The sequence below is a fragment of the Pollicipes pollicipes genome, unplaced genomic scaffold (genome assembly GCF_011947565.3).
Source record: "Pollicipes pollicipes isolate AB1234 unplaced genomic scaffold, Ppol_2.1 Scaffold_3447;HRSCAF=4054_pilon_pilon_pilon, whole genome shotgun sequence".
Taxonomy (NCBI): domain Eukaryota; kingdom Metazoa; phylum Arthropoda; class Thecostraca; order Pollicipedomorpha; family Pollicipedidae; genus Pollicipes; species Pollicipes pollicipes.
In genome coordinates this window covers 12,867,850-12,939,938 of record NW_023596297.1, presented here as the reverse complement: position 1 = coordinate 12,939,938, position 72,089 = coordinate 12,867,850, and the positions used below count along the sequence as shown (strand labels likewise).

Sequence of the window (72,089 nt, the reverse complement as noted above, 5' to 3'; positions counted from 1 at the left end):
CATGGCCGTTATCAACAAAGCTAACGTGTGTTCACCTGGGATGTGTGTCCTTTTCAGAATGGAACGGTAAAAGTGATACAAATGGATTAGAGTGCCCGCAATTTTTAATCGCAAGAATACACCGACTCTCAGCATTGCAGTCTCCGTGCGTTGGGCAATGTCAGCTGCTGTTGCCAACGCTAGGCAGCGGCCTGAGGCGAAGCGAAACCACCAAACTTAGGAAAAATAGTACCTTCGGACGCTTTTCATATTTATTTACGTCAAAATAACATTATTGGCCGTTAATTTTACTCGTGCAATTTTCATCTTGTTTTTTCGATTAGATAACCACCTACAGCATAACGAACAGCAGATATATATATGGCGTGAAATTTGTGCTGTGTCGCAGCTGCTAAATTCTTTATAATGCTGGTCTGGAAATAACACTAGTGAAATCTGTGAAGCGGTATGCCCGTAGCCTGCAAAACGAACAAACTAATTTCAAGAAGCTTTCGGAGGCACCACTTTCCGCCACGCGGTTGTTTTCGCCCGTGCGCCTACGGCCAGCCAATGGTGGCCGAATGCGCACAAGCGAATCAGATGCAGGTCGAATGATTGGGCGAATAGCTGCGACATAGCAATAGCACGGGCGAATAGCTGCGGCAGTCGAAGCTGCGCGGCCCATGAAACTGCAACGTTGGTCTCTGGCGTTACCGCGATCTAAGATCACGTATAAGCACGCTCGAATCGCGTGCTTTTAATTGTTTCATGTAATTTCATCAATACCTGATTCTGGAAACCGGTGAACGTGCCCTAGTGATGATCGGCTGGCCTTGCCAATTAAAAAAGTTCGACCCTGTTTCGACTCGTCCCAGCGCATGATGTAGCTTGCAATAACAAGAATTGCTGAATTTAGGCATATTCATGGCTTGTCCTACGTGATCGGGGAAAGATTAACGGAATAATCAGCTAATGCTAAAACAACCAAAATAATAGGTTTACTGCTTCAGTGTTCTTCACGGCAGGTAAAACTTTCAGTCTATGTTGCTTGGCTAAAACAGTTGGTCCTCTCACATATGCTGCAGAAGTGGTGAAGGCACGGGACAAATATAACGTTCCTTACCCTTAAAAATAGCAGTATCTCAAGGAATTCGTGGCACGCTGTATTAATGGCAATCGTTGCGCAAACGTGGTATAAATAACACGGTTCCGTGAGCTCACGACGGACTATTTAAATCATAATGCATCTCACGTTTCGTTTTTGCCGCGAGTCCTCGGGCTGGACCAGCCGCACATGCGCGTCGTTATTGGCCGCACTCTGGGCGCTACGCTTTATCCCGCCTCGAGGCCTACGCCCCGATCGCATGACTCGGTGTTGTCCTCGTTTGGTTAAACTAGAGGCGCCATCTTTCCCAAAGTGTCAGCCCACAGCCAGGCCCGCGCCGGCCAGCGGGGGATTCAGCCCGCAAAGGCTCGCTGAGCTACAGTGCTGACCCGGGATTAACACCAGTGCATTAAAGTTGAGGGCGATCTGTATCTTGTCGCTGTTTTCCGAATTTTAAATCTATACATCAGGTGCACCTAAAGCTTTACGCAAATGTCACCTAAAGCACAACGTTACTTGTCTGATTCCAGTAATGCTACTTGGACGGCAGTGATAAAACCAACCGCGCTGTGGAATCTGTATAGCACCAAAGACCATCATAAACACTCTGGTGTCAGTTTCCGACTACGCATGAGAAGAAAGATGGTGGAATTTGAAATGGCCTCTGGCCAAAATATACCAGATTTCACCCTTGTCATTTGTCTCAGGAAATCACAGGCTGGGTCTTCCAAAATTGCATGCATTAACTGATAGTTTTGTTGTAATAGAGCAAGGAAATACCGAATATTTCAAGTCGTGGGAAGTGACGTGACTTCATGACTGAGAAGTTAATAGGAGTTCATGGGTACGGGCACAAATCACATAGAGCTGTAGGAAAATGGAGACATTGATCATAAGACACTACCAAAAGATTCAGCGTTTTCATTGCCATTTCTTGATCATTCTTCATGTCACTCACAGCATTCAGCAGACAAACTCACGGCCTTACGTCGTGTTATTTTGCCTTAAGTGGATAATTCATTCAACGTAATGGAAAAACGTCACCCGAAGGTGTTCAAATCATCGACCTTTCCCTCTTACCAATGTCCATGATTCATTACATGAAAACCATCAACGCATCGTTTGTGATACTGCGTATCAGTAAGTATAGCAAAAACATTTTGTCCAAGAACCTCTGCCACTCAAGTGACATCATCACACTTAGTAGTGCCACAAAAACCTAGGTATTGTTATAAAGTATTGTTGTCAAATATTTCATTGCACATATTGTGACAAAGATATTGTTAAATGCTGACAAAATATGAGGAAATAATTTAGCAAACCATTTTTAGGACGTCCGTTCACATTTTGCACAGCCTGCCAGTGAGCCGGTATATATACATACATACATGCATATATATATATATATATATATATATATATATATATATATATATATATATGTATCGTCTCTCTCTCTCTCTCTCTCTCTCTCATCTCTCTCAGCTCTCTCTCGATCATCTCTCTCTCCCTCGTCATTCTCTTCTCTCACTCTCTCTCACTCGGTCATACACTCAGCTCTCTCTCATCTCTCTCCTCTCTCCTCCGCTCTCCTCTCTCATCTCTCTCTCTCTCGTCTCTCTCTCCTCTCCTCTCCCCTCTCTCTCTCTCTCTCCTCCTCTCTCTCTCTCCCCTCCTCTCTCTCTCCTCCTCTCCTCTCCTCATCTCTCTCTCTAATCTCTCTCCTCGCTCTCTCTCTCTCTCTCTCATCTCTCCTCTCCTCCTCTCTCTCTCTCTCTCTCTCTCTCCTCTGGTGTTGTGGTGGTGTGTGGGTGTGTGGTGAGTGTGTGGGTGTGCGCGTGTGTGTGGTGTGGGTGTGGGTGTGGGTGTGGGTGTGGGTGGGTGTGGGTGGATGTTTTGACATTTACCTCTGCACAGATACAGATATTGGAAGAGAGGGCAAAAGCAAACAGACCACAACTCTAAAGTAGCTGGTCCACATTTGAGGTGGAGTTTGAAACTAACGTCGTCACTTTCAAGATTATTCCCTGCAGTTCACTAAATAAGGCTTTTAATGCTTTAAGTAATCTCGTTTCTGAGCTAGGTGCACGGAAACGTGTGCAAATTATTTCGTGCGGCCTTCTGTGAAGCTACCTTCTCACGTCTTCAGTGGTCATATTGTGCTCAAGGTCAATAAGCATACAGCTATTAAATTATTCGAGCCTGGATTACGTCACCATAAATCGTAGCATAGAGAGAAAGCAGTGTTTTCAACTGCCCAAAGTCTGAGTCTTTTTGGGCAGTCTGAGGACAGCACCGCTGGAAAAACAGCTGGTAGATTTCTTAACACACTTCCATAGACTGAAAGAGGTCACAGACATATTTTGGTTGTAGTCGACTATTCTACAAAGTGGGTGGATGTCTACCCGTTAAAGACCCAGAAGGCAACAGAGGTGGCGACCAAGCTTGTCACTGACGTCATGAATATATTTGGGATGCCTAGGTCATTCCACTCCTACTAAAGCGTCACTTTTTGCGGATTGGTTTTCCGGGAAATGTGTCGTTGGCTCGGAATTTGGAAAACAAAAAACTCCGGGGTGGCCCGCGGAGAACGGCGTCCGAGATCGAGTGAATCGTGTGATCTCGCATACACTAGCGTCGTATTTGGAGGATAATCATCATGACTGGGATCGCTCCCTGACTCTCCTCTTGCTGTGGTACGGGTCCAGACTCATGACGCAACAGCTCGTACAGACCCATGATGAGACGCGAGCCGAGTCTCCCAGCGGAGGCTGGTCTGGGAGTTGCCGTCACCGGCAGTGCGAGTGGCACGTCTCTGTCGCGTTACCTTGACGAACGGCACCGTGGCCTGCAAAAAGTGTAGAGTTTCGCCCCGGGAGGATCGAGCGAGCCATTGCCGCAAACTGACAGTCGTACTACCGGCAGCTGAACGTGTTCGAGTATTCACCTGGGAATTCAGTTTAATTATCTCGTAAGGTGACAACAGCGGGCGAACGCCATCAGTTTGTGCGACCCTAGAAGCCGCCCGTGGCTCCAGGTACCGCACTGACGAAGTGTCTGGTTTTGTGGCCCGCTCCTGGAATGCTTGTGCTTTGCAACCATGGTCATGCTTAGTGTTAAGGATTGCTGTCATCGGGAGATACTGTGTCCCCGCGATGTTTCACGAGTGACCAGTGCAAGTAGCATCTGTCGCGACTTGTAACAGCATCTCGAGCTTGCCGCCCTGACGCGGACGATGTTGTTTGCCACCGCCGTTTGCGCAGATGATGTTGCACTTTGTCACTCCCAAGGACATAGTGTACGGGTTCAGTCGTATTGTACGCTCCGGCACCAGTTAAGCGGTTAGTTGTAGGTGGCGTTGTGTTGCTGCGGGCGAGGTCAAGGCCACGCCCGCACGGGTGACACACTGATCCTGGCACCGAGTGGTTGCGCCGGCACCGATGCGCTGTGGAATATCGTGCTTCTACATGTCGTAGCGCTGTTTATATCAATCGATCCGCCAGAGGCCGTACATGTGCACCGCGCCTGTGTGCCTGTGGGACGCTGCGGTTGATTGATGCCGCGGATCAGCTATGGATAGTGGGTATATTTTTGGAGGAAAGGGTACCGCTGCGGTAAGTGTCGTAATGGGGGCAATTATTTCGCCTGCACTGTTTATGAGTATGGGGACGTGGACACAAGGGACATATAGCCCAGCGACTTCCAGCCCCTGCGTCATCGACGGTCGATTATCGGTCCATTATGCCCTGTTAGTCTGACTGATGGAGAACGGCCGGGGAGCAAGGGCCATGGAGATCTGTGCGGAAGGTGTTGTTGCACGGCGTGGCCGGTGCAAGCACGGGAGTCGGACGCTAGTCGGGAATAGATCTGGTAGTTCCAAGGTGACGTCACTATGAGGATGCCCGATTATACAAATATTGTGTCACTGTTTCTCACAAAATATGAATATTATTTCCACGAAAGTACTTACTGAGCCTAGCTTATAGAAGCCTCATCTCATCTCGTCCCGTCAAACCCATTTGTATAACAGCAGCATTTTTGAGTCAATGCTTCTTACAAGATTCCTACTGCCACTTGCCGTGCAATTAACCAACTTAACCTAACTTGGAGCAACCCATATGTTGAACATCATCTTAACTCACTCCACCTATTTCTTGACAGCAGCAGTTGTGAGGAAAACATAATAAAGCTTATTTTTGGCTGGTTACAACTTATGTTTTGGTTTACTTCATTTGTATCAGCTTGTTGACGCCAGACAAAGCTGGCAACACACAAATCAAAACACCTGGACTCACTGAACAACTTTTTCTGATTGTCACAGTTAATCCCTGTTAAGGGCGATCGCGGACATGGTCTTCAAAAACAATTTCTTTTCCTCACATGTAACATAACTTTAAGATGCCCACAAAACCAGTTAGCTGCTTGCCTTTTCAGCTGCGGAAAAAGCATCTATTTAGGTTTGTTTATTCATATTTAATGACAAAGTTTGAGGTGTTGGCTTCACATTTTAAATGAGATGGTCTGACTATTTGCTAAAAAGCAAAATATCTACCTCATATTGTAATTTATATGCTGCTTAGAGTGTTCCTGTGTTAAAAATAAGTGCATATTTACAGTACAGCCATTTGCAGTCAGCAAACCGTGGTAACTATGGTAACCATCTTGTTGAAGCAGGAATGAGGGACCAATTTAATACATTTGAGGTAGATAATCAAGAGTGTGGAACAAAATGGCTTTATTGCATGTCTTGTGGCATCATAATTTGTGTTATGAGCAAAACGTGATGGATCCAAACAGAAAACGGCTAAATCTGTTTACAAATCAAGTGTTGAAAGCAGATAAGATTAACAATTAGTTGCTCCACAGGAGAAACTGGTCTTAAAATACAGACTCCTTTCTTGCCCACCCTGCCCCCACAAGTCAATATCTTTCGCATGGTTTGCTGACAGGCAGGGTCATCCAAACCACCCTCAAAATATAATTATCAACCATGCCCACCAACCTACAAGATTGGAATGGGGGATAAGTAAGAAGAGGTCTGCATAATAAAAGTTTCAAAGGGAAGAATCTCGCTAACAAACACTACTGTATTAGCTGCGCCGCCCCCCCCCCCCCCCAAGCCATTGTAATGTGATAAGGTAATGAAAGTGGAATGGCTTAGATTAATTATTATCGAGCCCTGCCATAAATAAAAAAACGGCTACGTGGCGTTTAGCAGGGCAAAATGGCGATCAAAATAAGTTCTGCGCTTCAAGTTGTCTCCTTTATTCCCTACGAATTGTTCACTTTTGAGTGCATATCAAGCGTGTTTGGGCGGCTGGCGAATTGATCAAATTCATGTTTGAAATATGTGCACGTTCGTAGTTGGAACAATTTGCAGAAAAATTGATCAACATTTTGAAGCATGCGGTTAAACAGTAGTAGGGAGGAGTGAAAAACCTAAAATATTGGGAAAAGGGAAAAACTCCACACAGAGTGTTGTTTTATACCCAAAGTTGGCAATCTAGGACACTGTCCGAGGATATTTACGTGTTGAGGACATGGTATTTCGGTTTTGTTAATAACCGTTTTCAAATACGTTTGGAGGTAGTTTTCCATATCTGTATGGCATTTTGAACCGAGTTAGCTATCTTGATCATTCGGTGCAGCTCACAGCTCTGCCTTTCTTAAACCCTAAACCCCTACAGTTTTTTAGCCAGATGCCCGCGGAGATGTGCAGACTATTTAGTGCTGACTATTCTAAGGTCATCAAGCCATCCATGATGTCATGCTGGCATTATCATATTCTGTCATTTCATGCACCATGCAGTGATCAAGGCGAAGATGAATGTAACTGCTGAGTCGTTCATATCCGGCGTTCGTGAGCACCATTTTCAGAGGCCGTCAATTGGCTTTCAACCAAGGTGCGATGGCACAAACGATGACGTATCGAGGATAATATTCACTTAAAAGAGAAATTGTGTCGTCTTGAGCATTCTTTTCACCCAAAACCCTACCAAGGATGCAAGTGAGTTAAGGTCATCATATCTAAGGGTTGCTTTGATATCTTCAAAAATCAAACATTTTCTTTAAGTCGTCTTCAACAAAGGGACTATTGAGACGTATGCCAATATGTCTCCTAGACTAGCCATACCCGGGGTTAACACAGATATGGCCGGTCACATATTACAACACCAGCCCGCCCATATCATTATACCATGTTTTGTTTTCAAATAAGTAGGGGTGATTTGTGCTGCCACTTGATAAGATAATCACCCTTACTGTCACCGACCGTTTCTGACTGAGCAGTCCAAATACAGCTTGCTTTGAGCTGGTGAAACACAAAACATATAAACCATCAGCTACACACATGGGAGGGATATATTGGAGTGCCCAACCGGTAAGACGGCGACAGCAACTGTTTTTGGTGTTGAGAGAGACACCAGGAATTGCCCTAGCCGGATGGGATGGGAGAACAGATGCAATTGGTTTTAAGTGACGCCAGCAATAGAAATGCTGAGATCTCTTTTGGCACATCTGTGATCTCACCGTTGAACGTTTTCAACAAATGGCGGGAGTTCAAGTTAAAAGCGTATTCTTTTGGGGGAGTCATCTGCCCCGCCACCAACAATGTTGACTTGTGCCCCCCTCCCCCGCCCTAATGTATATGAACAAAATGGGAATACTTGGCCAATGAAGTGCGGAAAGTTTCTCTGAACTGGTGGTAAACTAGGTACCCAAACACATGACTATCAATATCATGCTAATCTGTACCAAAAAATATCCTGTAGGTACCCAGTGTACCCGCGTGGCGACTTCCCTGTATGTCAGCCCGTCTGCAAACTCGGCATACTTTTACAAGATAACACGGGTGGATCAGGATGACAAAAATGAACTGCTGTGTGCGGTATGTTCTTAAAGTACAGGGTGGCTTAGATAAAAGTTGACGGACGTTTGTCTCAAGCATGTCAAGAATATTTATCGCGCAATTGTGACTGTGGTCGCATTTGACTGCAAGTTCAGTGACAAAACACGTTATTGTTTTTAATATTGACACGGATTAACAGCAATAGCCTGCAATACATGCAGCAATATTGGAAGTCAGAGATTCCACATCCGTCAAACATCGGCTATAACAAATGCTCCGACTGGCCCCCTAGTGGTCAAGGATGCATAATAGCTGAGCCTGTTGTAGGAGGCCGATTGTCCTTCGGTCTTGTCGACGATGATGTGCCCCATTTTAAGCCCGAAGGCGGCCTGGAGCTCTTACAAGCTGGCTGCCTTGTCCACGTGGTACTTTAGGTTACACCACAGTTACCCCAGTGCCACAGACCGGGCGAGTGCAAAGCCACAGCACTGCAAACTTGGAGGTAGTGTTCCGCATTTGTGTAGGGCTCGGAACTGAGATAGCCATTGCGAAGATCGTGTAGTGCGGTTCAAAGCCCTGCCCTTTATAAGACTTAAAATCAACTGAGCTTGACGCCCGCGAGCTTGTGCAGACTATTTCGTGCATACTTAGTCCAGGCCACCCAAGTATGCGTGACGCCATAGAAACATCTTGCGAATGCTGACGCCTCATTTTGTCGTGTGGTGCTTAAGGCCAAAAAATTATTTTTTTTATAAAAATAAGAATATATTTGAGTCTGGGCTGCCTCCGCACGATTTCCACACAAACGGACTTCAGTTGGATCTCGATCAATGTAATGCGTTTAATGCGAGTTTCGATCACGAATCGCGCTATATTTTATATAATGCAGGAACCTGGAGAGTGGCGCTAGTTATGACGGAAATAAGGTTAAGATAAATCGAATAAATAAGAAATAACGCCATAATCGAGCATTTAGCATTAGCATAACCAATTTCTAATAACGATTTTCAGCGCTCTTATTTTACTCATGTGAGCTCTGACCCCATCACACGACCAAAAAAGGCCTTGTCGACGGCAGAATTTTGCGGCGAAATTTTCACGTGCCGCTATGGTTGGCACGGCACGCCCTGCTCTCTGACGTCACCTGACCGTCAGCGCGGCCACTGCCATCTGCCGCGGGCTATCCCTGTCACGGATGGGGCGAACGCATGAAGTGACTGGAGCCCACCCCGCCACTTATGGGTGAATTAGAAGGCAGGAAGGCGAGCACTCCAACCAACCGAAGTATTGTGACGGGCTATAGCAGATTTCGGGAGGGGGCGGCGTAAAGAACAGCTCGGTCATGCATCTTCCACCTGGCTGTACCACAAAAAAGATGGTCCGGTGGAGTGAAATTATCACATTTTGTGCGGTGCGGCATAGAGAGATGGAAGTGATGGGATGGTGCGCGTGGTGTTTTCTTTATGAAATGGATGTTTCGTTGGTAACGTTGTCTAACCAAAACATCCTGGCGTACTGAAGGTTTACGACTTTTGACATGAAACCTCCCGGTTTGGAACAAATGGTGAAACGCCAAGAATGCAAGACCCTTCTTGTTTATGCAGCTTCCATGTTGAAGGCTATCCAACGAACACGGCCCATACATTTTAAGTTCAACACGTCTCAAAGCTGTCAGAACGTCGGTCGCACTAATCCTTCCTATTATCTGCCCATCTACTAATTAGGTCGTGCAAGTCAGTTTCGTCTTTGCACACATAAATCCCGGCAGTGTACACAAATTTTTATTGCCTCTGGTATGTCCTACGTGTGAGGTCATGCCATTCCGCATCAGACGTCATTTTACACCTCAGGCCATGGGTGAAAAAGGTTTCTGATTTGCCGGATATGATTGCACGCACGCACGCAAGCAAGCACACGCACACGCACACGCACACGCGCATCTGTATATATATATATATATATATATATATATATATATATATATATATAATATAGACATATATCTCTCATTACATCTCCTCCTCTCTCTCTCTCCGTCTCCTCTCTCTCTCTCTCTCTCTCCTCTCCTCCTCTCTCTTCTCTCTCTCTCTCTTCTCTCTCTCTCTCCTCTCTCCTCTCTCTCCTCTCTCTATCTTCCTCTCTCTCCTCTCTCTTCTCTCCTCTCCTCTCCTCTCTCTCCTCTCTCTCTCTCTCTCCTCTCTCTCTCCTCTCTCTCTCTCTCCTCTCTCTCTCTCTCCTCTCTCTCTCTCTCTCTCCTCTCTCTCTCTCTCTCTCTCTCCTCCTCTCTCGCCCTCTCTCTTCTCTCTCTCTCTCTCTCTCTCTCTCCTCTCTCTCCTCTCTCCTCCTCTCTCTCCTCTCCTCTCTCGCTCTCTCTCCTCCTCTCCTCTCTCTCTCTCTCTCTCTCTCTCTCTCTTCCTCTCTCTCTCTCTCTCTCTCCCTCTCTCTCTCCTCTCCTCTCTCTCTCTCTCTCTCTCTCTCTCTTCTATCTCTCTCTCTCTCTCTCTCTCTCTCTCTCTCCTCCTCTCCTCTCTCTCTCTCTCCTCTCTCTCTCTCTCTCTCTCCTCTCTCTCTCCTCTCTCCTCTCTCTCTCTCTGTATATATACATATACATATATATATATATATATATATATATATATATATATATATAGTAAAAGTGGATACACTTGACTATAGCCGTCTACAATCTCGTCTTTGGAGGCATCTGGCCGCGATGTTGGGGCGGTTGTGACGCACGACCGGCGTCCACGCGGCGGTGCGGTCTCCCAAACCGACTCCGAGTGAGCCGCTTATCGTGGCTGCGGGGGCGGTCGCGGCGCTGTTCCGGCTGGCGGGGATTTCCGTGTGGCGGCCGCCATGCCTGCCGGCGCGACGGTCTGCGCTGGTCATGTTGTGGGGGTTTACTGTCAGGATAAGTCACTGACAAGCTTCCTTACGTCGCTCATTCTGGGCTAATGAATGTCCTGGCTAGTGTGTTTTTTTTATTTGTAATATCCCACATAGCCATCGTTATGGTATTTGGCGTTCATGTGCAGCGGGAAGCATACTGCACTAGGCACCTCACCGCTGTGCGACAAGCCCGGGTTTCGTAGCTGGTTTCGTAGCTGGCCGTGCTTTGGTCACGTCCTCGTGATAAGATGAGGATGGTGTAGAACTGCTCTTCATGCCTGACTGATCATTGCCTGTTAGCATCACGCGCCTCATTAACCGACTCAATTGTGAGCGCTCTTTAGTGTATCAGGTTGGGCCGCCCAGCCCTTCTCCGCCAGGCCGGGCTCAAGCTTGGTTGGTGAGGATGGGACACAATGGCCGGAGCGTCTAAGTCAGGTGACGCATAACAGAGTCCTCTGCTCGTGTCAGGGCAATGTGACGGTGCTAGGATGCGTTCGCGGTATTGCGTGTTAAGGTCGCTCGCGAAGGGGATGATTCTGAAATATTCTGGCCAAGGACGGAAGAGTGCAGCAATGCGGAGTGCGTGTCGGCAGACAGCATCGACTCCGGTGGGAAGTTACTATGTTCTGCAGCCTATTAGCATGATTTAGGATGACCTGAATGTTGAAATGTGCTGCGTATATCACAAGCTGTGACTCATCAGCAAGAGGCAGGCTGAAATCGCTTCGCATCACCACATCAAGCAGCCTATAAAACCTGACGCTGTAGCTTCAGCGCCTGTGTATGTAACGTCACACAGACGCGACAGGACGGCTCGGGCCTGATCCTAACTGTTATAAGTTCGTAGCGCGAAATGCAATTCACCAGCACGGATAAGTCCGATTAAGGATGCAAAAACACCATTCATGCCCGAAATCTAATTTGCCACCAGAGGTCTTCTTGTAATTCCGCTGTAACCTGATTTAAGATGACCTGAGCTTTCCATTAAGCCACTATGACCTTCACACACGTCGGGCTTCACAAACAAGTCGCACTCCCAAAGCGTGTCAAAACAAAAGAAATAGAAAATAAACGCAAAAAGCTTTGGTATTTGCCAGCAGTTGAACAGTGTGCGACACTATTATGGGAAACAGCCTCGGCTTTTTCCATATTTGATGAGAGATACTGACAATTTCAGACCAAGGCCACCTCTTTTTTCCGAGTTTTAAAGCAAAAACAAAGGTACGTCAAACGGCGCGGTCCAGTAAACGACGGGTTGAATGAAATGAATGTTGCGAAAAAGAGAGCCCTGAAACTGAACTAAAAGTCGGAGGCGAGACGTGTAATCATGACATTTGGGGCGCGAGCCCGTATGTCTGTGACTGGTGGGATCGCGTCTGACACTTTTCCAATTGAGAGGTACAAACCGCGTCCACCTGAGCCAGCAGGAGAGAACCACGGTATTAAACAGCTCCTTATTTTGAAGATGGAAAATGCAGGAACTCATGGGTTGATAATTACTGCGCGGTGAGGTGATATGAGACCCTTCTAATGCACCTGGGCAGTGAGAATAATAAGGAAAAAATGTTGCTGACCGCAGCGAGATTCCTTGATGCGTGAAGAAGTGCACACCAATAAGCATTGAATGCAAAATAAATATAAATATGGAAAGATTCGTGATAACTACATGACATAATTGAGTGTAATCTTTCAAAACCAATAGATTTCAGAGACTGCGTGACAGTCCTTGACTGGGTCCTACAGAGATCTGGAGGACCCCGTGAATGCAGACTGTAGGTCGAAATGGGGTCAGAACATCGCATTAACATAACCAAACCCTGTTCATCTGGAAAGATTTGACCTTCAATCGGAATCGATTCATTTGGCGTAGTTTTGAGCATATTCGCTTACAAGTCTTAGAACCAAAAAACCCAACGCCTGGCGATGCAGCCTCCATAATCCACGCGGCGTCGGTCCCGAGGCTAGCGCTAGGCGGCAGCCAACAGGCGGACGAAAATTATGACGCATCTGGAAGAGGTATCTTTGAATGCTTTCAACATTTTCAAGCAAACTAAAACCCTTATCGCTCGTGTTGCTGTAATTGTTAATCTGTTTTGAGGACAACAGCACAATTATAAAGGTGAGGTAGACGCCCCAGCCTAATCAATGAGCAGTACGAGTGCGAACAAAACTTTCGGAAGCATTATTTCATGACGGTCGCCCTCGCGTGCGCGGCGCTCATCGGTTGGTGCTGTTGGCAGCGGCCAACGCCGTTCGGTTTTATGAAAACTGCAGCGCCGCCCATAGCTGTTCTCACCGCTAAGATTGCTAGCGCGCAGGCTGAAAACTTCCTATGTAATTCATCCAGAAAGTGGATTTTTCAAAACAACAGGACGCTCTCAGACAAACAGGGGCTACCCTTTTTCACTTTTGGCCTCATTTAAATCTACTCTTTTGGACACTGAGACGCTTTTTATCGGCAAGGAGCCCCGTGGGTAGTACAATAGGGGCACATTTTCGTCTCCGACCAAGCACTGAAAGGCCACTTCGTCCCAGCTCAGGGTGCCTACCGGCTGCCATTTTTGCAACACTGGGCGGCGTTCCCTGGTCGATCCGGAGGGTCTGATGCATCCTACATCTGGCCCCGCCCTGACGCGGAAAGCCCTCTGACCCGGCAGTTGGCCCAAGATTGATCCAGTAGCCCTGATTGGTTCAGCATGACCCCTTATCGCAGCAGGTGGTCTAATGATTGACACAGATACTCCATTCCCGATTAACGGGCAAGTGGTTGGAGTGGGGTGGAGGACCTCTGTTCTGTACTAGAGACCCTGAGTGGCACAGGGCCCTTCCATTATCTTCTTGGGGGCTCACCATGGGCTCTCATGCTTCCTTTTATTTCAGAGAGCCTCCGACCAACGCAGGAAAACATCTGGGATTCGGAGCCCAGTCTATGTCCCTATTCATCAAATACTCCCTTGACCGACTCGGGACCTGGTGCTGACACAGGACCCTTTGTTAAGCATTGTGGGCCCTGCCTGGCACAGGGCCCTCATTGCAACAGCGGCCCAGATCAATGCAAATCGTGCGGGCCCCGGCGTGATGTGACTAACAGCTGTAACTCTTTGAGCTGTACGTGGCCTTCAGCCTCCCAATCGCACTATTGATCCTCGATCCCAACGAGCCAATCGGGCCTGTCTTCATCTACTCGAACGCTACCCTGGCCAACTCGGGACCTTTTACCGATACAGGATCCCTGTTAGGCAATGTGGGCCACTGACCGACACGGGCTCACATTCACTCAAGGGCCCCGACCAATATAAATCAGGTGCTTATCCCTGCTCGGGAAATATGCCCCCAGATTCAGACCGAGACGGAACCGACTAGATCCTCGTCGACTCGGGGGGGGGGGGGGGGACAATCGGCGCAAAGAGTGCTGTGATTGGCATTTGAGAACTCGGCTCACAGGGCCAGGACCATTAATACGACCTCTCACCAGCCCGTCGGGCCCTTTATTATCGGGGTCTGTACACACCAAGAAATATGTATCGCAAACAATGGGTATGAGAAAAAATGATGCGCAAAAATGTGTAAGCAAGTATGGTATCAAACATGCATGTGGAATATTTTGATATGAAGAGTCGTGTATGTGCGCGAACAATGTATGTGCGTTTGAATAGAAATGCAATGGGAATGCTTCGTAAAAGAAGAGATGCTGTGCGGTATGTGTTGACGGGGATTCTGCGACGGCAGGAGTGACTTAAACGATTTCGACCATGATTTGCGCGGGTGATGATTTATCCACACGAATGCTTGCGATTTAGAGATGTGCGTACAAATAAATGACCCACTAATATATGAGATACGAATTTTGATGAATGGAATTATGCGAGTGCAAAAATAGGGCGCAAAGAAATGCATTGCGAATTTCTGTTCTGAAGCCGGTTTTCAAAACTAGGAGGCCGCGGGCCCGAAAATCCCTCGAGCAGTCCCACCCCTCACTTCGCCAACAGCAGCCCTGCTTGTGACAAGGCACCACGTGCGCCATCGCCGCTGGACCGCTTCCGATTCCACCGGGATCTATCACTGCCATGGGTCACCGGGTTTCACAAGGATTCCACTCAACGACTACATTTCCGCGAAATTCGGGACGTGGTTGCGCTGGCCACCCCGCGTCCATCGCTGCGATCAACTAGCCCTTGCTCCGAAGTCACCGGTCGACATGCATAGCCAGCAGACGACTACAGCTACGCCAATCCGCAGCTGTGAGCGGCCATCAGGGAGGCAGCGTATAACGACGGATGAGGTGCCGCAGCAGACGATAAGTGAGCTGTCGACGGGCCACGGCCGGCAGGTGTTGGCCCCGATCTTCGGCTGCTCACGTGCGCAGCTAAGTAGCTCGCTGCTCGTTACCGTCGAATCAGGCGCGCCAATCAGCCGTTAAACGCAGCCGCCGGTTAAGGTCGCGGTGCGTCGGCACGCGCGCACTTGTCTCGTCCCCCGCCGCCAGCCGGCAGACCCCGCTGCTCGCCAGGCGAGCTGCCGCGCTTTGACCTGCCGGGTCCTCCGCCCGCTCGCAGTCAGAGCCGCCCCGCCGCTGGTCAGCCCACGCCTGTCGGAGGTGAGCCGATGCTGTGCTGCGTCGCGGGGCACGAGCCGGAGAGCTGGTGCCGCGGTGTTCAGCGCGCCCATCCCGGGGACATGGGCAGCTTCGCAGGGGTCGGCACAACATATCATTGACTAGTTTCAGACATCGCGGAGCAAGGCTGTGACCTGAATTCTAGTGCCAGCGGCGTAGTGGGACTTTCATAAAATAATTCATGGCAGTGTTGGTTCGACGGAAAAAAACATTCTGCCAAACGCGAGTTTTCCGGTTCTCCATGCCTTTAGCAACCCCGTGGTTTGGGAAAATCATGGTGGAGGGGGGAAGGGGGCGGAGGTGAAGTGGGGGAGGGGATGGAGGAGGGGGGTGAAGGGGCGGTGAAGGGGGAGGGCGAACAAACCAAGAAGCAAAGGCCTTAAGTCTTACAGATCTCAATTCGTAGGAATAGCTCACAGCAAGGCAGTAGGTTGAGCTTGTCTCAACATCAACTAGCCAGATATGTTCTGGGCGCTCCAGCCGGGCCAGCCGTGGTCATGACAGGCTCTTATCTTTATATCAGCTGACCGCACCGCCATGCAGCTTTTGGCAACAACTGTCAAAATTCTTGAAAGTTGCGCTGGAACATTTTCGAAGCACCTACCGCCAACTGTTCTCTGTTTTCAGGTGGAAGCTCGAGGTTTCAGGCCGATTTTTACTGTCATGCTGCGATGTTCCCAAATTTCACGTCGCCCGTTTAGTTAACATGGAAACGTAAAGCTGAAACGTGACGGTTGCGAAAAGGCAACCGAAAAATGAAGCATAGGTCGAGATCAGATTCCTGTCTGGACAAACCGGGGGGTGTCGACACGAGACAGGCACATCACCAAACCTGAGTGAGCCCAACAATCTCTGGCCGATAGCAATGTCAGTAATTGGCCAGGAAGTGGCCGATGTCGGCTCTTGAGACCCATTCTCACATATCACGCCCAGTGCCCGAAACCAAGAGAGACTGGTAAATAAACGCTACACAGACTTTCACCCTGGATCGTGACAACCAATAGCTACCCTCAAAGGGTGCGTTCCGTGTGTTTTTTTGTTACGGTCACACTAGGACAACAAAAGGATGCGTTGTGTTGAATGAGATTGGCAAGGCTTGCCTAAGCCCATAGCCAGCGAATTTTTAAGCAACAGGATTCGTGAATTAGCGCGGACGCCCCATCAGTGAACTCACCTTGCTAAATGCGATACAAGATACACATTTCGGTGCGCTGATAGGATCCATTTGCATAGATTTCCGAGGACATCAGCGCCCATTCTCTAACGTGTTTGTGTCGTCTGCACGACGAAAACAACTATGTCCTCACGTCGCCCACCTTACGGCGCTGCAAGGCGTGACGGTGACAAACAGTCCATCGACGTTATTTTGCAGAAGGCATACTTATAACGAGCCTATAGCCGAGGCGCCATTGGCTGGGCTGAAGCCGTGCCCGTCGGCCCGGCGGGATTTTCGGGGCTGTAGCCAGTTCCATAGCCCGAGCATTGCACAACCGGTCATCTGTCACTTGTTTCGCACGTTGAGGTGACTAATGACGGCAAAATGTGGCTCCAATGTGGCAATGCTGCACTAGAGACCAACAGTTACATGAATAGATTCATGAATATGCCCAAGGAAAGGGATAGCAGTTCCGCCCCAGACATTTGACAGAGTTGAGCCTGTTCATTATCTTACAGTTGTCATATGCTGTGCGAAGTTGCCAGGCAAACCTCCCAGTCATTTATGGCCTTGCAGTTATTTGTCTTCACAGCTGACCACCTCACCTTCCATTTGCGTTCAGCAGCTCATGAGAATTTTTTAAGCGAACGCATGACCAGCTCTGGATGTGATCTGGCCAAGCGGCGCTGAATCATCGACGACATGGATTGGTTTCGACACGGCGTGATTCCGGCGCGCCTTCCTTTCCGGCAGGACGCTCGTGCACAATGGAGAGGTACAGGGGCCGTGTTGCCGTTATCACCGGCGTCAGCTCCGGCATCGGTGAAGCCCTGGTCCGGGCCCTGGTCCAGGCAGGGGTCAGAGTCGCCGGCTGTGCTCGCAGCTCGGAGAAACTGCAGGCAAGTCTGGCCGGGCCGAAGGCAACGTTCATGATCAATCGTACATCAGGTCGGCCGTCGGAGTGTCTTTTTACGGTGACGTTTGGTACTAAGTTCAGTTTATTTTCATCTATTGGCAACAGGCTCAAGTCCCACTGACAGTCCAAGTCAGAGGTCCAAACGCCAGATACAGTCCTGATGTTACAAGTGCGCGTCACTGGTCATCACCGGACAGGACATTCATCCACCAGCTTGGGGCGTGAACGCTAAACGAATGGGTGTTAATCTCGGTGTTGTATGTCAGTCTTCGGTGTCCCATTAATTCATTGTTTGAAAAAGATACCTAAGGAAATTCGGTAGGCAAATGCTTGTCATATACAGTGTTTGTTATGCACCTTGCAAGTTTGGAGCGGGATTCTCATAAGAAATCAACACAGAAATACGCATTAGGCATTTCGGTAACATCTCGTTGATATTTGTTGGAATGCCAGCAGAACGCCTTCGTCGATCATGTCAGCCCTTTGGAATGGCAAGACCATAACACCTAGAGCTCTTCCTGGTCTCCTTGTTACGCCAACTGCAACAAGGAAAGCTAAAATCTAGTAGGCGGCGTCTGCTTTTCAACGGCGTGACGCGGCGGAACGTGTGGAGCACGTTTGTACAGGCTCAAGACATAGGCACGGCGAACGAGTGCGCGGGATATCCCATTCATGTAAGGAATCGATGCCATACTGTTTCCACCCTGTTTCAGTTTGCTTTCGCTGTACGCTGTCAGTTGACACAGCAATATCCTAACATGGAAAAGATGACCGTACTAAAAAGGCTCTAGGTACGTCTAAAACCACATGTCTCCAGCCCATCTGCCTGGAGCGCAACGAGACCATTCATCACGGCCTCGGTCTTGGTTGGTATTTAAGTACTTGAGTCGATGTGTCTGGCAAAGCTTGGTCTGGGATATAAGACCATCAGCCAAGTCGCCCACGGCTTCCAGTCGCCCCAGACTAATGGCATGGACCCTACAATGAATAGACGGCTGCACGCCTCATAGTCATGGTAAACGACTTGCACTTAGCAGGGTTAGAGGGATTCTAGAGGCCTCCTTTCTGAAATGAAATGTAGTCTTCTGCATTTATTTCGGCTGAAAATAAGCTAGAGTACTATTAGAGATACGCCACTGCTCATAAACTTCGCTACCTTGGACTATGATTAGCGTCGGAATCATTAGCGTCGAAACTAAGGTAGTTTTCAATACATGTCGAAGGCAGTGATTTCTTAATCAAGGTCATTGCGTACTAAAACAGTCCGAATCACTTAACTCCACCATTCGAGACTTTTATATGGACGTCTTAAATTTGGACAGCATTGCTCAGCTGATTCTGCAGGAACACGTAGCAACACCGCCGTGGCTTTTGGAACATGAATTTACGCACGAAAGGATTTCGTGAGCATGAAGCCATTTCCAGAAAACAAGTTGTTACTGTTGGCGTCCTATTGCTTTGATCTACTTGGTTTCGGGGCTAACTCATCTGTCATGTAACAACAAAACATACATCTTTACGTCAAGTTAACAAAGTTTTGAACTAATGTGTCAGGTTTTCAGATAGCTTTTGAAGGCCCAAGTGTATGTAAAGCTTGCAATACCCGAGTAGAACTTAATGCCATTCGAAACCACCAAACTTGGTTTTGGTGGATAATTGGTCTTGGATCCTTTGGTTTTGGTGGATAATTCATTTTAATGGACGGATAGCAGCAAGTTGCGCCCCCCACCCCCCGGTGCATGCTCCTGAAAGTGCATACACCGGAGGACAGTCAGCGTATACCACGTGAGTTCAAATGCGATGAGCTATGCATGGATCGCCAGGCGGCGCTCATTAGACATGTACCACTTATTTTGCATGAGCCGCGAGACAAAGCCCAAGCTACTTGTCCGATAGAGCTGGTTTCTATTCTGCCAGGTAAAAAGCTGTATGTTGTCGGTTTCCGCTCTCTCGATGCATAAAGGAAAAGTTGGTGATGAAATAGGCAGCCTCATATGGCTCTCTCAAGAGTCTCTCAAGAATCGGGTCGAAAAGGGCGAGAAAAACCTGGCGCAATAATTATTAGAGGGTTGCTCTTATCTTTTTGGAAGGAGAAATACGATTAACCACCTTTCAACTCGCCAGAAAAGATGCTTGACTAACACCAATTGGTAGCTAATGGATGGATGGGCTGGCAAAAAAATCAACTAAACATTTTTTGAAAGGATGATTTTGGCAACCTTTGCTAAATTAGCTTGTTGTGCAATATCTGATCGTACCACCCAAGTATACTAGTTCCAGCTCAACGGAAAAAAATTGCGTGCGGTTTGGCCGTGCAAAGTCGCCACACGGCCGCCTCTACCCGCACCAGCCCTGCCTTCTTTTCGCCGATGACTGGTTGGCCGTCGCTGACGAGTCGGCGCAAGTGCGCGCGGTCAGCACGCACGGTCAGTCGGTTTCTTGGACTGAATCTACATGTCCGCCACGTGAATCCACATGTGCGCAGTGGTTGAGCGTATTCCAGTTCTCAAGCGCTGAAGGGTACTCCGTCACTCGACATGACTCGTCATGTCGTCAGTGATGTAATCAAAATCAAAGGCAAAAGCCTCCACCAGGGGCATGGTGTCCAACAGCACGTCACTGGCGCGCTCAGCCGGGTCTCGTCTAACGGCTGCGTCATTCTTCCGCCGGACGCGCGCCCGACAGGTGTCTCGCACAGCGCGTGCACATACGGCAGGGACGATGGATGCAAAGCCCGCGTCGATTAGCGTTACACGGGGTTAGCGTCTGTCGCTGGTGACATGATCTTGCGGAGGCAGAACGGTCTTTGCGGTCCGCGAGCCTTACCACACCAGTAACCATCGTCCTGGCGACAGACGCTGAAGCAGTCCTTGGGGACTGACCAGGCCCGGTTCCTCGCGGTGACCTGCGACCTGGCCCAAGAGGACCAGGTGCGAGCCTTCTTCAGCCAGGTCGTGGCCGAGTGGGGCTCGGTCGACATCCTCATCAACAACGCCGGTCTGGCCTTCAACTCATCACTTCTTGGTACGCGAAGCCCGCGCTGCTTGATGCCGGCTTGGGACCTGCGCCGTGGGTATATCGTGGGACGTGCGTCGCTGGGTGCTTGCGTGGGACCTTGCCCGTCGGATGCTTGCGTGGGACCCTGCCTGCTGGGTGCTGACGTGAGGTCTGCGCTCCTGGATGGTCATGTGTGCCTGGCCTCCTATGGGTGCAGGGCATGCACTGCTGCGATCGGTTACTTCCGTGTGCCCTGCGCGGGCCTATCCAGCCGCAGACGCTGTCGGCGGAACAACGTCTGGTCTACGACCGTATAACGCACCACACTGTCGTGTTAGAGAGGCCCTCGCTTCGGAATGCACTTTGGAATATGACGCTCTAACCATTCACCTATCGGGTAGGACTGTGCGTTCTTTTCTGGTGTATGGCGTTCGTCATTGGGCACTATTACACGGAGCGCTAAAAGAATCCCCAGCTGAGCATAATAGTACAGCTCAGAGTGCTGCTGATTCTAGCCGCAGAGTGCTGCTGATTCTAGCTGCTGATTCTAGCTGCTGATTCTAGCTGCTGATTCTAGCCGCAGAGCGCTGCTGATTCTAGCTGCTGATTCTAGCCGCAGAGCGCTGCTGATTCTAGCTGCTGATTCTAGCCGCAGAGCGCTGCTGATTCTAGCTGCTGATTCTAGCCGCAGAGCGCTGCTGATTCTAGCCGCAGAGCGCTGCTGATTCTAGCTGCTGATTCTAGCCGCAGAGCGCTGCTGATTCTAGCTGCTGATTCTAGCCGCCGTATCTGCTCTTGGCATGCACTGAAGTTACCGCAATGTGGCCACGTTGTGTAAGGAGATCAAACGAGGTTGTGACATGTTCGTTTATTTGTGATGCATGCAACACATGGCTATAGGACCATAACGCAACAGGTCTACACAGCTGTGTATGCTTTCTATGGCGTGTTTGAAAGGGATTGAGCCCACCAGAAAACGCTGAGCTTATATTATTCCTAGCAAGAAGACAAATCTATTATTGATAATGAGTTGTTTTCAACCAAGCACGCGCAGATCAACGAAAATATTAGTGCTTTCAGCCATGTTTAAAGCCTCAGTTCAATACGCTACACCGCTGCGACACATAACGTCGCGGTAACGTCGGTAGATGGCAGTGATACTGGCCTTTCATGGGGTCCATGTAAACACGCGCCCGGGTGGCCGGTTGAGTGCCCTCAGTTCGGGCAGGGGTCAGTTTGATCCCCTGAGACCTGAAAAACTAAGAAAGTTGCAGAAACGAAATTCCCACGGTGTGTTGGCCTGTACAAAAACTCACTTGCGTAGGAATTTAAGGCTCCTTGGTCATGATCTTTGAGTCGAGTAAGCTCAAACAAGGTCAAATCCCAGATGTGTCCAAAGTATCCCCAGAACCTAGATACCTGATCTAAGCAAAACATGGCTGGCGCTTAGTTAAGATCATGGACTTTATTTGACCTTCGATGGACATGGCAACCGAGTGATACGAGACCGCTTTAAGTTTTGCATTTAAAGAAGTGTCACTTTCTAGGCAGGATGTCCCTAAAAACAATATGTTGACCTGGGTCATTTTACATCAGGGACCTATTTTGACCGTGTGTAATTCCATGAAATATGTACAATGCGGTTCTTGTTACCAATAAATTTTTAATAAGCACCAAAAACTACTATAAACAGCAGGCTCTTGGAGAAATAAAAGAGGTCGGTTTTGACCTTGGTCTGATCTGCATGCCTAAACAAGGCCAATGGAATTAGTTCCCTGAATTGTTTTGCTGCCTAAGGAACTATCTCAGAGATGTATGGTTTCATCTAACACTTGTTGCATCAGATTGAACGTTTCCTATAAATTGTCTTCGCTGAATCTATGGCCTGATTTTGACCCCTTACGCAGGTTACCGACTTTACAAGGTGCATGCAGCTTTTTGATAGTAAACCATCCGATATTCAATTGTCCACAACTATGCAAAATGTGAAACGACGTCATCGCACCGTCCGGAAACCATTCCGGAGAAACCTTGAGGGGTGGGTCAAATTGACCACCACCCGAGCGCGTGGAGTGCAAAGTTTCGCGCAGAAATATGGCAGCATCCCGAGCGGTCTGGTCTTAAAATGAAATGTAGCATCTGAGCCAGGATATTGTGCCCTTTTCTAAGTATGAAACTTAAACAGATGTTTCCTGACCCCAACCTCATTCCTTTTCAATTATCACGCGTACAATTTGGCCCAAGATCGTTCGGCTTCATGCATGCAGAGTGCCGGTGTCTTCAGCAAATAACTGGATTCACAATGTATTTACTTCTGATTTTTTATTGTTGTATTTCATAATCATCCCTGGTGCACGTTCACATTAATTTCGAGGCACAGCAGTGTAATAGTGCATGCCCAGGCAAGCAGCGAACGTGGCCACTTTTGGCGCGCTCGTCGAGGTTCCGGCTGCTAGTGATGATCACTCGGGTTTGCTTCACAGACGGCACTGTTGAGGAATGGAGGACGATGGCAAACATCAATATCGTGGCCCTCTGCTTCTGCACCCAGCTGGCTGTGCAAACTATGCAGGAGACAGGCGTCACGGACGGCTACATCATCCACATCAACAGGTGACACCGCTGCTACGTCGGTCCGAGACCCATCCAGGCTTTCCCCTATTAAGATTATTTTGAACCACTAAACTACTGATGCCTCTGTGCCTCTGAACACCTCCCGTCAATCATGGCGAACTTTCCTCGATCCTGTCTGCAGATATCGCCTCCTCCTGATGTCCCGAACAGTAAGTGAAACAAGATAAAAACAGAATTTACACACATCCCATGTCAGGCATCCTCATCACTGAGATCACCTGTGAACTCGTGTTTGGCAAAGTACGATGCACATTTTTGGTTCTTTTGATTTCCTTGGTGCAACGACCGATCAAAGTACACCATTAACGTGATGCATCCGGCAGACACAGAAAAACATCGAACTTATCCTGTGGCAAAATCTGTTGGACTAGATCATGCTAGATCATGTGAAAACAATGCTTGTGTGCTCACACTACAATTGGCTCATAATTAAGCCTCATTCATTTCGGTTTTTATTCGCCGTGACACTGTCGTGGTAGTGGGTTCAGGCAGACTGCCCAAGGTCAGCAGGGGTCAAGTTGGGTCCCGTTGGCCTAAGTCTAGATCATCATAGATAACAACGTGCTCCGTTGACTTTCTGACGTCGCATTGCAATAAATAAACAGTATGTGTTCTCGCAATCTGAAGACTGCATGTGTCGCATCATGAAGTATCAGAAAAGCAGCCACTTACAGCGTAGGTTACATGGTCATACTAAGTCGACTTTGCGTTATAGTGTGAACTTGACTTGAGTTTTCGAATTACGGGTATTGTTTTGCATACTACGCATTCGGACATCTTCCTGATCTACTGATGGATCCAACAGAAAGTGCAGGGATGGCTCAGTATTTTGGAAGTTGCAGGCTTTTATCTCGGTGCCATAATTGCGCTGTGTACTCCTTACGCCATCCTGTTTCAGAGATATATGAACATGGGCCTATAAATACGCTGTGTACTACTTGCGCCATCCTGTTTCAGAGATATATGAACATGGGCATATAAATACGCTGTGTACTACCTACGCCAACCTGTTTCAGAGATATATGAACATGGGCCTATAAATACGCTGTGTACTACTTACGCCATCCTGTTGTATAGACATATCATTAACTATTCATCTGCCAGACCGCTATTTTACTTTGATCGGTGTATAACGGATGTTATGCCGCCTTAAACGTTTCAAAGACATTGCCGATAATTGATGCCCTGGTTAATTGTCAACGACCAACATCTGTAATATCACATGTTGGTCTGGTGAACTGTTTCCGCTCTCCCATGCAGCAGGCTTCAGTGATCTAAGATTTGCTTTGTGTCATGGCCAGCCGTCACACCAGCACTTGAATAAGTTCTGGGTGCCCAAGTTGGCCTCTAGATACAAGCAACCAGCGATCGCAAATATCAAAACCTTTAACGCCATCCGATTTTCGGCGGCAGCGGCGACCTTGAGGATAGCAACAGTGATATATCCCACGTCGTGAATCCGGGTCTGGCGATTTACACTTGAATCGGCGGTGACCATTCCGTTGGTTCCTGGGAGGAGAAACGACGATAAAGTAAAAAGTCAAGGAGGAGAAAAATACCCCCACCGCCCGGTAACGGCTAAATCCATCAGGCATTTCCGAATTAGCTGACACTCGTGTGATGCTTGTTTGCAGCGAATCGGGTCACATGCATCCGGTGCCCTCCAAGTTCCACTTCTACTCGGCCACGAAGCACGCTGTGCGGGCGCTAACCGAGAGCATGCGGCTGGAGCTGAGCAAGACACTGCCCAGCGCTCGGATCAGCGTGCGTAGCCTCCTGTGGGGCATCTACCCATCTGTCCTCATCATCATCGTCATGTATGCATCCATCCACCCGTCATCGTTTATATTATCATCATCATATGTGTTCAGCTCTCTTCAAGCATGTAATCTCTGGCGTAAAATCCCGGATGGAGTATAAGTTTTTTGTTTTACAAGAGAAGAAAACCAGCTTGAAATGTACAAAAAAGGCCTAAAGCTTCTGGGTTTTCCGAACTCCGGTACACAATGCTGATAATGATCGAAGCTCAACAAGTTAAGGAGCACTGGTTCAGCGTCATTATCAAGAAATAATTGGCAATGCTGACCACTCAAGTACCAGGCCAACAAACTATTCGGCTTACAGCAAAGCTTGACTAATATGCTTCAAGGACTAACCGCTCCAAAAAGTGGTGGTTTACCCAAGAAGCTAAGCAATTAGTGCCCAGTAATCAAAGCGTGGGGAAGCCTTGGTTATGTCCACGGTGAAGTCACGTTTGACCCGTCGCATTACGTTTTCGTAAATGTTTCTATTTTCGTAACTGTTTCCGGGACACCGTAATCTTCGGAGTCACATGCATCTCTTTCAGTCGGGATTAAGCGTGAAAACCGCCTATGGCATGAAGTTTTAGCGTTTGAAAATATTCGAAAAGGTTGGAATCCTGCAAATTTTGGATCTTAAAAAGTCGAACACAATGCGAATCTAAATTTGAATACTAGGAGCGACTGTCGAATCTTGAAAGCCATCATTTGCATATGCAATACCGATAATTATAAGTGAAATTATTTCATCGTATCTGATGGCTGCTTCATTACGTTGAAATATGGAACATTTCCTTTAAGGACCGGGTATGCACCTTTATAAGAACATAAACAGAGCGGTATTCATTGCATATCGGTTTTTTAGTATTCTTGACGAAATTCATCGTCGGCTCACTGGTGACCTTTCCATGGCACTTGGGAAATGCTGGCGTTCATGAAGGCCCTGCGTTTGTACCGAACCGGTGCGACGCATCAGCGGTCTGCCCTTCCCAGCCTCCTTCGGTCCCGCTGATGGTCGGTGGCCGGTTGTCGGCAGTCGGTGAGCCCCGGACTTGTGGAGACGCAGTTCCTGGCCAAGATGTCAGGTCGGCCGGAGCAGCAGCTGAACGTGTTCACCCGCATGAAGGCGCTACAGGTGGAAGACGTGGTCGAGACCGTGGTGCACCTGCTCGAGACTCCGCTTCATGTCCAGGTTGGCTCTCTTGGCCCACGGGGCTGTCTGTCCCGGGTCATCCGCTGACGGTAGCGTTCGTGCGGACTGCGTCACTGCCAGCCCCACAGCTGAAGGCTGTTCTTGTCGCAGCGGCCCGTGTCTTTCGGTGTGGTGCCATGACATTAGCGCCACGGCAAACCCTCCTATCGACAGGAGTGCTACGACATCAGCTATGGCGATATTACTCCTACCGCAAAAACTTCAACAGACAAGTTATACGCGACATGACTTCTACCAAAAAGCCTTACACGTGACATGAGTGGTAGATGACAAAACTTATGCTTCAAAAACTTATTCACGTCATCACATCTACTGCAAAATATTATAGTCTTTACTTGTACGTGATATCACATCAATGCAAAAATCACTCACAGCATGAGTGCTACACGACGAAATTTCTATTGCAAGAACTTACGCTGGCCAGTACTCATACAGCAAAGATTTATGCAACCTTCACTTAAACGCGACAATACTTTCATGGCAAAAACGGATACACGACATGAGTACTATACGATTAAACTTATACTGAAAAAGCATACACTAGTCATTACTTCTACGGTAGACTTGACCACAAATATTTGCTATAATACTAATGTGCCTTTAGGTCTTGGCGGTAGAAGAAATGCAGCGTACAAGTAATAGCTGTATAAGTTTTTGCAGTAGAGGTAATGGCGGATGTAAGTTTTTGAGGCATAATTTTTGTTGTGTAGGACTTATGTCGTTTGTAAGTCTTTGTAGTAGAAATAAACTGATGTATACGTGATGAGTGCATAGGGCTTTGGAGCAGAAGTACTGACGAGCATAAATTTTGCAGAGCAGTTTTGTCATGCAGCACTATCGTTGTGCATACGTTTGACAGTAGAAGTAACGTCGTAGCGTTCCTGCCGGTAGGAGTTTTGTTGCAGCATGAACGTAGAACCTTTGGTGTGAGAAGCAACACTGCGCAGATTTAAGCACACATGTTGGGTTAGGAAACTGACGCAAACGGCGTGATAAGAAATCAACATTTCTGGTGGAGGGTGGCAGAAACACGTATGTCCTAATCATTAGCTCAACTCACACACATTTGTTTGCGGCTTATCATGCTATTCGTTTGGGTCGCCAGCAATGCTGCGAGCCCCTCCCTCATTTGCGACAATATTGGATGGTCACGTGCCTTGTTCGAGTCATTGTTATTAACCCAGTACCGCCTCGGGTATTCCACCTCCTATCATCTTCAGCGGTTGATGAAATGTATCCTCATTATTCCAGGATCTTATAGTCGGGCTGAAGAAATTAAAAGAACAATTTAAAAAAAAATATTCCTTTCTTGTATTTTCTTCAGAAGGAAATGGCTTCGATAGCGGCGGTCATTCCCGAACAGATAGCATAAATCTGAAATATGTTATCTGACTGTTGACCTCACAGGTCACTTATAATGTCTTACCAACCCTTGTAAGTCGTCTTACGCATTCGAGGTTCTCTAATGCTGAAAATGATGTCCGCTTAATGTGTGAAGCGGCACTTTGACGTGAAGTGGTGGTACAAATAATTTGGCTTCGGCATTTGGAGGTTGATCTAATATGATGTTGAATGCTAACCTGATGCGGTCCCTTGTCATACTGCAACGACTTGTACTTTGCCGTACCGGACTGGAACAAAATGAAACTAGTTGATGCATCCTCCATATCAGATATGCTAAGTTTTGGAAGTGGCGGCAGTCATGACAAACAATGGACACGAAATGAACGAAAGTATTTCCGTTTAGGGCAAATAATGCAGCAGCGCTAGTGAACTCTAGTTTGTGGTGGACAGCCACATCGGTAACATGTCGCAAATCTTTCACATTTTGTTCCAGATACACGACGTCCTGCTGAGGCCTACTGCACAAACGTCGTGACCACAACGCAGCTGACGGAAAGCGCCTGGAGCGTTTGGACGCATGAAGCCTGCCGTTGCCTCGAAACCCGAAGTTCAGAATGTAGCGTTTGAGAAAGTTTCATCTTGCCTCTCATGTGGGGTGTCATGCGCCCGTTTAGTACTCAAGACTGCTTGCGGTGTCCAGCAGGGTAGTAAATAAACGCATATTTTGCACGTGTGGCCGGAGGAGATATTCCCTTCATGAAACTCTGGTATACACAGCGAATGATGAGGAAAGTAAAGATTGCTCGTTGACATTTTGCAAAAATGCACATAGGCCACACCTTTCGTACGTTTACGTTAACTATTTATTTGCGTCGCGATACGTTATTGCTGCTGGAGGGATGGAATTACGCCTGAGATGGTTTTAACTACATGGATAGAAAATTACGGAAGTTCGGAAGCTCAAGCTCAAGATTCATATCTCGCCTTCCTTCTTGACAGAATTTCAATGGTAACACTGCGACCTCACTGATAGTGATGTCCCATGTGACCAATTCCAAAATTTTGTTCCAACCTACATCGATGTGCATGTAAGCATTGTGTCCAAAAATTGATCGATTTGGTTAGGAGTCCAAAAATCAGTGCCGGGGAATGTGGGCCTGCATTTGGATACATTGAAAGCCGGTGCCCATGACGGTAATCGCCGAGCTTTCTTGTCGCCATGACAACGTTCAGTGTACTTAAACTGTCACCGGCACTGAGCCCGAACGCCAGTCTTAGTACGAAACCCGCTGAGCTGACGCGTAAATGGGATCCAGATTCCTAGGATTCATGTCTTGGATCGGAGTCGGTTCATGGCTCCTGGGGCTCCCAGGCTCAGCGTGCAAGGTTCATGACTGGCCCATCGTGTGCGTGGTTGACACATGCTCAGGAAAGCGGAATTTCAACCCGATTGCAGACTCAACGGAAGACTAAACTTAGTCCGTTAAACATCCTTAATGATAATTAAAGTCCCATTGTCACATGTCCCTGCCCTTACACATGGTGTACGTTTGTCATTAATCGAAAAATAGCAAGATACAAGCGTGAGGATTACAAATTATTTTATATGTCACCGTGTTCAAACGCCTCGCGATGATTCCACTCAGTTGTCACCAGCAGGCATTGGCCTTAAATGTTACAGAACAAAACAATTAAGAAACGTTTGTTTCTAGATAGCCGGGAATAAATACCGGGTTACATGCGGCGGGCAATGAGCAAATTGCATCCTCCGTAAAGGAAACATGAGCTCCAAGAGGCTATCACATTTGTGTTAGCCAATAAGACCCACTTTGCAGAGGGTATTCCCATATGAAACAATGTATTAACCGTGTCCGTCTTTATTTAAAGGGCGCAGTGCAAGTCATTGTAGCAGAAGTGCTTCATAAATATTTATTCACAGGCAATACGATCATAACGCTGCTATAGAAGCGGCTTGGGCACGCAAAATACTAGATACAATTAGAAAAAGTGTGAATCATAGGCTAACTGGTGACCAGCACTGGGACTTTCAAGCATTTCCAGGCACCACACTCCTCAGACTTCAGGCACTCATTCCAGGCATTACCTTGTCACCAGGCTATCTACTCGTTCTGGTTGGTGGATCTAGCCTGCCACTGCCCCACTCGACAACGGTGAGACTTGAAACAGTTCCCGCCAGGCTGGGGCTAGCGTATTCGATTCTGCAACGGGAAGCAACTTCCCGTGCGCGTTGAGGCGTTGCGCGCAGTTTAAAGGGAGTTTTTAATATTTGTATGGGATTTTTAGCTGAAATAGCCACTTTGGAGATCCTTCGGTGCATTTCATAGCCCTGTCCTTAAGACCTAAAATTATTTAACTTCTGAGCCACACGCTCGTGGAGATGTGTAGGCTATTCAGTGCAGCCTATTTAAAAACATATTCGGACCCGCATGATGCCATAGCAATGTCTTACAAGTCCTTCCACCCCATAGGCCATGCGGCGTTCAAGGCCAAGAAAAATATTATCGTTGAACCGTTCTCATGTGGTGTCCGTGAGCGGGATTTCCAGATAAAGTGGACATTAAAGGCAAATATTTACATCTGCAGACATTGAGACAAGCATCAGATATGCTGAAGAAAAAGACCACTTATAACTATAAATATGTTTTTTTAATTTGAAAAGACTTCTCTAGGCAGCACAATTCTCTGTTTAGTAAAGATGCTTCTCAATGCGTTCTGGTTTGATTACGTTATGGTACCCTGCACAACATTGATTGAGAGCCGATTGACGGCCATGAGGCAATCACGCTAACAAACGCCAGATATGAACGCCTCGACAATTATATTATTTTGCCTTGATCGTCGCATGGTTTTTGGAATGGCAGGTTTTAAATGACGTTATTATGACGTCATTAATGCCAAGGTGACTTTGAAATTGTCTCCCGATATACCTTTCCCCACTTCCACGGGCATGTAGCTCAGAAACTAGAGGAGCTTATGTCTTAAGAAGGGCGGGATAGTGAACAGCACCCAAATGTCTTGAATATGGCTATTTCAGTTTAAAGCCCTATATAAATGTGGAACACTTCCTTTAATTGCATGCTATGCAATATTAGGAATTCGACATAGTTGCTAGCTATTACGGTAATATGCCTTGTAACCGAACAAGTTGGAGGAAGCATGCTCCTTTTTTTGTACTTTTCACTTATTGTTAGACCAGACGCGTCTGAGTTGATCGGCAGCACCAATTTTCTCCAAATCTATCTGAAAAGCTCAGCATTACGGTTTGGAATGGCCGACCTGCGGGAGAAAGAAATTTAGGACCTTGGCTCTTTTCGAACTCAACGTTAGGTTTGGGAAACGGAGTATCACATGGTCTAAAGTGACGCACTGTTGCAAACTTCCAACTACGCGCTTCTCGGTAACTGGTTCTTGCCGCCTGCCGTGCCAGTCACAAACGTTCGTTTGTACAGACGGCATTCATACCAGTACAGGTGTCATTTTTAGGCCCACGATGCGCGGCTAAAATAGTTCAAAAATGGTACCTCTTACCCGTTGCAGCTGACACTGGCCCTCATCATATTTCGCGGTCGTCAAGACGGCGACGATCGCAACTACTTTTGTCGTGGATCCTAGATGCAATCTGAGACTACCACGAGGAAAAAAGTGTAGTGCCGTTCCAAAGCGCTGACTGCAATTTGGACTAGCAAATAATTGAAATTTGGATTCCTGTGTTTTGCTGGTGCTGCAGTGGCACCATGCAACGCTTTTATCAAACTTAATGGTCCTGAGGTTTTACCGACTATGTTTTTGAAATATGCCCTTAAGGTAGGACGATTCCCCTAACACCCCCTAGGACGTGCGCTTAAGCCCTTTTCATTTGCTCACCCCTCAAGACCGTTCGCAAAATTTTCCAGACAACAATGCCAACATAAGGAAGACTTGATATTTGTTTAGTTCTAGCGCAGCGTTGGCGTAATTTATTGACAACACGAATAAAACGACGCACTGATTTGCGCTACAAGTTCCATGGACTTGCCATTGACTTCTTTGCAATCTTCGTAACATAACTAAAGCCGATGAACGCAACAAAAGTGTTCTCTGCCGGGTGATGGTTAGAAATGGCTGAAAATTGCTCGTACGGAGTCATGCCTCCCTCCATTTGAAACACTTCCAAAATTTGCATCACGTTGAGAGTGACCTTTCAACATGGTTGTTAAACAATGAAGTGGAAGTGGCATTAGTGGTGCGTAGGTAGCAGGCACTGTGAGCAGTGGAGGAGATAAATGTGTGAGTGAATGTATACGTATATTTGTTATCGGTCTGGGCTGGCTTGACCAGACTTTTAAGCCAACCCCGTATGCAAATAAATCAATGGCTCCACCTTTATTAGTTTTTTGTAGCTCTTATTTTTGCATAACAAAAGCTGTGCATGCTAGATGTCTGTGTGATAAAACTGTGAGAGGTGAGACGCAAGAATGTGGCAATGTTGCTGCGTATTTAATTCCTGAGCAAAGTCGAGCACGGTGTCGAGACCAGTTCGTCTAACGCAAGAGAGTTTGGACCACACTACATGACCAGGAGATTTCCAGTTATGGTCTTCGTCAGAGTTTATGTCAGAATTAGCCTTGATTTTTTTTTAAAATAAGCGTACCTTAGCCACAGCTTTGTTTACCGCACTGGAGTCTTCTCCAACTGTCTTCTAGATGGTGTTGTGGCATGAAGTATGGAACCTGCACGCAAATGGTCGCCAATTTCTTTGTCTTGCATTTAGCCAAAAAGCTAGAATTAAGCTGCTTTCACTGATGCCGACATCCTTCACAGGGCTGGCATGATGCAATTTGAGGTGCCTGCACCAAGGGCATATTTCAAATGGAGAGGAGCATGATTACGTACGAGCAGCTTCAAGACATTTATAAACATCAGCACCGTAGTACACTGCTGCTGCGTTCATCGGCTCTATTTATGTTACGAAGACGATAGAAAAAGCAACGACGAGTGCATACGTATGGTAGCACAAATTAATGCGTCGTTTTATCTATGTTGTCAATAAATTACCCGTTACCGCGCTAGAGCTGAACAAATATTTAGTGTTCCTTGTGTTGTTATTCTTTGTAATGTTGTCTTTGGAAACTATTACAAACGCCCTTAAGGGGTGCACGAGTGAAAAGGGTTTGAGCGTACCCCTTCCTGGCCAGGGAAGCCATGGTTGCATTTTCACGACAATCGTTTTGACAGTTTTCTTTAAATCTTTTGAAACAATGTGAAAATATTATGGTTTGCGCCCGTAACTCATTAGACATACCATGTATGACAAAGCATCAAAATTATTAGATGTCCGACAGTCAAGGCTTTGAATGGGTTGAGAAACATGCTGACTAAATAGAGAAATTGTGTTGTCTACAGTGGTCTTTTACACTCAACAATATACCAATAGTTTAAGTGGGCTTCTTTTATTGTATCTGATGCTTGCCTCAATATCTTGAAATGTGGAGCATTCCCATTAAAGGTAAAGCTCCACATTTGAAGATATTGAGGCAAGCATGAGCTATGATGGGAAAAGCTCATTTGTAACTATTGGTATGCCTGTAAGTGCAAATAACTGTTCTAGACAGTAATATTTCGCTACTTGGTAAATATGCTTCTCAGCGCACCATCGTTTAATTAAGCCATGCAACGTTTTTGTGGCACCAGAGGCGGCCATACTGGCCGTGTCAGAGTTGTTACTCTAGCGGATGGGCTGAACCACTTGTAGGATTTCAGCTTACCGAGAGGTGGGGTATTTGCGGACACGTGCTTGTTGAACCCGAATGCCGTTATGTGCACGTAATTTCTCGTGGTGCTTTTGTATATTTGTTCGTGGTTGTATATTTTCATTCGCATTCGCACACTCGGTTGCGGCGTTATTCTTAACCCATTGGATTTTGAGTCTTATTTCTGTCATAACTAGTATCACTGCCCATATTCCTGCATCATGTAGCACGAAACTTGCGTGTCCCAGGCTCACATACAGCGCATAAAAAATAGCCGCATGGGTTGAATGACATCTGGTGCGGATGGATATCACGTTTTGTTCTGAAAAAACGTCGGACAGGAATAATTCTACATTCATATTGCCTTGGCTCTGAGTACCACATAACCATTGAGATCGCGGTACTCGTGTAATGTTTCTATGACGTCATGCATGCATGTGCAACCTTTAACTAGACTTTGCAATTAATTAGTATACGTTCATGAGCATCAAGCTCAAGAGCCAACATATTTTAAATCATAAAATGTACAGACCTGTGAACTGCGCTGCATGATCTTCAAAACGGCTATCACAGCCCAAAACCATACAAATGTGAAAGACTCGCCCCCAGCTTACCGATCTGGATTCCCATTGTGGGCAGCAACGTCAGACGCGAGGACGTCTGCATGTTCAGACACTTGGGCTTGTGTGGTCGCCCTCCCCGGCTGGCGTGTTTCGCCGTGACGGCTCACGGCTGTGTGAGCTCTCCGTAACAGCAGCCGCTGACTCTCGCCGAAGGCCCCAGGCTGAAGCTGATGGGTGTCGGTCCCGGCAGCGGCTGGGATGGTGTCACGCCGGATCCCACGGCGGCTGGGACGGTGTCATGCCGGACCCCGTGGTGGCTGGGACGGTGTCATGCCGGACCCCGCGACGGCTGGGACGGTGCCACGCCGGGCTGGCAGACCACGTTGCCAGGCGGTGAACCGGCTGGCGCTGATCGCGTGCGTTTCACCACATTAATCTGAGGAGTTGGTGCGTCGGAACAGGGATAGCCACCATCTATACGACAAGCTTCCTAGCTGGGCTTGTGCCAAACCGTATTGGCTGCACGACAGCTCCCCTTAGGGGAGCTTTGCCCGTGTCATGATCTTAACGTGTATGATATTGCGTACAATGAGAAATTAATTGCGAACGTATGAATCAAGGCAAGCCAATATATGCGATGTAGTGGTTTATTTTCGGACACCGGCGCATGGATTAGCATTCCGTGTGGACAAATCGCGAAGATTACGCCTGGTCAGAAGCCCGCAGCGTCACGTTACGTCGACGGGGCTCTGTCTTTTCACATCATGGGTGGTTTGGGATGAGGTTGCATCGTAACTCTCAAAGAATGTCTCTTTTATTAACATATCTTGAAAAAACACAGTCTTGAATTTACAGAATCGCATTGCGTTACAACACTGTCATTGCACCGAGCAGGAAGGATGTTTGAAAAATGTTTCGAAGAATATTTTGGAAAGTTGTACTTAAACTGGGGTCAAAAGATGTATTCCGCATACCTAACTAAATATAACAAGGGAACAGCGACAGGAGCGAGGTAGGAGCAGTAATAATGCAAGCAAATTTCAAATGAAGTCATTCTTCAACTTGGATTTAACATGCCATCGAATCAAATGCAAAGATACAATATATTTTTATCAGGCCCACGTCACTTTGAACAATCCGTTCGAAGACTTTCAAGGGTGCCGATAGTGTAAGTGATTGACGCGCCTGCGTGAACCACTGTGCATCTGGGCAACCAGAAGTACGGGGTTCGGTTCCCCGCGGTGCCCGCCCCTTCAGTCAGGGTGAGAGGCAGGCGGAGCCACATGGCCTCAGCAGCTGAGTATGTCGTCAAATGCTAGAAACGCACAGAATACTTCCAAGCTCCTCCAAAAAGCTCAGAGAGGCCAGCCCCACGGAATAGGTATTTTTATTCGGAGAGACTTAAAGGAAGTTTTCCAATTTTGTGTAGTATTTTTAACTGAAATAGTCACATTGAAGGTTACTGAATGCAGTTCACGGCCATGCGCTTTTGAAGACGTAAACCCCTCTGGTTCCTGACCTTGAAGACCGCGGCGATATGCACACCATTTTGTGCGGACTACTTCAATGTCACCAATACGCCAATGACACGATAATAAGCTCATTCAAATCCAGAGACTCCACTGGCCATGCTGTGCTCAAGGTCAAGAAAAATAGAATCACCGAGTCATTCATATCTGGTGTTCGTGAGCATGATTTCCAGAACTAACGGCCGTAAATTGGCTCTCAACCAATGTCATGTAAGCCATGCAACATTCCCACACAAATTACGTTTTGACCCAAAGGAGACAGTAAGTTATATGCTCTTACTAGTAATTGCGGAAAAGTGCTCGCAACCAAAGAACTCAAGAATATTGCTATAGCTGCGGACGAGAGTAGAAGTAAACATCGTGAACTTCCGGATAAATATGCAAGAATGCCACGAGAAAGATCCGACACATGAGCATATAACGATATTTGACTCATTGAACTGTTCCAGCCCATGCTGCCATCTTTCGGGGGTTGAATAACTACAAGTGAGTATTGTCATACGAAAGTTCCATGACGCAATCAAACAATGACGCATTCAGGAAAATATTGATCACGTTGACAAATTGTGTGAGCCATAGCAGTCTTTTTCACTTAAAAGTACAGCAAGAGTTATCATTGAGGTTATTTTAAAATCTGAAGTCTGCAATCTTCAGGATCTAAAAGTTAATTGCTTCGATATCTTCAAATAAGAAACGTTTCCTTTAAGCGTAACCCACTTATGCAAATCCGTGAGTTAAGTGTCACAAATCCATGGTGCAGCTGTCTGCAAATGCCTAGCATTGTTTTTGTTGCTGCTTCTCGGACATACTTAGTATCGCGCCGGGGTAACAAGGCTGGTTACAAAGCTGTAATCTGACAGCACAGTCAATAAATAAACTGAACATACCATATTTTCATATCAGCGCATTACAGGCTGCGGAGTGTTCGCACGTTTCCAACACACCACTTGGCTTCAGTCAGGAGACATCATCAGATTTCCCAGAAGTCCCGGAAGGAGAGGCTTCCAGCTACCCGATGGCTTCCTGCAGTCAACATGGCAGCTGCTCTGCATGTGTTATTCCTGTGGGAGTCTGCCTCCGCGACGCCCAGTGACTTTGCGTGGGTGTCCGGCGTACCCTGCTGTAAATCCCTCGGCCACTCTGGATCGGTCTTCAGGCGGGGGCACACGCAGCCCACGCCGCTCTCCCGCGGTGGACTACAGATAGGCTCTGCCGAACCGCAGGAACACGTGGTCCACGTCTTGTCGCTTAGCTCCGTTGTCGCTCAGGCCGAGCTCGCCTCGCACTGTAAACGACACCAAGGAATGTGACAGTGTTGACTACTAAACATGGAATGCAGAGCTGAGAGTGTGGCGCATTGAAGGGGGAGTGACACCTGTAAAGCCCATCGCAAATTTCTCAGTAACGAAAAACCATGACGACTTATCGCTTCACGTGATGCTAGAAAGCTCACGTGGTTCTGAAAATGGACAACATGCGGGAGTTACATCGGATAAACTTGGAGCTCAAAAAGAAAGACCAAGGCTGTGAGCCGCACTGATTTACTTAACGTTCAACTGGCTTCATCAGTTCGCTGGACCAGCAGCCCGTCACGAGGCTGATATTTGAAAGGCCCCGACACCGCCTCGCATTCTAGCGCAAGTTTTACGCTGCTGGCGAAATGGTATTTCTTGCACGCACCAATCCGAGCGGTTGAGAGCAAATTAAAGTACATAACTTTGCAACATTGGTTGAGACCCGCCCCTCAAGATGCGTACCTCTACCGGCAAAACTAACTTTTAGGGTGTCAAACTCCTCTTGAGCCTGACAATAATAATTAGATATTCATGCCCCAGCCAATTAGTCGGAAAAGAGACAAAAGTGGAAAAATAGGCTTCAGAAGATTGCACATCTGTTAACACGACAAAAGACATCCCTCCATTATTTATCAAAGTCATCTTACAAACTTATCCATCAAAGAATGGAACTATTCCAAACAACTTGAAATCAGCTCTTGTTATCATTATTTTAATAGATGGTGATTTGTTGCTTTCCCAAAACTATACACCATTATCTCCGCCCTGAAACATGTCCAAAATTTGGAAACGCCATCTACCAACGAATGCATACCTTCTTTAAACGGAGAGGCTCCATTTAGCGAACGCAATTTAGATGTAAGAGGAAAAATGCAACACAGCAAGCGTCAAATGACCGGGATATAATTATATCCTAGGACCCAGTTCGCGGAAGTCCGTCACTTAAAACTTTATTTTTTAAAATATTCCAATGTCCATATGAACGTTGACAAAAGCGGACGCGTGCTTGACTATCTCAACAAGCGCAAAGCACGGCGGACAACACAACATGATCGCCAGCGGAGGAAGCAGCGAGTGCACTCGTCGGCGACTCACTTTCGTCGCCGAGGTACCCCTCCATGGCACGCTGCACCTCCCGCAGCGCCAGAATCTTGGTGCAGAGCTTCTTGGTGCGCGTGGGAACATATTCCAGGTGCTCCGGCCTGCAGCCTATGTTGGTCACCGAACGGGCGCTCGGCGTCACCAACAGGCAGGCAATGACCAGGACCAGGCCGCAGATCAGCGACACCTGCATGACTTCTGGAACTGGGCCAGAGCGGGGGTGTTAGTCAGGTGGATCATGTGAAGCGCGCGGTGCCTAGAAAACATGGCCCCGCGCAAAGTCGGCGGCGATTTTTTTTTGTTTTTTTTTCAATTTCGTTCCGCTCGAAAGGCCTTTAAGCTTCCTGTTATGGCGAGCAGCACGCAGTACATTTTCAAAAGCAGGCGACATGTCCAATCTAAGGGGGCTTATTTGCTCTGCTGGCATGGAGCTTGTGTACGCTTTCCCAATTTTCTCAGGCACATTCGTAGTCATAAATTGCAACTCATCTCTTTAAAAAGCATCCCCGAAGGCTGGTCACGAGTGCGGTTAAGTCGGACATAGATGGAGGCTTTATCAAAAACGCCCACTCTTATACCTCATACTTACCTTTGCACGTCTAACTGATGCGTCTGCATACGCGGGTGACTTTGTTATGCCGACCATCGGGCGATGAGCCGCCTTTATAAGGGAAAGTGACTGAGCCATAACAAAAACGGGGTTATGGGTTGGCGTGATGTTGGCAATAATCAACCTTTAGTATACCAAAAGGCACTGGTTAACGGGACTGCTCCCAATTGGTATGGGGTCTTGACATAAGACAGTCATTTGCAAGATCATTCACTGCAACTTCCAGTGATGTTGCGTGCACAACGATTGCGTCTGCGTGCTCCGTAGATGGCATCCGAACAGGGACGATGGATGGTGCAGCGACTAGGACTACCGGCACATGGCGCTGTCTCGCTGCGCGGCGGTTAGTGTAGTTAGCGAGCCCCTTTGCTTCGGGGTCAGATGACGTGGCGAGTGGCACGAGGTTTGACGTGCGCCGCTGGAAGCCGCTTGTTTCTTCAACGGCGATAGTAGGAGCAACTTTGGTAAGAGAGCTGTATTTACTTAGCGTATTATCTTATGTGTGCATTTACTTAGGTCAAGATGCACTGTGATAATTTAGTATTCGATGTGTTAATTCAGAACAAGTGATATAGGACGATAACTTTGCTGTCACTTCTAGATGTGCTGTATTCTGGCTCCGTATGCCAGCGTACTTACGTCACTGGATGACAATGTTGTGTTTGTTTCAGAAACAAAAACAAAAAAGGAAGTATGCAAGAAAAAAGTCTCAAAGTCCTTTTCCGCCGTCGACACATGCCGTTTTCAAGACTTCAAATCATTTCTCTTCTGAGCTGAACACACGCTTACTACAAACTATTACGTGAAGACCTCAGATTATTCCATGCAGTTTCGTAAGCGCAGACTATTTCGCGCCGCCTGCTTTAAAGTCAATCAGAGATGCATGACGGCATAAAAACGTCACACGGATTCTACCTACTCATCGGTTATAAAGTGTTCAGGGTAAAACAATATGTTCGAGAAATCAGCAAACTTCTTCCCGCCAATATTTTGATCATCAATTTAGCCAATCACGGGGAAAGCCAACCAACACCGTACCGCCACTATGGTAACCAGCCCGCCAGCTTAGTGACGAAAGAGAACGGTACGTTGGGCATAAAAACATACAAAATTCTCACTAAAATTATGACATGTTTTCGTTTCAATAATCATCGAATAAATTAACAACAACATAGTAATACAAAGTAACTCACATTGGCAGTTGCAATGTCACGACGAATTCGTTACGAGCTCTGAGATAAGACTAAACTGCAATGTCGGCGCCTCAACATTGCAAAAACTCGAGCTATTCCCACCTGGGGAATAGGAACTGCTTCGAACACAAATGATATCACGCAACTACTCGTAAGTAATAAATGGGCATAACTATTTGCAAACGCGACGCCATTCAGTTTCACTACCTCACACACTAGTCAATGGCGTCATAGCAGTAGGGAAACAGGGACCAACGTCGTACAAATGCCCCCGTTTAAAGATGAGGAGTCGAAGGATCAGGCCCCAAATCTAAATGATGGAGGCGTTTAATCGCACGTGTGCGGAGACCTTTGTTCGTACGGCCCTCCGCCAACTTGACTATACGGTCCCTGCCTGGGTGCGATTTAGTGACCACCCCAGTCACAAAATTCATCCTTGCAGTGTTCTCCTCATGCACGAGGCCTACCGAAGCCACCACGAGCCTGCCGCGAAAGGAGATTTTCCTTGTTCAAACACCTCGCGATGATTCCATTCAGTTGCCACCAACAGCCATTGGTACTAAATGTTACAGAACAAAACGATTAAAAAACTTTGTTTCTAGTTGCCGGCAATGAATACCGGGTTACATACGGCGGAAAATTTTGATTGGACAATCACTGACGGTGGCAGGTTTTGGAGGTACTCCGTTGCCCACACCGACTAAAACCTATCCAACCGTCTTTCACAAGCTCTGGCTCTTTCATGCAGCACTCTAGTGGACATAGCTTCCGGATCCTTAGCGACCTTTGCCTGGAATCCTGCACCACGGCCAATCAGAAAACGGCTCGGTGTAAGCGGGTTTGCACGGTCTACCGTAACACCAATAAAGGCCAACAGGCGGGAATTGACACACTGCTTTGATCTCAAAGAGGAACGTTTCTAACTCGGCCCGAGTGAAGCAGCGCGTTCCGAGCGTCTTGCTGAAGCCCGCCCCCATCGGTGACCGGGGCACGATCAGCCTCCAGCGGACGGCTTAATGTCCAAAGAAGTTTTGCAGCAGCACGTAGGACTCAAAAACGTTTTCGCGTTATGTAAATATATGACTGACGGCGTGCTTCTCATTGCGGCGAGCCGCTGCAATGCCAGCATGAACTGTTCCTGATATAAAGAATCGACCAATTCATGGTGGACCGCGCGCGTGACTGCGCAGGTGAGCAAGCTGATGTTCAGTTTATTGTCCGGAAAGTCAACACAAAACACCGCGCCGGTGTGATCCACTCCCGTAACATAGACATGGTGGCACATACATTGAATAGGTTTCCGCTCAGATCCGTCGCTAAGAGCCACCGGCGGAGGCCAGCCCGCACCAGATGACAGCCAGTCGGGACCTTTCAGTCACTCCATGGAGTTCATCAGGTCCTGCTGGCGCACTGCGGGTCGTCAGGTCCACAAGGTCCTCTCTGCGGTCTGAGGTCTGCCGCACTGCCATCAGGCTTTCCTTCCCTCGAGCCTGGAGAGTGGCTTTTCACTGTAGCCACCCGGCCTTCAGCCATAGCAAGAGAGGTGGAAGAGGAACTATCAGGCAGCATGGCGCGCAGATATGCTGACGTGCCGTAACCTCTCAGGGGGGCGTCCCCAAAGGCGTGCAGCCCGACCCCCTCCCCGCCGTCCCAGGATCTGTCGGGAAGCATCGTGGGATCTGGAGCCCCTTGAGCGGGTCCAGCTCTCTGAGCCACTGAGAAAAGGTTCGCGCTCATGTCTTCCGGCAGTGGTTCGTCCCATGTCAGGCCGAACTGCCAAATCTGGAATAGCTGCCTGGCCACGATGACAAACTGCGTGATGAAGCCGAGGGGATCATACAGCCTCTTTATGAAACTAAGCACCACCCGCTCTGTGGGGATGCTATCCGTAGACAAGTCAACGGCATCAAAAGAAAGCGCGCCATGATCAGGAGTTCAGCAAATTCTCAGGATCTTCATGGATCTGCCTTCCGCTGACGTCACGCCATGCACGTTATCGAACACGGCAGGGCTGTTTGACGAACATCTTGTGAAAGTCATTCCTGCCTCCAATATTACCGCTTGCGCCTCCCTCAGCTCAGCACGTGCGTCACTATCAGTGTCATCACTAGACACATGGTCATCTACATAGAAGTTATCCGACAGATCCGCAATCGGCGGAGACGGTGTGTACTGCGACAAATAGGTGGCGAATGGTCGCGGAAAGACGGAAACTACTATTGCACATACCATATGTTACCCGCATGAACCGCGTGGGATGAATCCTTCCGTCTTGCCACAACATGAGCCGATGAACATCGTTATCCTCCCTCTGCAGTTGGACCAGCGGAAACGCCTTGGCAATTCTGCAGTCAGGGTAAATCCCCTGCGCCTGAATCACAAGAGGATCTAAACAGGGCTCAGAAACATGCGTGGGCCCACATCCAAACAATCCTTTAATGATACCTCAGTGGGGCTCGCTGCTGACGCGTCGAAAACAGGACGCACCTTGGTGCTTGTGATTGTCTTAGGTACGGGACGGTGAGGTTGGTGGAAGGCAGGTTACGGGCTGTCCATCTTACCGCTGGGAACTTCTTCGATCGCTCCAGCCTGTTCCAATTCCTGCAGCCCGGCATCATACCTATCTCTGAGCTGAGGGTTTTATCAAACTTCCGCGAGAGCCCGAATAATCTTGCCTCTGTAGATCCACGATTGTCCTTCAAATCAGGACCATCTTCCTTCTACGGAAGTGCTACCTCACAGCGACCGTTTTCTTACAAACTGAAGAGTTGAAATCTATAAGAACAAGAGTGCTGGCCATCATCCTCGTCCGGAACATCAACAACCTCCAAGTCCCACAAGTTGCGCGAGACCCGATCCGACACATCATGCAGCAAGAGGAATTGACAAGAGGAATGGGCCATATTACCGGCTACTATTCCCTAGGCAATCCACCCAAAAACCGTCTCCTGGGCTACCAAGCCAACTGAGGTACAAATTATCCCATCCTTCAGCAGCTGCCAGTACTAGTCCAGCCCGACAAGGAGATACACAGACAAGCGCTGCTTCGAACTGGACCTCTGAAAGGTTGATAATCACAGAAGTGACAGAATCTGGAAATACCAGTCCTCTGAAGGTCCTCCGGCATCTCAGTTACAGACTCAATTTGCACTTCCAACTGACAATGGATGCGGTTCGGATCACTGAACCAATCTCCCAACTCTTTCTTCATATTTGAAATTACACTCAAATCAGGCTCATCTTCTCTCGGAATCCCTTCAACTTACTTAAGATTTCTTGTCAGCCACACTTTGCCTGCAGTTCACCTCTTTATGAAATCTCCTAGGCTGCCTGGAAATGTCGGCACCATAGCTGCGAGCTTCGTGGCCACAAGGCGTCCTCAACTTTTGCATCAAAGTGAGACAGAAAATGTCCTGTATTGCATCATGAGCAAACCATGTAGTGACGTTTCTAGACCTGAAATCAGACTTACTTTACTGCACAGATCTTCGTTTCTCTTCATCTTGCAATCTCGAGCATGATAAAAACCTGACGTAAATTTAAGGGATCAATCAGGGCAAACAAAACATCTGGAGAAGTTAAGGCTGCAGCAATAGCCCTATTTCTCCTGGGAAACCAGGAGAATGAAGACATAAATATTATGGAGATATAATGGAGATATATGCTCACCTGCTTTGCATAGGACGAATAAGGCCAAAACTACTGTCTTATCTATGAACATGATGTTTCTCGCAAATGTACTTCACAACTCACGCAGTCTGGAGAAGTTCCTGAAATCGTTGAAATGATCTAAAGTTATTAGCTTTCGGCACCATGTTCGAGAAATCAGCAAACCTCCTGCCGATAGTATTTTTATTGCTAACTGAGCCAGTCACAAGAATAATCAACCAACACTGTGACACGCTCGTCAAGTTCCAATCACTTGTGTTAGAGTTATTTCGGCCAGTAATGGTCATTTCAGGGCTATGGAATGAAAAAAAGAATGGAAAACGGTGGGGTAGGACCACATGCACCTGGGGACCCATCCACCGCGATTTTGCCCGCGCAGGGACCTCCCAGCGGGATGTGTGCTTGACGCTCGGAAGGGGCCCACCAGTGGGCCTCTCGGCTCACTCGTGGCTGGCGCATGCAGCCTGTCCCCGAAAAGTGTGCGTCGCGACAGGACGAAGCGAGAAAAATTATGGAGGAAGTGGTTGCTTGATTACTAATTGCGTTTTGTGATGCATAACACCGACTATTGGGCGGTCTCACTTGTTCTAACGGACATGTTACTGGGAATCGAATAACTTTAAAATAGCACCGTAACCGAGAAAACGAATGGAAGTGAAAAATAGAACATCACTAACAAATATACAAGATTATCAGGAACAGGGCCAGATCATGGGTACATAACGATCCTGGGGCTTATCACGCGAGCATAAATGATCAAGCCACCTCGCAGCGACTTGAAGTGCTTTGAGTAAGTGGCATTTCAGTGTTCGCTGCAGTGGCATTTCTGGCGTGAACAGTCTGGTTGCGTTTCAGACGTCATAAAAAACATTTCATGACGTGATCAAACGATAATGGATTGAGGAATATTTTCCTAAACGATGAAACTGTGTTATTTAGGACAGTCTCTTTCGCTTAAGAACACACCAATAACTACAAGTCATCCATCTGTATGACCTATTTCCATGGTGCCTCATACTTCCTCAATATCTTGAAATGTGGAACGTTCTCCTCAAACGACGTTATCAAGCAAGCATCGGTCATGAAGCTCAAGGACAATATTTACTGAACGTTTTATCAAAATAGTCAACGATTGCTTGAAAACATCATTTAATCAGCACCTCCTAGTATAATAAGGGTCACTTATTGTCGGCATAAGAAATCCAAACATACAGTGTTGAAAAAAAGTATGTCAATGCCTTTCCTGCTCACATAAGAATGGGGCACTACATCACGGTACGCAATAGAGGCTGACAAATTATTTGGCTTATGGGGAAAATGACAGGCTCAGAGGCTCGCTGGCCTGGAGCAATTTGCCGTTGAGGATGCGGGCACGCGGTCCATGCCGTCGCGTCTTGTCCTGCGGCGGACGGGGGCTACAGCGCGCCATACGCTACCGCGTTAACGCTGCCCTGGATGCGATGGTCGGCCAGTAAGTGCGCCCCGAACGAGGCAGTGTAATCGAGAGGCGCCACTGCCAGCGCGCCGATCGCGGAGCGCGCCCGTCCCGAGGGGTGTTTGTGGATGTCAAGCCGGTCATTACACGCCCAAAGCCAGATAAGATGGCGGGCGGAGACAGGGGGGTGACCGCTGCGATGAATTCTTACGCGCGATTGAGGGCGTATTGTTACGGTGTGCGTTTTCAGTTTCAGTGTCAGCGTTCTGGTGTAAATGGATGAAATATTTTCACGATGTGGCACAGAGACGCTTTCGCATCATACCAAGGTTATAAACTGAACATTTTCCATCTCGGGCATGGGAAACACACCAAAGGGCCTTAGGTTCAACGAGCTGGATATCATTTCTGGAAACTTTGTTGGTTTCGTTATCTCGTGGAAACTTAAACCCCGCGTGCTTGTGTAACAATGAAAGATAAATCTGATGACTGTATGCCGACCCAGTGCAAATGGCCAGTGACGCGCTAAGAAGAGGCATGTGATCCCTCTCCCTGTTCTCAACAAAGAGCGCCCCTTTAAACGAGTGGGATAACTATGCGCCCGCATTGGTGGGCCCCCGCAGATTTGACGGAAAAGGCGTCCTTTTGTAAAAGAGCTCATCTTTCTTATCAAGCAGACCTCCCTCACGACACCAGCTAGGCGCCTTCTTCGTACCTCTGATCCGCGCCACTAAGTCATAGCTCAGTAGACTTCGCGACGTATGTACGACGCCACTTTGCAACTGGGCGCCGATGTGACTTGAACTGACATTGACAGCAATAAATGAGCGCTGCTTATAAGAGCGCCTCTGTGACGTTGAGTGAAACTAGCGACGAATAATGATCTATGAATAATGGGCGAATAAAATGTAAATAATGAGCAGGATGTAATATTTACAAATGATGACCGACATGAATAATGAGCTAGGTAGCTGAGACGCCCCTTTGCTGCTAGGCGCCTCTGTGAATTGAAATGGCATCGGCAATTTGGCAATTGGAATGAAATGAAATGAAATTGAAATTGAATTAAAAATTCCAACATGAAATGGAATTGGGAGTGGCAATTCGTCACCACGGACGACACGGACCGACGACGGTGACGTGAAAGTAGTGTCTTCTGTCATCACGGACGACACGGACCGACGACGGTGACGTGAAAGTAGTGTCTTCTGTCATCACGGACGACACGGACTGACGACGGTGACGTGAAAATAGTGTCTTCTGTCATCACGGGCGACACGGACCAACGACGGTGACGTGAACATAGTGTCTTCTGTCATCACGGGCGGCACGGACCAACGACGGTGACGTGAAAGTAGTGTCTTCTGTCATCACGGGCGACAGGGACCAACGACGGTGACGTGAAAGTAGTGTCTTCTGCGCAAGCCGATGACCCTATGACATCCATCGAATTTCGCGATGAAAAGTGCATCTTCTTTATAACAAGCATATGAATGTAACATTTAGATGCGACAAAATATGGGCGCAGTTGAATTAAAAGGGTCTGTCTGTGATGTTGAGTTTAATTCGGGTTTGTTGATTGGCAAGTTTTCGGTAGTTTGTTAGGGATGGTCTCTGCAAAAAGCACGACAGCACCGCATCATTTGGTGGGTAAAAACCTCGCAAAAATGAATGTACAGGAAGTAAGATTGCGCTCAAAGCCTGAATAGGCCAGTTGCAATTGCGGTCACCTATTTGCCTGTTCGAGCAGCAAACCACCCCTTCCCTGAGCCAGGAACATTCAACTGGGTCCTAAGTCAACGTGTCTGAGGGCACCAGGGTAAGTCAGTCTTACAGCCACATCCCTCCGCGGTCCATTTTTTCTGCTTAGATTCGCTGACGTGGAATGATTAATGAGCGCGACTAGCAAGACAGTGCACTTTGGCGATGATGGAGAACGGATCTTGATGGAGAACGGGTCTTGCTTATCTCGGGAATGCAATATCCATTCATTCTCAAAGGCATTAGGTGGCAACCCACATACATCTCCAGTCAAAGCAAATATGAATGCATCGATGAGGCAACGACGCGGAAAATTAACTTCTTCTGCTCTCGTTTGGCGCCCCTTAATGTTTCATAAAATTGTCTGAGAAGATTAATATGAATGCTGTTGTTCACCACGCTCTTGCTTGGAAGTCCTTCACATGAGCAGTGCTAGTCTAAATGGACATTCGAAGGAAATGTTAGCATGATAACAACACTAAATATCATTGCCGCGAAAGGGCAAGAGCTTGGGTCAGATATGCTTCATCGATGAAGTCCAAATTATTTGCAATGCTCAGGGCCAACAGGATTCTTCGAAAAATAATGTATATACATAACGATGATGAGAACAGATCGAAATGCATGCAAAAGAAGTTAACTGGGACACTAGGGGCGAATGGCGATTCCTAGAGATGGGTTTGGCCGTATCATCTAGGAGTAAGGGACTGGAGACAGATGGTTTAAGCGGAGTTACTGTATCATGTGGGGATGAGTGTATGTTGGGCACTAGCATACCAGCTACCAACAGAGGAGAACAGCAAATAATCATCTAGGATTGCCTGCAGTTCACAGTGACATTAAAATTCAACTTGCTGAGGCCGTTTTCAACTTACACTTCTTTGTGCGCATCTGTCGACATTCGCACCAGCCTAGTGATAAGGGGCACGTTTATCCTCTAAACTGGTATGCATGACAGTTATCAAAATACGCTTGGTGGCAAGGTATGTCAAGGGCAAAATCTGTGCGTTTGAATGGTAGCAAGGATTTTTGAAGTGCCAATGGTATGAACATAACAGATTTGGATACAGTGCTGGCATCGGCATCGGCCACGGCCACACGTTCTGGTGGCCGACCGAGCAGTCACATGGCAGCGTAGTCCTGACACTGCGCTGAAGTGAGTTTCAGAACGCTCGCAAATGTGTCAGATGGGCCAGGTGTCGGAAATATTGCGGACCAACCGTCATGAATATTTGTCACCGTAGTTTTGCCCTGGGCGTAAAAGCTTCCAGTTCGCATGCATTGTATGACGTTTGATATCCGTTGGAAATACAATGTGCGCCTGTAAATAGAAAGTGGTGGTATCGCGCCCCAAATAAAGCACGAGTCCTGCGGAGATCATTTCTCTCCGATTTCTGAGCCGTTGAGGTGGATGCATGCAACCTGACGGCAGCAGGGTTCCGGTCCGGTCAGAGCCGAGTGCTGCGACGGAAGCGCCGGCTCACTCGGGTGCCTTCGTACCGGGCAGCGTGCCCTTGTGCAGGACCCCAACACAGGCCTGTGGGACCGGTCGGGGCCGAGGGGGGGGGGGGGGGGGTCAGAAGCGTCGGCGTCGGCAGGCGGTGAAGATGCTGGATACGCCTGCCCAGCGGGTGCTTGTACTGGGACAACCGCCGGTATCTCCAGCCCCTGCGACCGCTCGTGAAAGTCCCGCCGCAGAGCGGCGGCAGCGCAACAGCAGCAGCAGCAGCAGAAGCAGCAGCGACGGCATCTGCCTCGTCGCCGACGGCGATGGCAGCATTGACGGTGGCAGAAGCCGTGACCGCGACGCCCGTGATGTTGCTGGAGGTCACGCGTCATGCGGCACAATATTATGTCCGTTAAAACCGCGGGATGTAGCTTAATTCCCTAGGCGTTCGGCGGATGAGATCTCAGTCGCCTGTTAAGTGCCCATTGCGGGCTGCCGACGAAGTAACGCCCAGTGACGTCACGCAGTGGCTCGCGCAGACTAAACAAATCGCTTGGTAACTACACCTCGTTTACGGGCCCTTGTCACTTCGAATGTGCCGCGAGTGTGACGATCTATGCTAAATATCATATAATCGTCTGAGACTGGCCCGTGCTGGACAACTGGTGCTGCATTCGCTGCTCCTTGGGCATGCAGTCGATATAAGATGACAGTTTGCAAGCACCCAAGTCACTTGGGGCGAATTAGCTTTTCAAGGTCAAAGGATGTTGATGACTTAAATGTTTAGGAATGTAAATGCATGCCATTTTAGCAAACGTTACATCTCAAAGCATGTTTTCGCAACGTGCAGGGAGTAGATATAATCAAACCATTTATTATCGTGATTGACTTTTTTACGCCACTGTTTCCGCAAAGAGAAAAGCAGGCAAGTGCAGCGTTTGCGGTCAATCATTTACAGACGGAGAAATAGGGACGCGTGCGGGCGTAGTGGCAGCGCGGCACGAAAGTTCAGCGAGATTCTGCATAAAGCTAAAGACAACACGCACGCCGCTCCATAAGCTCACCACTGCACCAAGCACAGGTGTGTCCTGAGATAGTAGGCATTGTAGTGAGTTTAATTCAGAACACGCATTTATGCCTTGGCATGAAGCACACTGTTCTGTGTACCAGAAAGCTGCATTTTGGCAGGATTATGCTTCCAAAGCATTAAGGTTGACCTGACGTGGCAGGTCGCTAGTTGAGCTCAAGAACCCCAGACACACATCGTTGGATTTCATAGACACAAGTATTTCTGTCGTTACTTTGTCGTGCTCTACTTCAATTTGGGGCCAGACGACAAAGGGGAATCACACCCTCATCAGGGACGCGTCTGAAAGACGTTCCCCCCGCGAGCGTTATGTAACGGAACTCTTGGCGTCATTAGATTACGCCACATTGACGTCACCTCAGATGAAAGCACATCGGGCCTGTGTGCAGAGGTTTTTGTCATTGGGGTTCACGACGCCCTCAGCTGCTGAGGCTATATGGCGTCCCGCCTGCCTCTCGCCCTGGCAGGAAGAGCGGGCACCGCGGGAGAGCAAATTCCAAACTTCCGGTTTTCCGGGCGCGCAGCGTAACCACTGCCCTATCGATACCCTGCGAGTCGAAGTGCAGTGGTTGTAAGGATAATACCACGCGTGAAACTTCATGGTAACATGGAAACGTCAGATAGTGATAGATCGCCTTTGCTCACATTTGGTCGCTGGTATAGACGAACAAGGAACGAGTGCAGCACAGCCTTTGCACTGCCTCGGCCCCTCGGGACCTAAATACCTAAAAAGGTGGGGGACGTATTCCCCCCCCCCCCCCAACACATCCATGTGGGCCCCTGATGGTGGCGTCTTTGCAATCTGACTGTTCGTGAAAAGAAAGAGTTGGGATGCTCCCTACAATATGTCGTCACTTTAGAAGGAATGCTTCGGGGTCATTTGTGGGTCCTATTGGGATTGAGCACTTCTTTAAAATACAAATTATGACTGCCCCGAGCCTCGTAAACAGAAGGTTTTGGTGCTCCCAAGCTTAATGGACCGACTAGGATTTTGCCAGGGTAAAAGATGAGAATATTGTGGTGCTCCTTGAAAATAATAGTTTCGGAGCCCTCTCAATGGCCCGCGGGTATTTGATGCCTCCAGGGAATTTATGTTATGGTGTCTCGAAATTAAAGTTTTGGTGCCAGGTCACAGGATAAACCCCATCCAGGATTTCATCAGTGGGGATGCACAAATCTTGCGGCGGCGCCTGGAATTAGTTGTATGTTGAAAAGAAAGCTTTTAGGGTCGTTGCCGTGCCTCCTGAATCGGGTGTCTCTTGGAAATAAAGGTTATGATCCACCGAAATGATGGATCTGTGCCCTTCGCCGGACGGGCTGATCCAAGATTTCGTCAGTGGAGAGGCACGGACGTTGAAGTGTCCACTGGAAGATGTCGTTTCAAAGCGAAGGTTTTGGGACCCTCTATAGCGCGTCTGGAAAATAAGGACACGATGCCCCGAAAAGTAGACTTTTGGTGCCCTTTCGCCAAACGGACCAGTCCAGAACTTTTAAATTGCCGTTTCCCTGGATTTTGGCTTCCTTTTAACATGATGGTGTCCGGCTCTCTAAATAGTTCTCCTGGCTTTGGTCTCTCCTGAACAGGAAGACTACGGTGCACTGCAATGAAGGTTTTGATGCCCGCACCGCCCAAAAGCGCCTATCCAGCATTGCATCGTGTTGGGAGGTAGGGCGTTGTTAAGCCCGTGGAATTTCGTACCCCTTAAGAATAAAGATTCGGTGCCTCTGGGCCCGCCCCTGCGTGTAGCGGCAGGCTAGGATAGCCTTCTGTAGCTGCTCAAACGCCACGCCGGCGGATGTCTCTCAGCAGCTTCTCGCGGGCTGCGTACTTTGTGTGTCGATTACGCCTAGCCCGTACGCCGCGAAGGCCGGTGGCCGAACCCCGAGACTAAACAAATTGTGGGTTGGCTTCATGGTTTGTACGTGCTCGTATTGCGCATCGTGCTTGCTTATATGTATTTAAATGACTGGGTCCAGACTATCCACCGCGTGAACGAGATCATCAACAATGATGACGATGTTCATGAGCTTAGACAATGGCTTAATCCACTTCACATAAGCCACAGGAGGCAGCACGACTTTACTCAGCAATGAACACAACACCACTGCAGCTACGATATTCCTTGGCCGGTTCACGATGCACTTACAAAGCAGCAACCTCTCATTTTCACACACGGAATATGCGTCGCCTTGTTGAACTTCACTTTCATTCTGCATCCCCGCAAAGCCCCGTTGAGACTGGGCTTTGCAGGGATATGTCTCGAAGCGAAGCCAAGAGGCTGCAACCGAGAAAAAGGCTGCACTACGTGGCAAAATATTATGTAAGGTAAAGATGTTACGGCATACAGATCGTGGTGCCAAAATGGTGTAGGATCGTCTGAATAGAGCTCGTGTGACAACGGATTGTGCGGAATTCATAATGAATAGGTTGGGTGATTTGGTTATTTGGCTTAAAGCTCTTCCGACCAGTATTGATAATTTTAAGGCTATGGGATGAAGGAGACTAGATAACGGTGGGGTAGGACTACATGAGCCAGGAGGGCCACCCGCCTACCTTCGCCCGCGCAGGGACCCTCCGTAGGGTATGCGCTGGGCGTCCGGTCGGGGTCTCCTCCAAGGAGCTTCTCGGCCCACTCGTGGCTGGTGCATGCAGCCTGACCCGGACAAGCGGGCGTCACGGGGATTCAGGATGAAGCAAGAAAGAGGATAAGAGGGTAGGATGTGTTGAACGGGATAAAGGTCCTAGTGGGAACATATCGTGTTGGATGAAGTCGTAAACAGAAGATCATACTGGAGAAAGGATTTGGTGTTAAAAGCTCGCACAAGATAAATATCCCATGCGAGAAAAGTAGCGTATAACTTCGATTCTTAAGTACAATTTAGTAAGGTCCGATGACTCGGGAAGAAAACGAAGCAGCACTGCAGCACTGTGCCTCTCCATCCCCACTGTCAAGGGCACAGGACGGAAAGCGTGGGTGACCGGAGGTCAACGACGGCGGAAGTGCAGCTGGAGGCAAGTAGGCGACCTTAGGCTGATACCGCCGTTCTGGAACCATTCTCCCAACCGCAGAACAAGGTCAGAAGGTCTGGGGATACACGCGGGTTTGTAACAAGTAAATTGTGCAGTCACGAAACTAGGAGGGGTCGTATGCTGGATTTGATTACGCGACATAAGCAAAGAGAGCATTGAGATCTTGCTTTTCAGTGTTGTGAGTTGAAAGATCTTATTCCGATTATAATCGAACTGACCATCAGGTAAATCAAAACCCATAGAAATAAAGCAACTAATCCGTATGCGTTGTGAAGCTAAAGGAAACATGCATACATCAAAATCTGCTCCCTGTTGTCGTTGCTGTTGTGCGTTTTTTTACAAAATAAGTGATCAAGATGTTTGCCAGGTTTCGGCAATTACGTGCAATGCGCATGCAAAGTATGCATGCAAAGTACTCCTGATAAGTACTTTGCATGCGCCCAGTGTCCTACGATCTTTTGCCGCACTCTCTTTGTTGATAGCAATCTTCCCTCCCTTCCCTGATCTTCGCGGTATTTTGCACATACAAATTTTGCACCTTTTTCAGTAAACCTTTGAGTGCGATCTTCTGCTGTGTGAATAATTCGTCCCATGCGAGATTTTCACGTCCACTGTCCTGTGACCCCGTCCAACACGGGCATTGTCACTATGGCTTACCCTACAATTGCCAGGCTGCGATACGACCGCCCTAACCATCCGGGCACCCTTGTTTCTCCGGCTTGGCTGCCGCATCGTTTTCGTTGCGTTATTCAGGCCGTGTGTTGCTATTAAGCCGCACGACTTGCTTCCGCTCTCCCTTACACCCACGGTTGTAAAACGTGGAGGGGTAGCTTAAGAATCGCCTCCCAAACCAACCAAGAGCCGACATGCCATCGAAGCTGCTAAGCTCACATACGAGCATCATACGTAAACCTACTACTACAACAGCACTCGATGGAAAACCGAACCATGGCTATGCTCATTAGACATGTTGCCCTCCAAACAAACGGGCAAGGCTGATGGTTGGTTGAGCTCGCTCACTAATACCGGAAAGGTAAAGCATTCACGTACCCACGGTGTCGTTCAGTGGCCTTGATCCCGAGTGTTCCGGGAATCTCGCCTCGAACAGGCAAAAACATGGCAGCCACCTCCCGTCTGCTGGTGAAGCACCAGACACGATCTAATGACTGCTGCACATCACCGTGCGGAAATCACTTCCAGGAGCCTGAATAGCTTTGCCACCCGAGACTGAGAGAATGGATACCATGCCGCCGAAGTTCACACATTTTCTGACAGCGAGGCATTGTGATAAAAGCCCGTATTAGGACCGCAAATCTCGGCCGCTGTCCAGTGGGATTCACGCGTTGCGTCTTGGATGTCTTTAACCCTTGGAACTAAACACAGAGATGTCTTCCAATCCATGTCAATTAGACGTCTCAATGAATGACTGAAAAATTAAATGATTGAATGGACGTATGAATGAATGAAAGAATGAATGGATGAATGAAATTTGACGAACACAATGGTTGTTCCTGCCCAGTTGACTCTTTTCATGTATGCATGGAATGCAATGGTGAAACACTTGTCACATTGTCGGAGCAGAGTTCCTGGAACGGACGTAGAGGTGTTGCATAATAAGTTATCTCAGCTCATATCGCTCAGCCTGCCCTCGGGGCGAGGCGATATCCTTGAACAGGGCAGCCTGTTCCAGAAAACGGCCTACTGATGCATAGAGAGGCCTCCTTATCCAGAACAGGATGTTTCCGGTTCATGAAGAGAGCCTCCATACCTAGCTAAGGGGTCCCATTATCCCGAAACAAGGCACCCTGTTTCGGAACCGCGGTCATGTGATGCATTCCAGAAATGGACCATATCATATCAGAATGGTCATGGTCAGAGAGTGCCTCCTGATCCAGAACACGGGCCTCCTTCTTCGTAACGGAGGGAGTTTGTAACGTTCCCCAGCCAGCAAACAGACATCATTAACATAGCATTGGGTCTACTTATCCGAAGCTTGGGCTCTCTTTTTCATGAAAGTAGCGTCGTGTTTCAAAAAGACGGGTCTAATGATCCTATGAGCGGGCCGCGTCCGTAACGAAAAAAGGATTTTCTTAGCCCAATTTATTTCTCTCTAATCCACTCATGGCAGCGTCCTAGACCCGTATTTTGGTAATCTACGGGTAAGTACGATACCTTCAGTTTGGAAAAAGGAGCCCCCCAAATATTTGAAGCGGACAAAATGATACTATTGCCTCCAGTCCCCCCCCCCCCCCCTTAGCACCGCCTCGGCCATCGCATTGTTACCATACGCTTCTGAAAGATTGTAGCCGACGACATGTGTTACGGAAACAGTCACTAAGACGACCCTGACCAAGTGGTCTGCACGGCTTTTTTCGGAAGCATTGTCGTTCTTCATCTTGCCTGCCAAAATAATTCCTGGAAAAGCCCGCCGAGAATGAAGACAACTCAGCTCTTAACATTCTGTGTGAATCCGATGTATAAGAAAATTCAGAAGTTGTAGGACGCAAAATCACGTTACATGGATGCCAAAAACCAAACGTCACCCGGACATAAGCTCTAGCCTGTAAGCGTTGGGATGCATCTGTAAAAAATCAAACGCAGTTGTATAAAATCGACATAGGCCGCCGCACACAAGTGAGGGCCAAACGGGTGGCCGACAAATTGCTCAAACTGATGTGAAATGGCCAGCGGGGAAGGGGGGGACTTGTGTTCCTACGGCTCCCCGCCACAGATCAGTAAAAGCATTCAAACGTGACCTACGACGGTCTGTGGGTCTAGGCCAAGCAATGATGGCAGAACATGCCACGCTGCAGGCACCTACCCCACCTCGACCCTCCGGGGCGCTTCAGGCGGTCCGTGGGGGCAACACCCACCTGTGCCGGGAGGGTGGGTCGGACGACGGGCTGCAACTGGTGGTCCCCTGGTGGTCTGGCCCGCTCCTGCGACGTCCGCGCACGTGCTGGCCGGTGTGTGAGCCGCGCTCGTCGCCGGTCGACGTCGAGGCCGCGTCGCGCGCAGCGGCAGACCCCGGCGGCGACCGGCCGGCACCCGCGCTGTCTGCCCTCCCCCTCCCCCCGCTCCACAGCCGTAGGCCCTCGGCGGTGACCGGCCGGCACCCGCGTTGTCTGCCCTCCCCCTCCCCCCCTCTCCACAGCGGTAGGCCCTCGGCGGCGACCGGCCGGCACCCACGCTGTGTTTGCTCCCCGCCCCTCTGCCCATCCCTGCTCCACAACAACGGGGACGGTGACATCACCGCAGGGTCACGGTAGGTTTCACATGAAGACCACTGGCACGTTACCGCTAGTTCAAAATAAGTCGTGTGGTAGGGTATTCAGAGCACCAAAGATGCTGTTTGTTTGCAGAAGGAATATTCCACTAAATTAGGCCTCCGTTTTTGCAGCACTGATAAGACTTACTTTCAAGAGTAACACTTTGCATCCGGGCCCATTCTCTTCTCATCCCCGCCCGCCCCTGGCGAGTTCTGGATATTTTCTCGTCACCCATCACAGCCGGTAGGTCGTGAGAATGGTCGGCTTCCATGCGACTTTTCAGGAAGCGCTACATATTTTGCGTTGGCGGAGTAGGCAGGGTTTTCCAGGGGTCTGCTGGGCAAAGTGGCGCCTCCTTACAGGGTCTCCATTGCCGTATTAAAGGCAAGGAGAGGAGACGTGCCTCCGTTAGTGATTCTTTACATTACCTAGTTTTATGGATGAATGTCAATTAAAGCAACTCAGAATAGGAGCGTTCTGATTAATACCGTGACTTCCTGAGTCAGTTAATGGCCTCTCTATCACAAAATAGGGTCTCCTGTTCTAGCAAATGACTTTATTCTGTATAGAGGGGCCCCGTAATGCAGACCAGGACCCTACCGATTACCAAAGAATGTCTAAAAATCCTGCAAATGGCCTCATTATCCTCGAGCAGGCTCCTGATACTTAACAGTTGTCCTCTGGCAAAGGGTCCTTCTGTTCCAGCATATGAAGGTGTTCCAGGCTAAGTGCCTGCGATATGAAGAGCGTGCTTCCTTACTCAGAACAGGTCCTTTTTAGTACGGGGGTCTCCCAAGCTATGAAAGGGACCTCCTTCGCACAAAATACGGTCTCCTAATCCAGGGGATGGGCCATCCAGTCCATAGAGGAACTACCTATCTAATCGGCGGCCTTCTGGCCCACAAAAGGGGCATCTGGTTTCAAAATATTGGCCTTTTGACAAAATCAGGACGCCACCTTATTTGGAACAGGGGGTCCCCTTATACATAATGGGCGGATCATAACGGGACCCAGTTCGTTCAAGAGACCCTCTTAACACAAAGTGGCACCCTCTGATCGAGAACATGGGCTAATTAATCCATAAACGAGGTCTCCGGATTTGGAAGACGGGCCTTCTGATACAGACGAGGGTCTTCTGGGCCCGAGTCAGCACAGCTAGGCCAGATATGGTGGCCTCCTTGATTTGAATATTGGTAACACACGTATGGCTACAAAACCTTCGGTTGGCGGGAAAAAGAAACCCCCAAATTTTTTTAGGGGTGAAAACATACTCTCTCTCCTTCTGCAACCCCCCCCCCCCCCTCCTTCCCTCTGACGCGCCAACCCTTGCAGGACGCCTACAAAGGTGGTGGGGGTGGGGCAAACAAGGGTGGGGTCATCGCGAACAACCGTCGGTTGCGACGGTTGCAGGTGCTTTTTTATTTACTGTCCTCTGTGTGGGGCGCATGCGCACTTGAGGTGTTTGGTAACATCTCGTGCGTGCATTACTATTGGGATAGTTGAGGACTGTCCCAGATGAACTGCGTCAGTCCACAAACCACGTTTCATGATTGAAGGCTGTGACACTGTCGCACTTGCTACGAACACCAACGGCATTTGGATGTGCGGTATCTCGGTCGATTTCCAGGAAATAAAACGTCAACGTGGAAGTTTTGCTGCAGCGCTATTTTCAAATTTACCGTGCGGATAAGCTTACGCGTATACCGTAATGGAGGACCAAAGCTCAGATCGTCTGCAAGCCGATACGGGTTTTGGGCAAGGCCTGCATTACCTCTGTGCCATAGAGGAACGCGATAAATGAAATCCCAGGAAGCCTGACCAGTTCCGCGTTGCCCTTAACAGCAAATGCATCCCGGTACATCCCGCATGAGAAGAAGGACAAGGCATTCAGGTGAAGTCTCAAAGGCGTCTTGACATCGCCCATATCAACATCATCAAGATAAGCAAGATCCAAGAAAACATTGACTTCCCACCCCCCCCCCCCCCCCCCCATAGGAGCCAAGCCGCCGAGGCTTCATGATGAGACTCGATAGGCTTCTTTCTGGGTAACAGAAACCGAGTCTAGGACGACGACTGCCGGCTGCAGAAAGGATGCGACGTCAGACTGAGGAGCGGGCCGAGAGGGAGGCCGCCGTCCAAATCAAAGCCTCGTCTACCGACAGCACACAAGGGGCAGGTGAATGTGATCCGCAACTATTCGCCATGCATTCTCATTCGAAGCGGCCCTGCAGGACACCCGCGAACATCCTGTTTTCTGGTCTGGCAACAGAGCTCGATCGGAGCAAGCTCAGTGGCGGCTCTGTGTTCCACCTCCCGTCGGCGACAGCTTCGACTCTCGGTCGCGGTTCTTCCGGACTGGCGATCAAAAGAGGCGATTAGGCGGTCGCGCAGATCGCAGAGGAAATCGGACAATTATTCCTCGGCGTCACCTAATTAGCCGGTGACCCCTATATGGTGGTCCATTGAGACAGCAAGATGCCACCCGACGATGGAAAAAGAGGGCGGATTTTGACGCTATGCGAATATAACCGGTGAATAAGGCACCGTCAGGCTCCTCCGGTTCCGAAGCTCCCAAGGGAACGGAAGCAGCGACAGCCGGTGCTGTCGCGCATAGTTTGGAATGCTTGGAGGTATCGGACAAGGTCGTCGGAATGGGACGCGATATCACTTGCAACAATGCTGGACAAGTGCTGAACCACGCATGCTTTTGCGGCAGGTGCTGGGGGGGGGGGGGGGGGGCAGTTCCTTCGCTTTGGTCGCCGTCACATTGTCCTCGAGTTGGTGGCGGGGGCGGGATTCCAAACGTAGATCTATCCATCTTGGGGGCCACAGATCTTGTTCAAGCGCATGAAGAGGAGACGGAGGCATGTCGGTAGGAGCCAGTTTGAGTTAATTATGCGGGAAGACCCGGCGCGGGTGCTGGTTAGAGACTTTGCTCCCTTCAACGGAGAGTGTCGTCGCCTTACGCTCTGAGAAGCTGGCCGATACCGAATCGCTCGATGATCGTGATGAGTGTTCGAAGCTCACGATCATGATCGTTTTCTTTGGCGAAAGGCCTCCGCCAGAAATTACGTTTCTCTATTCAGATGCCCTCCTCCTTCCCGCAAATTATGAGACATATAATGTCCGCGATCTCCCACGATGTTCTTGCTTTGCGACCAGCTCTCCATGATGATAAACAGTTTGGGGCATTCAAGCTTTCCGTCCCCTCCATTGTCGTGCTGAACATCGCGGCACGACACTGCACTCCACCGGCGGCCAAATCTGCCATGTGCCACCTGGCGTTCCTGCAGAGCTTGATCAGCTATGCCCGAGTGCCGAGATCTGGAAAGCGACTTTCAAGAAAATGGCAAATCACACCTAATACCCCAATGAAGAACTGGCTGTTCTGCTTCGTTGAGCTAGGGCTTGCCTGGAATAGGACGGAATTGAATGAAATGGGCTAAGAATGCATGAAATCCGGCGAAAAAATCATCTAAACGAAAGTAAAGCAAAACTCACTCATGATTGTAATTTATGTACTGCGTGAGCCAGTGGCATTTACTCCTCGTGTGACATGGTTTAAAAGCGTTGGATCATAGGCGTTTGCACGTAATTTTTCCTTCCACAGACGTATCAGTTTATGAAAAAGGTCCCTGGACTAGTCTTTATCGCAATTCGTACAAAGCATCGAGGACCACCGCACTGTCTATGTTATCTGCGTCAGATGTGTCACACTCCTGACATGTGAGGAGCACATTATAAGTGCCGCGGTGCTTGTGCAGCAGAGCTCGTCACAAATGTGCAAATCATGAACGTAACCTTCATCGCAATGGGTATTGCTGCCATATTCGCGGCGGTAGTGGGTATCCCAGGCCTCTCTGCCATCTCGAACACAATGCCAAGCATAAAACGGTGCGCGCGGTCGTTCGCTGGCCAAATTTAGTCCTTAGTCAGCAGAGCGGAGTTAATACTGTAAGGCCAATTACGTCTGCTTCCTGCGCATAAAACCGTTTACCCTGCCAACCGAAAATTTACTGAAATAGGTTGTGATTAGGGAGATACCTAAGAGTTCCCATTCGATTCTGACTCCGGTGGCAATGGTTGTAAATAATGTTGCATCATGCGCATGAATCTGCCAGCGTCATTTTGCGCTAACAGATGTTTGAGTCCGGTGTCAAATCACGCTGTCGTATGAAATGGTACTGAAGCCCGACTCCGCGCCAAGGTAAAATGACGCAAACAGAGTCCTTTGAATTGGAGTCAATGAGTAACAATCCCACTGCCTACAAAAAGAAATATTTTGCAACGGCAGGCACTCATGTCAGACCACACGATGGTGTGAATGAATATCGAAAGGACAAATCTGTCAGTGTTGAATTACACTGGTACCACGGCATACGACATTTGACACTGGAGTCCAAAGGCAAGAGACCTTAAGGTACCTCACAAAATACACCCATCTTCAGATTTGTTGGGTATCAGCAGTGGCCAGCATGGATGAGCCTAACAATATTTGTGATGTGATGGGTTGGACCGGTTCAGAGTTGAAAGTTTTGGAAAAGGCGGAAGAATTGCTTTCAAGAATCATCGGGTCTGCATCACCCCTTTGCCTGCTTCTTTACGTTTGTTTCATCTTTCTGGCTGGGAGTGGTGCGACTTGATTTTATGTTTTCTGGTGTAAACGTACGGTTTACTGCGTCGCTGGGATTGAGGAGAGCGGCACTCCTGGTTGCCTGGTCTTGGGTAACTGCATAAAAAAGAAAAAAGAAGAAAAAAATGGATGAAACTGGACTGAGTGCTGCGGATTCAGTACATGAAGAAGGTCTGGTGTTCAGTAAAAAGTCCCAAGTGAATTGTTTTGAACTTCTGCATCTTAAAATACATGACAGCGCAGAAACGGGAGTATTGAGGTACAAACTGTTGACTCATAATGGTCACCCCAAACCTCGAACTTTGTGAAACTGTTCCAGGCACTACAGAAAACATCTACAGGAAAACGCTGACTGCCGACTCGTCACCGCCTGGTCAGCGATGGCCATCCAATCCCGCTCAACTCATCGAAGCACAACAACGGCCCTGCATGTCATACTGGATGAAGACACATGGAAGGGAATTGACGTGGTTTGGTGATACGGTTTCATAACCTAAAACCAGAGCTTATCAACCAATAATCGCTATTAGCTATTTTGGAGGAAACTGTCTTCAGAGAAGGTCATTAAGGTGTAATGTACTCACGAATGACACCATAATATCTGAAACGAGTCATTAGATAGAACGTTAACGAGAGTCCTGTTATAATGAGCTCTCCTTATAAGGTAACAACGATCCAAACCAGTTCCGATTGCGTGGTGTTCAGGCCAAACTTAATCCATTATTGAGGTTCAGATCATTAATTTCCCCGATAGCAACACAATAGATGGTGTGATAAAGAATCAGGATGTTAAAAGATACATAAGGATATGTGTAGAAAGCGAGAGAGAGAGAGAGAGAGAGAGAGAGAGAGAGAGAGAGAGAGAGAGAGAGAGAGAGAGAGAGAGAGAGAGAGAGAGAGAGAGGAGGAGGAGAGAGAGAGAGGGAGAGAGAGAGAGAGAGAGAGAGAGAGAGAGAGAGAGAGAGAGAGAGAGAGCTAGAGAGAGGAAGAGATTGCATATTATCTTATATATATATATATATATGTATATATATATATATATATATATATATATATATATATATATACATATATATATATGTATATGTGTGTGTGTGTGTCTGTCTGTCTGTGTGTGTGCATATGTGTATATATTCACTTTTTCTGTCTCTCTTTTCTTGCCTTTGAAAAACGGGATAATAATTTGTTCGCATTACTTTGCCAGAATGAGATGGTTACGTTTAGCTTTATTTTTACAACGCCACCCAAAACAAGTGCGTGCGTTGCGTTCTAAAGATGGTTGCAAGTTTGAGCACAAACGTTGGGAGAGTTTTGCATGCACTACACGTGTGTATGCTATAAGATTACTTGACGAATAAAAGTTAAATCGATAATAACTCCAGTGCCGGAGGGCAGTTTTATAAAAAAAAGGTATCGCCGCTCCTCGCCCAAAAATAACTCCAACAGAGAAAATTTCTTTCGCTCACCGAGTTTCATATACGGTCCGGACACCCGATATAAATTTTACTGGCTTCGGCATTTTTAGACTAAAAGAGACATTCCAGTGCTACGCCCCTCTCTCCGTGCCTTAGCATGCTACAATCAGCAAGATGCTGGCATGCGGGCAAAGCTGCAATACATCCAGAAATAGCACAGATATTTATCATTCGAGGCTCCCCTGTAAACTATAGCATGCTGCTAAGTCCTTGACAATGTTTCCAGAGAATTTCCTTGCGCCTATGCTTGTGTCTCACACGCATGCGATAGAACCAAAACATTACATAGGCGTCTCGAAGCATGGTGAACGCCGCAGCTCCTAATGAATAGGTCGCTGTAGCCTGATGTTGACTTTATCACTAACCAGGTGGGCACAAAACGATACAAGTCAAGCAATGAAGATGCGTGCACTCTGGAACTAGGTTTCGGAGCTATTGCAATCTGTTCAGAGCCCACTCTGACAAAAGGGCGTCAGGCCTGTTTAAAAGACGAACGCGACGTTGAGGCGGATTTTTTATCGGCCCATTTTCTACACTAACTGCACATTTGCCACTGCGCGTCTTGCTGCATATTTTGTTTATAAAACGCGATGGAAGAAAGTCGCTCCCGACAGCGGAGAATTTTCGCGGAGGAGACTTTTTTGCTCCGGAGTTTATAAAACTCAAAGAAGGATAATCTGAAAAGGTTTCATCCGTTGACGGTAATCTTTTTTTTACAAAAGTTGCCTCGATTCATTAATTAAGCTGTGGTTTTTATGGTATTGCATTAGGCAATGACAGCCAGCTGTGCTCGATTAGCCCTGTACTAATGCATCCAGTTACCGTGCATGAAGTGGAAAATTGATGTCATAAGCAGTTGACTTTCAGGATTTAACCTTTTGAAGCATGAAAATGGCTTCCTATTCACCAGAAGTTGTATACACTTTTCTTTAGAAATATTGGGTGCCGAGCTGCTACCAGGGCCATCTATTGACTGCTTCTTGCAACCATCATGACCATGTCCAGGGTAGCATAATGCGCTCGTGTTATTTCCACGCACCGTCAGTCGCCGTCAGGTCTGACATCTTCCGTCTGCCCTATCCTTGACGAACAACTGTGTGTGATACAGTCGGCGCGCGCACCGTCAGGTCTGACTTCTGCCGTCTGTCCTATCCTTGAACATCCGTGTGTGATACAGTCGGCGCGCGCACCGTCAGGTCTGGCATCTACCGTCTGCCCTATCCTCGACGAACAACTGTGTATGATACAGTCGGCGCGCGCACCGTCAGGTCTGGCATCTTCCGTCTGCCCTACCCTTGGCGAACATCCGTGTGTGATACAGTCGGCGTGCGCACCGCCAGGTCTGACTGGAGCCTTCGCTTGGCCCGACTGCGCTGTGAATTCAGCTGTTCCGCCCAGTCAGTCTGTTCGCAGCGGAAGCAGTCCAGTCCGCGATATCTTGAGCTCTGACCTCTTGGGACCGCTTGCAGCTTAACAAACGCTGATGGGTCTTGGTCGAACGGACTCAGTATCATGTTTAGATTACTGGCCCTTGGGACTCTTGCTGAGGTGAATCGACCCATATCGCGGTTGAATCGGATTCAAACACCGAGGTCTCGGACCCGTCCGGGTCTCCAGTAGCTAACAAAATTGTATAGCAATAAATACTCGCTAGATGGGTGGATGGGGAGGTGAATTCCAGAAAACATGTGCTTAAAATCAGGTCATCGTGCTGCACCTTATTGACCTGAAGTTGTGAACATCCCTGTAATGCAGCGCTCCTCAGGTAATACAGGATTGCTAGTAATCATTTGCAGTGTCAAGCGGGAAACCCGATGGCTTTGGGCGGTGGCATTAAGCCCTGCAATATCTGCATAGTCTGGAACGCTTGGCACTGTTCATTAGACTTTCTCCCGACCCGGCGCGGATTCGTCTCTAACGATAGTGCCATTCCCTTACTGCGATTTCATCACTTAAAGCCATTTATCTTGATTTGTCGGCAAATGTTCCGTGGTATTAAAACGCGCTGAACGGTTGTTATGTGCTGGGCCATTGCTCGCTTCACCGACAAGTGGGTGGTTTTCGCGATGTTGAAGGTAGCCATGTTGATGTTGCGCCGATGTTGAAGGTAGCCATCCCATGCGAATATCTTGCAGAACACTGCATGCCTCCCGATGGCCCAGTGGGTTGGAGCGCCTGCCTTCCGATTCACCCACTCGTGGCGGGGTGAGTTCGAGTCGCTTTGACCTTCGCTATTTGCCCTTGACAGGCATGGCCTGCGGCCGATGGAAGCGGCCGCGATAAAGATCCCATGACGCCAGAGGGCGGGAAGAACCGTGCCGGGCATTGCGGGACGTTAAGATTCCGCCACGAAATTCTGCTGTTGACATGGAATTGCACGATTGGATAGTATGGGTCATGGCTCACACAACAGGCACTGCTTAGGGTGAGCTCTGATCCCACAAATCCATCCATTCAAAAGGTTCGGATAAAATATTTAAAAATGTCATTTTTTACGGCTCAGTGCATGGTGCCTTACTGCCCTGCTGGCACCTACCCTGAAACGTCCTCAATCACTAACTCCCTTAGGCCGCCTGGGTCCCCATGGCTCTGCCCACGGGTAGACTGTGCCGCACTACCTCGAAGCACTGCGGTGCGGCTCGACTCCACGCGGACGGAGCCCGACCATTGGGTCTTCCGACGCGCTCATCTGCTGACACGGATATCGATACGTATTTTTTTCAGTAGGCCACTGACCCCCCCCCCCCCCTCCAACGTCCAAACTGGCCCTCCTCCAATGGTGAGCTTGGCCTTTCAATCTTCTGCAGCCTAAGCGCAAGCAGAACATAAAAATGTGAACAAAAAAATTTATCAATGTTGAAGAAGGCTTGTAATGATTGGTTCACAAGCAAAAGGAACAAAGCGAGTTAAAACTGCGATGCCATGTTCAGCTGAACGTAGCTAACTGAGTTCGCCACACATAAGAGCTAGGTGTTCTTACAGTATTGTCTGCTTTTTTGCCGCATGATTCATGTTTGCTTTTTCATTACATGATGCATGTGTCTTGTTAACTCTGGTCTTGTTTCTTGTTATTGTATACGTATTTTGCCATTATTAAGCGATATTTCAAGTTTCGCAGGCCGCAGAAAGTTGCGTTTTTCTACAATGACGTCTTATTGCACAATTAGACCAAACCAAACAAATGTTAACACCCAGAAACGTCACCAGTTTACTAGCGGTCTACGCTTGGAAGAACCGTTGAAAGGCGCAGGCCTCCACTTTAACGAAAATGATGAATCGAACAGTCATATGAAAGTCTGTCGATCCACAACAGCCAACCACTGCCGCCATTGACCATTGACCAGCGAGTTCATTGTCGGTTGATTACCACCATCGGCTCAGATTGCTGTAATCGTCCGACAATGACCACCAAAAAGGGCATAAGCTGTGTTGAAAATGCCCGACGCGAGTGCTGCGCTACAGCCTGAAGCCCGCCTTGCCGATACCAGCCGGGCGTCTTCGTGGCAGCTTTTAAAAGTCACACACCCACTTAAAGCGCCGATTACCGAGCCCGTTCACATCCAACAACGCCTGAACCCACATGACGTTGACCATGCGTCGACTCCCGTAATCTGGTATCGACCATTGACGTTCAGCAAAATTATAGTGATGCCTGACGACAACATCTCCCGGCGAGACGGAGCGAGGAAACAAATTGGAGCAGGAGGGTAGTTTTCTGTTCATTTAGCGGACTCGAAATCGCTAGCGTTGAGAGAAAAGTGGGTCAAATCCGGGGGTTGTCCTGCTTGAAGTGCATTTTAGGGATAACATTAGCCATTTTCCCGCTCAGTTCCCCCCCCCCCCCAGACATATATTGCGAAACTCGACCCCCATGGCAGGGGGTTTAATGACAGCGACACGCGTCGGGTTCGCTACCACATTCCGTGAGCGTCCAGCCCGCAGCACAGCTTCAAAGTGGAAAATGTCTGGGCTGAGAGGCAGTGGGATCAAACCCGTTGTTAGGTGTTAGGCAGCCTACACCAACCACGTGGCGGCACAAATTTTCAAGAATTTTACCCGTGTTGAAGACAACTTGCAACCTGAATCTTGTTCCCGCAATACACATTGCACAAACATGAAATGGCAATGAAAGAAGTTGATGATTTTTAAAACAACGATGCTTTCTTGAAACACATTGTTTCTGACACAAAAATTGAGAACTATATTTTTAGAGCATGAGGAGCACATTTTCTAGAAATCCATACAAGGATTCACACGCTGAACAAAGTTTAAAAGCACTAGAACATACATCATTCAGTCAATAGCCATGCACACCAAAAGCGCGTTTCAAGTGTATGTCTTAATCTGCCTGACCACTTCGACGGTGCAGCTGGTTAGTGCAGATGCCTTTGGTTCAAGCCTGGTTTCGGTATGGTTTTCCCCGACTGGCTTCCTCACAGACGATGGTAACAATTGGGAAGTGATCGCCCTTGTCCAGGATAGACGTTGTGTCAACAAGCGTCCGCCGCCTTTTCAATACATGAACACCAAGATGCGTTTCTGACCAGCACAAAAACACTGCTTTACAAGCTTGCCCTTAAAGTGGGAAGTCCAGATTCACAACTCGACTGGTCTCTCTCTCCGTGTATGACGTGATTATGGAGGTCATCGCACAGCGCTGCGCCCCTCGTCACACCTCACACTACTGTACAGGCGATGGGATCGTCGGGAGCGCACCGCCAGCCGATGCGACCGCCGCCAGGACATCTAATCACGCACAGAGACAGCGAGGCCCCGAAGCGAGCACTGCGTTATCCAAAGCATCGTCGGTGGCGGGGGCGATCGCCAACAAAGCTTCCAGATGAGCTGGTAGGTCAAGCCGACGAGCTCGTGGCTTACAGTAGGAGAAAGGCTTTCAACAAGGCAACAAGCAGGGACCCCAGTGGGTACACAATACTTGCATGTAACACGAGTGTGCGTCGGTTCTTTGGTATGAATGAACGCCGACGGTGCTAGTGATTGCGATGGCGGGACGTTTGATATTGTCAAGGTTTGCCCACTAGTTTCCATGCCGGCGTCGCTGCATATCATCAACAGCAGTTTTTCCTCTGGTATGCCGCGATAGAAGTGGGAGTTATCATATGTGGGGCTGATCGTTAGATCTGGCCAAACCAGCCATCTTGAAACCAATCTCGCTCGTTGCCATGCCTATGTGAAGAGACGCTGGTGTGCGAGCAGTTTATAACGTATTTTACATCGCATGCCCTAATATCTCGAGCCAACACGGGCTAAGCAGGGGTCATTGAACTTAGACAGTAATCCTGAGCATTTCAGATAGCATAATCGAGCCATGAATGCTGGCAGGGTAGTGCTGATGTGGTTAGTTCTTCTATAAAAGGCGTTTGACTGCGTTCATTACCACTTGCTGCTGGACTCACTGAGATTTAACGAGTTGTTGCGCCCATGACTGTTCGATTACCTTCAGCGGCATACACAACACACAAAAGACTGAACAAAAATTATCGGGCAGCGACTGTCGCTCTCACGCCTACGACGTGCACCAGGGTTTGTCCATGGTTTCCACTTTGTTTGGTACGTTAGAAATGGACGTAATCGTCAGGTTCTTCCCGCACAGCTTACGCAGTGTGGGGATAATTGACAAGTGCTTGTAACAGGGGACGCACAGAATCCAGACTGATTAGAATTATCTGAACTGAGCAGAACTACAGCACAAGTGGCTCGCATACAACGGAATGAAGGGGAACCTGTTAAAAAAACTAGGGACCAAATAGCTCTTTGGAACATATCGGCACATCAGTAAGCTACCACCCGGGCATGTCCGTTTTGATGATCGAATCATTGCCGTAGTGAGGGATAGGCTGTATTCAGTATATATGGCTATATACAATCTGGATGCATTAGTTATCAAATCATGTCATGGGTGTATTTTATTACAAATAAGGCCACAGTAACAGTGTTGGGCCTCTGGGCGGCGTAATGAACATTAAAACCTCTCCAATCCCCACTATCTCGAGGTCACCCAACCAATCATCATCCTCCGAATCGGTGAAGCATTAGTTATGTTTGCTCATAGGCTCTTTCGCTCTCGCTTGTGACCGCTCCTGGTCGCCTGGAATCCCAAAGAGTCAAATTTTGTCGCGCTTTGAGTAAAAAAATACTGCGTCCTTTCGGCCGGCCATGATCTCTTTGTAGCCTATGGGCCCTTAAAGGCTCAATGGGAAGTGGGGCTGGTCTCCTTGCCCCCTTCTAAATCCACCACTGGGTGCAACTGCACTTTTTCTGTTTCACAAAAATGGTGCGTCTATAAGAGGCGGATGCAAGCTGTCTGACTTCCGGATGGGATTGTTGCAGATACGCACATGATCTTTAAAATATCCAGTTAATATAGCTATAGCTATAAATATATATATATATATATATATATATATATATATATATATATATATATATATATGTGTGTGTGTGTGTGTGTGTGTGTGTGTGTGTGTGTATGTGTGTGTGTGTGTGTGTGTGTGTGTGTGTGTGTGTGTGTGTGTGTGTGTGTGTGTGTGTGTGTGTGTGTGTGTGTGTGTGTGTGTGTGTGTGTGTGTGTGTGTGTGTGTATGTATGTATTCCTACGTATATACCGTGAGATTATGTGTATATATCTATACATATATATGTAGGCATATGCATGTCAATATATGTCTTACGGATCCAGAGGGTGGGGGAGGGCGCGAGCCATACCTCCATTGGGCTCCGAAGGGTCCCATGGGCTCGTAAGTGACCAATAACTGGCCGAGTGGACGCGACTCTTTAACACAAATACAACGCGCTTGAACTCATTCAGGGTCCCCAGGCGACCAAAAAGGGCCGCATGCTAGAATGAAGAGTCCATGAGCAGACCAAAAAAAAATTTCTCGGATTGAAATGGTAATGATTGAGGAGATTTCAAAGTCAGGGCAAAAAACATGGTAATTCAGAGCGATAGACTTAATCTCCATGGTGAGATAACATCATTACTACTCGCCATACACACGTAGAAACATTCACGGTAATAACAGAAAGTGTGTCATTGTGTTATCCGTCGATAGTGCACATTCCGAGCTACAATATATGTCTGACCTGCATAGGTGGTTGAGGTTTGCTATTTTACCGTGCTCACGGCGCTCGTAGAGACAGCCCGCTCTTGGACCGTCACCAGCACAGGAACAACTCACAAAACCACGTTCAAAAACACATACGTGACGATGCACCCGTCGTTAGCTGCCACGTCGGCCTGCGTATTCGCGGGATCGACGCCGACGGTGTGACGTCTTTAGGCTGTTGCACCAGGACGATAGCCAACGGAAGTCAGGATCGAGTCAGGATCCATGAAAAATTGACGCGAAGGCCATTCTTACTCATGAATAATTTCACAGCGGCTGTACGTCAGCAAGCTGAAGCACCTACTTGGTGGGCTCAATGGCGGCCGCAAATCTGGTGCTTAAGTGCGACTCAGACAAGGCAAGCGCATTACGGTCACCTGAAATGCAGGAGCACATGGAACCTGTCTCGGAGCTGAGAAGAGAAGAAGGGAATGTGACGAATCAGACAAATCCTCGATTTCCATACCGGAGCGGCTGGATGAGCAATGCCTCCTTCTCTCGAGTATCCCTTATCCTCCTACTCGTTAACTTCATCTTGTTCGCTTACCTAAAAACACCCGCACCCAAGACCCTAGAATTATCTCTGCACCCCTGCTTCACTGCAAGTGTGTGATGAGCGATATGTTTTCGTCCCCAGGTCTTGACCGCCGTCTGCCTCCGGCCGAGCCCGCCGGTGCAGCTCTGTCCCATCCCCATCCCGATCAATCCATCCCCATCCCCAATCCCACATCCCCGTCAGCTTTGTATCATCACCGACGTGACCAATGTCATCAGCCGTCGCCCCTCTGCCTGTAAGGCATCTCACCATCTCTCGTGCTGACATATACCAAATTACTTCTCGTTGTCGACCAGAAATGAGATTGGCATAGTCCTTGCATGAATGAGGCCAGGTTAGGCGGTGAAACCCACCCCTCGCTCAGCCGACCACTCACGCTAACAGGCTGGGCAATTTGGAAACAGGAGATATCAATTGCGCAACTTGCCCACGCTGAGGATGTGCTGATATCGACATACTCATTTCCCAGAAAAACTTCCTGACATTGTGTTTGCACTGTTTCAATCCCTGCCTGCATCCCCTGGGTGATTTCAATTCCGAAGTACGATTGAAAGAGAGCATTATCTCACTCAATGTGTCACTATCAACCAGCCTACAATGCAAATTCTCACACTAAATTATTCAGAAACGTAGTTGTTACATCCAACCCCAGTCATACTTAGGACAGTAGCCTACCACTCAAGGCCGTACACAGCTTGGGTGGCAGGATTTACGCCAATACATGTTTAATTTCAAATTGAAACCGGCCTAGGGATCTCATACCTGCGTCAACTTCAATGGATGATCGCACTTCGATGACATTTTGTAACACATTATCATGGCTAAGTATCGCAATCTGAAATAAGGAACTTGCAGAATGGCATCCTCGGTCGTCCAAAAATATGACAAAATCTGGCAACTTATTCAGTTCTGGAGCTCCAGAGACAATAAAGTTACACCGGTCACAGACAGGCAACAGGACTAGATCAGACAGCTAAATGAGGTGGTCTGCTTGCTGGCACGTAAAGCCGACCGCCATATTGGAGCTGCCGTGAAACATATACTCGCTTTGACAGAGCCATTGCAACGCATGGGACGATGGCCATGTGATAGACTGAAGAGGAAAGATGAAACCTGGAACCGAAGATAAGGCGATGCCTGCCGTCCAAAGGCAAAAGGACCTAAGCACTATTAGGTAGCATAGCACTTCGGCTTTTTTTCCCTTGGACGACAGATATACCACAAATCCTGAAACATCTATGCCTTGTATTTCACTGTTCAACGAGTTACCCGTATCGACACACCGCCCCCGCCGATACGGCACTTTTAGCATTTTTTTTCACAATCTATGGTTTTGATTGCTACCGTACTCAATGCACAAGTAATCCAGCTTCCCTTTTTCAATGCATGAGGCTGAATGGATTCCTTGCATAATTGGAGGCTTTGGTGGACAGGACTGCATCTTGTAGATTTAGGCCAAAGTTCATATACCTAATAAATAGGCAGTTTTGCATGACTTACTAAACTCTGGTGCTTGAAAATTTTTAATCGATCGGTATTTTTAAGGTGATATTGAGTTTTCGTCCTTTCAATGTGAATGTAACCTTGTATGGTGACCTTGAGTTTTTGGGACTTTTTCATGGACGATGGTTCTTGTGCTGATAAATATTCTGATTGTTAAAAGTTGAAATGGGTCGGTAATTTTGGGTGATATGGTGTTTCTCGTGCTTGCACCTTATATTCAGCTTTGAAGGTATCATGCCATTGCAAAATAAACATATTTTTAATGTTCTCGTGGCATAATTGACCATCATTTCACCAGCGACCAGCCATTAACTACTACCATTGACCAGCGTTTTCAGTGATACCGAAACCCGTCTTTGAATAAAGTGCTGAAGAAATCGCCAGCTTCAACAGACATCATTTTTAGATACGACAGTACTTATAGCCTAATTCGTCATAGAATAACTAGAAAATTTTGGGAGATGATTGCCTTGATATTTTGGCTACATGCTTTTATCGAGACGAATATATTTCGAAACAAAATTGTATGCGCTTCGACAAGTTTTGAAATCATCATTCGGTCACCGAAATATCAATGCAAATATCTCTCCACTTTCATAATTATTTTACGAGGAATAGTCAAAGTGCTGCTATTAGTACTGAAGTATCAGTATTGCCTTATCTATATGCGTAATGCTCCTCGCAAATGCTCAGAACAACTTGCGGACGTTGTTTTTGCAGCTACTAAATGGAAGCGGGTAGGCTTCTTCCAAACAAAAATTTCTTACGTTGTTGAAAATTACTAGTGAAATTAGAGTGTCGAGAGCAAAAAAACGAGGAATGAGAAAAGGAGAGCCAAGTTTCCTGAAATCGATTTACCCTTGACGAGAACTTTCGACCTGTTGAGACCTCTCCGAAGGTTTTTGTCCTGTCGTCGGTTAGCAGAGGCGTGTGCGTAATTTCACTGTGGTGGGCCATATCCACACGTCTGTGTCTAGAAACCCATTTTGACGTGTCACTGGCCCCAAAAACTTCTTCCGTGACGATGTCAACATTGCATGTTTTCTACCTACTTATGCTTACGTATTTACCTCGATTCAGCACAACCCCGTAGTTCAGGCCGACGAAGGCGTCCACTACCCCTCGCATAGTAACCGCGTATAGGCCGTCCAGACGACCATTAAGCGCATGACAAAGTATAAGCGCATTCATGTGCGGCTGACTCATAGTAGGCTAAATTTGGCCGCGTGGGTCACTTTTACCGACCACAACTGGGTGTAATTCTGGCCTCTCAAACGCACACGACCGAATACAAAGTTGCGAACTTGATACGAATTGGTCCTCAATCGCGTCTGGGAGCCTTCCCCCTCCCCAGCACATTCATTATTGTAAGAGAGGCGCCGTTATCGCCATACACTCAGACAGAAGAAAATAGAATAACGCTGGTAATGCCGGCAACCAATAGTGTTTGAATCGGTCTTCTGTTCGGGCTCACGCCCCGGCTGAGCCAAGGAAATGTCGTGTATGTACTCATTTTGGTGAATTCCAAAACTTCCCCAGTGAAATGTGCAACAAAATT

General features: G+C 48.0%; 2 protein-coding genes across 2 annotated transcripts; one reads left to right on the top strand and one right to left on the bottom strand.

The window, feature by feature from the left end:
• Nucleotides 1-15,312: 15,312 nt before the first annotated feature.
• LOC119092040 (dehydrogenase/reductase SDR family member 11) lies at nucleotides 15,313-28,238 on the top strand. The gene is made up of 7 exons (XM_037214995.1): nucleotides 15,313-15,420; nucleotides 17,348-17,493; nucleotides 20,366-20,534; nucleotides 22,991-23,120; nucleotides 24,776-24,905; nucleotides 25,977-26,132; nucleotides 27,991-28,238. The coding sequence occupies exons 2-7, from the start codon at nucleotides 17,362-17,364 to the stop codon at nucleotides 28,030-28,032; spliced, it is 759 nt and encodes a 252-aa protein (XP_037070890.1). The 5' UTR covers nucleotides 15,313-15,420; nucleotides 17,348-17,361; the 3' UTR covers nucleotides 28,033-28,238.
• A 6,269-nt stretch (nucleotides 28,239-34,507) lies between these two features.
• LOC119091861 (myosuppressin) lies at nucleotides 34,508-54,922 on the bottom strand. The gene is made up of 3 exons (XM_037214765.1): nucleotides 54,842-54,922; nucleotides 37,730-37,939; nucleotides 34,508-36,624 (listed from the first exon to the last, which is right to left on the bottom strand). Exons 2-3 carry the CDS (start codon nucleotides 37,926-37,928, stop codon nucleotides 36,536-36,538), a joined length of 288 nt encoding a protein of 95 aa, XP_037070660.1. The 5' UTR covers nucleotides 37,929-37,939; nucleotides 54,842-54,922; the 3' UTR covers nucleotides 34,508-36,535.
• Between the last annotated feature and the right edge of the window lie 17,167 nt (nucleotides 54,923-72,089).

Bases quoted from the DNA above. Each gene is read 5' to 3' on its own strand.
- LOC119092040 (XM_037214995.1), top strand. From the start codon at position 17,362: ATGGAGAGGTACAGGGGCCGTGTTGCCGTTATCACCGGCGTCAGCTCC. The intron at 24,906-25,976 runs GTGCGTAGCCTC...GGTTGTCGGCAG, and splicing joins TGCCCAGCGCTCGGATCAGC to TCGGTGAGCCCCGGACTTGT. The intron at 26,133-27,990 runs GTTGGCTCTCTT...ATTTTGTTCCAG, and splicing joins AGACTCCGCTTCATGTCCAG to ATACACGACGTCCTGCTGAG.
- LOC119091861 (XM_037214765.1), bottom strand. From the start codon at position 37,928: ATGCAGGTGTCGCTGATCTGCGGCCTGGTCCTGGTCATTGCCTGCCTG. The intron at 36,625-37,729 runs GTGAGTCGCCGA...TGTCGTTTACAG, and splicing joins GGGGTACCTCGGCGACGAAA to TGCGAGGCGAGCTCGGCCTG.